The sequence below is a fragment of the Pinus tabuliformis genome, chromosome 7 (assembly GCF_031772625.1).
Source record: "Pinus tabuliformis cultivar Carrire ecotype Pingquan chromosome 7, CPIR1, whole genome shotgun sequence".
NCBI classification, from domain to species: Eukaryota; Viridiplantae; Streptophyta; class Pinopsida; order Pinales; family Pinaceae; genus Pinus; species Pinus tabuliformis.
In genome coordinates, this window is record NC_142293.1 from 1,149,198,330 (window position 1) to 1,149,270,418 (window position 72,089).

The following is a 72,089-nucleotide window of genomic DNA, read 5'->3' on the forward strand; positions in this document are numbered from 1 at the left end:
TTAACTTTGTGAGATCTGGCAAGTTTAACGTTGCCAGAAACGGAAGCCTAAGAGGACCTAGGGGATTCCACCCAGACTGGGCAGAACTCCCAAAGTTTTGAAAAGATTGTCCTGGGATTTGGGAGGCACTAGGCTACCCAAAGTGACCAGTAGAACCGGCTGAACCAAAAGGCAAGCCTTGTGGTCCAGCAAAATTCGGAGTTTGACCAACTCCTGCCGTATATCCTCCATAGCCCGCAAAGTTTCCTCCTAAAGAATGGTAAGGAGTTGATAACCCCTGATATGGGTTCCAAGCCGAAGCAAGGGGAGGAATACTTTGAAACGAACTAACCGTGGTGTACGACCTATTCCCTTGTTGGCCGATAAATGGATTCCCAGTTCCTACACTACTAACCCCAGGGTTATTCCAACCTTGGAAAGGATTGCTGCTTTGTCCTATAGAAGAAAAAGGCATGGATCCTACCGTCGGGTTGGAATGTGGTATATGACCACTTCCGAAAGGAAAACCTTGGAATGAGGCCGATCCGTCCATCATGGACATAGCCACACTAAACGGAACCGATGGAATACCCTGTGATTGGGTGCCAAAAGAGAAGAGTCCAGTACTAAAAGCATTGGTTTGGGCATTTCCACTCGTGGACGGAATGGAGGTAGACCCAAGTAGAGATGTGCTCGCAAAAGATCCAAACAAGGAAGTGGAGGGGATGGAAATGGTTCCTCCCCCTTGCATCGATGTAGGGGTTTGCATAGTCGCAGCACTCATAGAAGCCATGCTTCCAGTAGTGGTCATGAATGGTAAGCGCGTAGCGTAACCTGGACTTGCTGGTCTATGTGACGGAGTCCCAACGTATTGCAATACGTCTGGATGACTAAAAGGTAGAGGAGAATTTGGAACCACTAATGATTCTGAAAGTTCTTCTACCTCTACGTTATTCTCCGCTTGAAAGCGAACTCGAGAAAGGACTGGAGTGTCCCTCTCTTGCTCAGAAGTACCAGGCCTTGCTTGGCCGCTAATGTCCCCGAGAGGAGGATCAATCCCCGATGCGTCAACTGGCGTGGGACGAACCCCACCGGTAGTACTGCCTCTGCGCCTTCTAGGAGAAGGCTCTAAAATTGGTGGCGAGAGACCACGAAGTCTTCGAGACCGTCTTGGAGATCGGTCAGCCACTTTGAATTTTTTGTTATGATCTAACTAGAGACTCAAAAAATTAAAAGCTAAGCCGACTAGGAGCACAGAGCACACACTATAAAGTCCCTAAAGATACAGCCAGTCAAACAACTTCCAAGTATTTCCGCTCCGGGTGATTAGGACCGGACACCAAAATACGAGAAAGTGAATCAAGGGACCTTCCGAAGATAGTTTGGGATGATGAGGGCCCAGTCCTATCAGCAAAGGTATCAGAGGAAGTTACGCTGACCTCCTAACAACAGCCTGCGCCGGTGCAAGCCCCCAAGCTTCGCAAGGGTGCCCTCCAGTAGTACTGTCATGAGTGATACACCGTCAACCTCAGGTGCCATGGGATTCCCCTCCGCAGCCACCTATGCAGATCCCTAGGAGAGGCAACTATGGATACCAACTCATCGCAGAAGCCAGGCGGAACAGTCGTGAGGTAAGTTCGGACAAGTAGGAGAGGGGGTATCTCTCTTCCCTGTCTTCACAGACCCTCGTGCTTAACTCCCAGATCCGGAGCTTTCCTGGTCTTCCTAACGCTATTAGATTTACTCTCATTAATCAGACTCTTATGTTTGATGTTTTATGTGGCCTTGGAGAGTTAACTCTCCACTCGCCTAATCCAAGGCCCTAAAATCCTAAACTTGTTGGTGTAACTGACTAAAACAAAAAGGTTCTAGTGGATTTTAATTTAGCGCTTGATTTTATTAGGCTGTTCTTTAAGTCACAAGGTAATGGAGATGAAACTTGTGGTGTTTTTATGGACGCAAAAGAAATTAATAAAACTTAGCTACATGCACATGCACTTTTTGTTTTCGATGAAGAGCAATTTATATGAGGTTCAGAGGTACTTCTAATATAAACAAATTTTCTTTTTCTTTTCAGACTCCACACTCACAAAAACTAACAAAACTAAATATGCCTAAAAAGAGATGCAAATCTATCCTAATGCAAGAACTATATGTGGATGCAAGATTTAAAGACTACTTCTAAAAACAAAGAAGGAAAGTTGCTGCTTTACCAAATTTTGTCTTGCCACTAAAATTCTTAGATAGAAGATGATGTGTTACCAATCATTTCGTCCAAACAATAAAAACAAGTTTTAAGATAAAAACAAAGAACTTTCACTTCACAAAAAGGAAATCAAATGAAAAGCAAGTTTAAGAAAGCGAAACTCAAAACTTTCAAAAGATTTTCTTTCAATCAACAAAGAAGTCTTTTTTCAAGGAATGCTCTCAACAACACTGACACTAATGATTGAAGAAAAGGCAACCGAACACTTTTGCGAATTCACACCTTTGAAATGATGAAAACCCAACAAAAATAAATGTGTTCGAAATCACTCTTGACAATCAAAAGCAGCAACGACAGTCCAAAAGATCAAAAGACAAGTTTCAAGAAAATGGTAACAAATAACTTTCCCAAAACGAAGGAGCAAATGGTCACAAAAATGGTTTCGTTAAGCAAACAAAAGGGTCATCAAAACAAAAATGAACACAAAGCTTGAAATCCAATCTTCCTACTCTGCCAAAATAGAGCAGTCAAGATTCTTAACCAGAAATCTTGTGTGTCAAAAATCAATGATGCTTGCAATCAACGAAAACAAGACTAATACTCCTTATAACTAGAGAGAGTTCAGAACAAGATGCCCCCTGTTAAACAGAGGACTGTTACTGGAAAATGACTGCTTGAAACTGACCCAAACCACCAGACAAACATTCAGCAAAAAAGAAAATTTATAAATCTTGAAAATTATATGGTATACGCGCCTGCAGTGATTTGCAGAGTGCGTGTACACGCGACTGTAACTGAGGAAACCTGCGTATACGCGGGTTCACTTAGTACAACTTGCGTATATACGCTTTTGTAATCCATAAAAACAGCGTATATGAAGACTTTCAAGAAAAATAAAAAACACAGATTGAAAAAACTGGAAAAGCTTAGAGTTCAAGAACAGATCAAACAGTCAGAGCCAACAAACAGAGGGGCTGAGCCTTGATTGGCTTGAAGACTACCCAAACTAGGAACAACAAGAGTGTTGTCCCCAGTGGAGTCGCCAATTCTGGTTGAAGGGAAAGTACCCCTAGGGTCCTTTGGGCTAAGACTCTACCAGACTGAAAATTGCTTATCAAAGAAACACACACACAGCCATTGTCTTTACTTTAAGCAAACTCTAATGTTAAGGGTACGTACCTAAGGTCCTACGTTCGAGAAGGCCTTTAGGGTCCAAACCCTTCTTGGAGTTCCCTTCTTCTTCCTTTGACCTATAAAACAAACAAATCAAAGAACACAACAACCCATGGACCAATACTTATATATAAACCATCTTCATGCTATAAAGTTAGTTGTAAAAATCTTTAAGTAACTACTTACATAAGAATTTAAGGCAAGAATCTCATAAGCATAAAGAAAGATTGTTTCGGGAACAAAGACGTGTTTCTTTATATAAAGGCAAGTAAAGTACATATAACGGAAAGATATCACCTGAAACACCTTCAGCAGGCTCCAAGCAAAGCTTCCTCCCGGATTCGTTCCAGCCTCAAGCCTCCAACAAGAGCTCCTTCCAAGTCTTACTCAATGATGACATAAAGGATGAATGATCACCAATACACATGGAAAAAAGGGTTTCCTATGAAAAATGGGGGAAGTGCAGAAAGCACCAAGGACTTCAGACCTGGTCTAAGGGGAAAATCTCAGCATAATAATCTTGCTCTCTTTTTTCTCTCCCTTTGGCCTTCCCATTGATGTCTTTTTATACCATCTCCAAAGTAGTTTTTTAGTTAGGAGTTGGTTGGGAACAGTTGGGCCACGGGCACTAACAGGTGATCCAGCAGGTAAAACCAGCGATCTCCGCCCGAAAATAAGGAATTATTTATTTTTTTAAGTGTTTTAATACATACACGCGGGTTGGGTATACACAGACCCGCGTGTACACGCGTTTAACTCAGGGCAATGTCGTGTATAGGGAATAAAACACTGTTTTTTAAATTTTAGGACCAGGTCTGGAAGGAGGGGTTGCCCTAGGCCATGAGTGCAGCATCACAAACCATAAGAGTGAGATTTGGAGCTATAACATCTGCCGTAACATGTAGTATTTAAATACCCTTATCCCTAATATATCCCAGTATTTGATGCTACAACAAAGTATTTTTCTCTAGAGGTTGTATGTTTTTTTCCTTCTTTTGCTCCACTCTTCCAATAAGAACTCCCCTCAATAATATAATTTCTCCTCAAACCATTCTACATATATCATTGTCAAATAATATTTTTATAGTTGCATCACTCATATTGCTTAGATAAATCAAATTTCTAGCCAATCCTCAATGCAAAGCAGGGAGAATTTTTAGGATGGAATTTTTTCTTAAAGTTAGAAATGTTGTCGACTCTTACTTTTTCGTAATATGCAAACTATAAACTGTTTGTCCATGCTTTTGTAAAAGGGTGAAAGCATGAAGATGGGTTTCACTTTTGGGCCAAACTTGGCAATGAAATTTCATTTTTTTCCTCTTTGATCGAATTGAAGCCCTCAAAATTCATACAAGCATTGTGAATTTTGATTCGGACTAAAAATAAAATATGTGGAGGATTATGTTTTTGTCCTAATGATATCTTTTGCAAAAAAAATTGGTGTCGTATAATCTCTCAATTTTCCATTAGATCCAATACTTGTCCTTGCAAATTTTCGCACATCTTATGGGGTATGTGTGTGTTCATGTAGCATAACTTAGTCTAAAATGTGTAATTTAATCTCTCTCTCTCTCTCTCTCTCTCTCTCTCTCTCTCTCTCTCTCTCTCTCTCTCTCTCTCTCTCTCTCTCTCTCTCTCTCTCTCTCTATATATATATATATATAAGCATGATATAAACGAAGAGAACTACCTTTTTCATATAATTTTTTAAATTTATTTTTATTTTTTGAAGTTGGTGTAGTAATATTTCAATTGTATTTGGAGACACATGCGTTCGCATAAGATGTTTTTCAACTTTTTAAATAAATTTAAAACCCAAGAGTACCCTTTTGAAGAGGAATTATAAACGAAGATAATGGTATTTTTTGAAATTTTTTCGTTGTCTATATTTATGTTATTGATTTTTTATTCAGTGCCTTGGAAACTGTCCAAAAAAAAAATCAAGCATTATGTTTAAAATAAATTAGATGAAAAATATCATATGAAATTGAAAGTGTTAAACTCATATGCCATTGGATAGAGGATTCTTTCATGAACCCAACATGGTTAACTCTGCTAGTTAAGGAAAAAATCTACCCTAAATCCGCTAGGTACAAAATGGGGTTAGAGACAAATTTGTAGAAGGGGTGTTGAAGTTGTGATTTTTAGGACCTCAGGAGCTCGATCGAGCACTTAAAACACTTAATCGAGTGCTTCACTTTGAAATTCAAATAGCTCAATTAAGGGTTTAATAAACCCTTGATCAATCCCTTAATGTGGTTAAGTAAAGGCTCGATCTAGGATATATCTCAATCTAGTTTTAAGGGTTGATCTATATTTAAGGCTAGATCTAGCCTATAGATATATCTTGATTTAGGGTTACATATAGCCTATAGGTAGATCTAGCTTTAAGGATCGATCAAGCCACTTTTTTTAATTCCATGCCTAGGTTGTATTGGTGGGAAATTTCATAAACATGACTCAATCAAGCCCATTACTTGATAGAGTCATTGCCTCGATCGAGCTCGTAGATAACCTCGGGTTACATTGTCTAAGCCCCTAAGAAACTTGATCAAGGGCTTAAATATTGTTCGATTGAGTGCTTAAAATGTCTCTATTGAGCACTTAAAATGGTTCGATCGAGCACTTAAAACGGTTAGATAAAGCTATTTCTTTTCACCCAAAACACTCCCTTTCTTGCTAAAAAGTGTAACCCAACATCATGCATAGACCCAAAAATATTTAATTTCTAATGATTTTATATGGTCCATATAATTTTTTTCACAAATTTTAGGGTCAAATAATTTTATAATATAAAATATGGGCGAATCATTTTTAGAAAAAATGGAAATTGACAAATCATTTTTTGGAAAATGCATGGAAAATTAGTCCATTTGTGAATATTATCCCCTAAAATTTTCCCTAATGTGAAGAACACAAGGGAGTGTTTCAATCCTTCCACCCATGAGCTTCAAATTGAACTTCCTCATTATTGGGGAAATTATATGTGTATTAATTCCAACATTAAATTATCAATCGAGACTCGTAAGATTTGAGGCACAAGCACAAATAACACATGATCAAATCATCTAACCTAAATTAATATCAAATTCCTATTTTTGAATTAAGTACAGAATACAAAGGCTTCTAAACTAATGCTATCTCAAGCAATCAAATTATAAAACTCAAAGCGATCGAAACAAATGCCATGTAAGGAAATGGAATTCTACTGTCAAAAGTAACCAATCTTGCAATGGAATGAAACTTAATCAATACATAAAAGTAACTACACATGTAATGAAGCAACCATAATCTAATGCCAAAAAAATAAACACGCTTAATCTAATGCAAGAAAGTAATCTTAATCTAATGCGGGAAAGTGATCACACTTGTAGTTGAAATAAACCCTATTCTATTGCAGAAAATAACCACAATTCAAACAAAATTGTAACTAATCTAATTCCCAGTATCACACAAATCAACAAACATTGCAATTTATCTCTTCATCCTATCTAGTTCACACCCTCAATTCTACAAAGCTTCAAAATGACAATTTCAAATTAATATTTCCATGCTGCCTAAATTAACACACTCAGATTAAAAGATCAAATCTTTTTCTAATTTGAAATTGCTGCAAATAAACTTAGAAACTCTATTCATATTTTGGACTAAACGTTATAACAATAAACTTTGAAACCTATGCTTAATGTGCACTATATTTCAATTTTAATTCAATACTTCTTTGACCTTGTTGAGTTCAGAATCAACAAGTTCGACATTAAAGACCTTTGAGTATTAAACACAACGCTACAAGACTTGGAAATAGATAAAGCATAAACTCAATTTATTTCGAGATCTCAGATACCATAATCAATCCCTGCATACTATCGAATTAAGAATGCTTCACAAATTATTTTGCGTTATGTAATTATATAAAGGAAATGAGTGAAACTTTTGTTGATCTAAACAAATTGAGAAGCGAGATCTATTTCTTTCAATTCAAATTTATATAATGGAGGACATGTTTAAGTATAGAATAAAAATGACAATTCAAAAATATGAATAATAGTTCTCAAACAAATATGCACACTTCTAAATAATGATAAAACTTAATCCTAAGATCTATACTGGTTGTATAACTTGCTTCTAGATGTGGTGGGCCCTTACGACTCCTGGAGCAACATGAACTAACTCAGTGAAATGAAATCTAAAATGCAATCATAAATAACTCACAGTGGAACGAGTGCTAGAACTTGTATTAAATAAAACTGATTGCATACAAAGTCTGGAATAACATAAGTTCTTAATAAACACTTATGGAGCATTAAAAAAATTACAACAGTATCATTACTCAATTTCTCAGCTCTCCCTAATCTCAGCTCATCGAGTCTTTAAGAAGACAACTGATGTAATAGAGCTAAACTAACAAAGATCATAACATAGCAAATTTATTAACTGATGGCTATCACGGGCTTATGAAATCGATCCTGGATTAGCTGCATGTACCTTCATGAAGGATCCTAAACTAAATTAGCAAAATCATGGTCCTCCACATGGCTGACCCGTTCAAAACTATTCAGAACCGAAACCATTCACGTTCAGCAATTCTATACTTAAGATTTAGTACTTACGAATTATTTTGACTTAACTTCCTTTTGGCGATGAATTTTGCCAAACAGTTATTGGGTTAAATGAAAGAGGGTATTTTGAGCATGATGAAAGTCTTGGAATGTCAATATTATTCACCATTTTATCACAAAATCCATATTTTCACCTACAACAATTTCATTCCGTACTCAAACTTGTAGTAACTAGTTTAAGTGACTAGTGAAGAATTTCGGCGGTGGAACCCTGCAACAAAGGAAATTAGAGAAACCATCATTAGCAAATTATTGAAAAATATACTTTAATCATAGAAGAGTTAAGAAAACTAATGATAGCCAACCATAGGATGGAAAATGTGATTTGGCAGTAAGTTGAGGAATTATGGTACGGAATGAGTTAAAAACATAGGGATTTAAGGTATGAATGGTGATATTGTATGATGGAAAAATGGGCATATTCGAGGCCCAACATCCCCCCATGCCTGAGGGTTTTCATGTCCTCATGCAAACAAATCTCTTGCTCATTGAATTCTTGACATTGCTTTGCAAATGTTGGTTCTTGTGGGACAACATTGCTTGAATATTTGGAGGTGCTGGTTCTTGTGGAGCAGTACTACTTGAATACTTGGAGGTGTTGATTCTTGTGGAGCAATACTTTTCACATTTTAATATATCATGCTTATTTACTGAGAAATACAAATTGAGGACAAGTAATGAATGGATGAGGAAAAGACGATGGATGAAATGAGGTGGTGATGGAGATGGTGAATGGGTGCTTGCATACTCTATCTTTGTGAGGCCAATGTTTATAGGTGGTTTCCTTAATCATTTCATGGAAGTAATGACTTCATCCTGTGAATAGAATGCGTGGAGAAGACACTATAGAGACTTCCTTTATTAATGCACCATAAGACTTTTTCTTTTAACATGGTCTTGTAATCAAAGTATAAGTCTTTTTATTATGAGTGGCGAATGGAAGGAAAATAGAAGGATAATGATTTATGAAAGATGAAATGCATGGAATGAGAAGTGGTGAATGATTAAGCTTCCTTAACCTTCTAATGAATTAGATAATCAGAAGCCAAATTTACCTCAAGTTTTACCTTTTTTGTTGATGTGCTCGGTGCTACAATATGAAGTGAATGATGGAATGACTGGAGCTGATGTGATGGCTGATCTGACCTGCTGAAAAAGGTTGGAGGATGAACTAAAAAGATGAAGGATGAACTAATGGTCCCCCTCTCCCCCATTCCTGAGGAGTTTTATGTACCAAAACAACTGAGGGAATGTGACTTTTGCTACAACTGGCAATGGAAATGTTGATACAAAAATCCAAACTGCTGCAGATTTGTGTTGAGATCACAAAATCGTATAGTCTTCAACTGCTACACACCTGTATGCAATCTTTCATATGTGAATAAATTTTGTCGATGTCAAGCATAAGGAAGAGTCATTGGATTATCGACCATTGAGGAGATTGTTAACCAATGCGAGATATCCCACCTTTGATGTCAATGGGAATCAAGGTGCTAGGTGCATTCTACTAGCCATGAATAGATTTGTTGAGGTCGAATGGACTGTAGAATTCATCCACCAAGAAACATTGATGTATGTCCTTAGTAGATGACAAAGATACCCACCATTAAGGCATGCAGGCTCCCAGGTACCTTATCTAACCCTAACCCTAACTCCAGATAATGTGTTAACGTTGATGGGATAAGGCGTGTCGACAGGTGGTCCTTAAGGGATCCCACATCAACCAACTCGAGTATAAACATAATGAATTTAAAGATACATGATTTGAAGAACTCATACAAGTTTACAAACTTTATTGGGAACCTTGCCGGCTATTTAGCTGGTTTTCAAGCAAAGTCCCTGTCTAGTTGTGCCAGACAATCTGGTTTTCACAAAAGGACTTCTTTTTCTCTTTACTATTTTCATTTATTTATTTACTAACTTTCCTACTATATTGGAGAAAATATTTCCTCCTTCAAGTGAAAGAGAACTTCCAGTGAAGCCATGTGTGGATCAGCTACAAGTTTATATTCATGCTTAGATTTAACATATAAACTTTACTGTGTACATGAGCATGTAAAACTAGTAGGTGCAAATTATATGACGCTAAGAAAGTGTGAAGAAGAGAATGTTGCCTTGCTGGAGTACTGATTTGGAACCAATGTTTGATGTAATAATAGTGGTCTTGGTTCATTTCTTCATTTGGACAATGTTGCATATCCTCTTCTTTGTCCTCTTTGATCTCTGGTTTTAGGGTCTTCTCTCCAATAGATGTTGTCCATAAGTCCTCAATTTCCTCTAAAGATTGGAAAATGTGATTATTGGAGGATTATATCTCTTCATGTGGTTGTGGCTCATGGAAATCAGGTTGTTCGATCACTTTTGGAGAGGTAGAAAGGTTCCTGACTGGTGTCAAGATATGCACTTCCTGAGAGGCAGAGACCCAAGCTGCTGTTAGGATTTGAGATAACTCCTTCAAATTCTTAATAATCCTTGAATCATGCTTGCTAGTTTAGAAATCCAAGTCTCCCCACATGGATTAGTACCTAGGTGTTCTTACAACACCCCAAAAATGTTTTGTCGTTAAGAGCCTGAAATTTTAATATAAATGAATAAAAACTGCTAGTTGCAAGAAAACTCTCCAAACTTGCTTAATTGGAAAACCAAAATTTGGAGAAACCCCACTATAGTGGATGCATGGCTCTTCACTCACATCTTACCGTACTCTCTTTGCCCTTTTATTGTCCTACAAAATCCTCACCACACAGAAAACTTGTGAAAGAAACAACACTCTAATCCCTTTAGCACCTCCCCAGTAATGACGCCAAAAATGTTGGGGAAATTATATGTGTAATAATTGCAACATTAAATTATCAATCCGAGACTCATAAGCTTCGAGGCACAAGTGCAGGTAATGTAGGATCGGAGCATCTAACCTAAATTAATATCAAACTCCTATTTCTGAATTAAGTACATAATTCAAAGGCTTCTAAACTAATGCTATCTCAAGCAATCGAATTATAAAACTCAAAGCAATCGAAACAAATGACATGTAAGAAAATGGAACTCTACAGTCAAAAGTAACCAATCTTGCAATGGAATGAAACTTAATCTAGCACAACAAAGTAACCACACATGCAATGAAGTAACCATAATCTAATGCGAGAAAAATAAACATGCTTAATCTAATGCAAGAAAGTAATCTTAGTCTAATGCGGGAAAGTAGTCACACTTGTAGTTGAAATAAACCCTATTCTAATGGAGAAAATAACCACAATTCAAAAAAATTGTAACTAATCTAATTCCCAGGATCACACAAATCAATAAGCATTGAAATTTATCTCTTAACCCTATCTGGTTTACACTGTCAATTCTACAAAGATTCAAAATGATAATTTCAAATTAATATTTCCGTGCTGCCTAAATTAACACACTCAGATTAAAAGATCAAATCTTTTTCTAATTTGAAATTGCTACAAATAAACCTAGAAACTCTATTCCTATTCTGGACTAAACGTTATCACAAAAAACTCTGAAAACATATTCTTAATGCGCACTATATTTCAATTTTAATTTAATACTTATTTGACCTTGTTGGGTTCAAAATCAACAAGTTTGGCATTAAGCGCCTTTGAGTATTAAACATAATTCTACAAGACTTGGAAATAGACAAAGCATAAACTCAATTTATTTCGAGATCTCAGATACCATAATCAATCCCTGCATACTCTCGAATTAAGAATGCTTCACAAATAATTTTGCGTTATGTAATTATATAAAGGAAACCAATGAAATTTTTTCTGATCTAAACCAATTGAGAAGCAAGATCTATTTCTTTCAATTCGAATCTATAGAATAGAGGACAAATTTAAGTACAAAATAAAAATGACAATTCAAAAATATGAATAATAGCTCTCAAACAAATATGCACACTTCAAAATAATGATCAAAATTAATCCTAAGATCTATACTGGTTGTAGAACTTGCTTCTAGATGTTATGGGCCCTTACCACACCTAGAGCAAGGTGAACTAACTCAGTGAAATGAAATCTAAAATGCGATCATAAATAACACACAGTGGAATGAGTGCTAGAACTTGTATTAAATCAAAATGATGGCATACAAAGTCTGGAATAACATACGTTCTTAATCAAAACTTTTGGATAATTACAGCAATTACAACGGTATCATTACTCAATTACTCGGCTCTCCCTAATCTAAGCTCATCGGGTCTTTAAGAAGGTAGCCAATGGAACAAAGCTAAACTAACCAAGATCTTAACATAGAAAATTTATTAACTGATGGCTATCACAGGCTCATGAAATTGATCCTGGATCAGCTGCATGTACCTTTGTGAAGGATCCTAAACTAAATTAGGCAAATCGTGGTCCTCCACATGGCTGACCCATTCAAAACCGTTCAGAACCAAAACCGTTCACATTCAACAATTCTGTACTTAAGAATTGTTTTGACCTTAACTTCCTTTTGGTGATGAATTTTTCCAAATAGTTTTTGGGTTATATGAAAGAGGGTATTTTGAGCACGATGAAAGTCTCAGAATGTCAATATTCTTCACCATTTGATCAGAAACTTCATATTTTCACCTACAAAAATTTCATTCTGTACTCAACCTCGTAGTAACTAGTTTAAATGACTTGTGAAGAATTTCAGCGATGAAACCCTACAAAAAAGGAAATTATAAAAATCGTCATTAGAAAATCATGGGAAAATCATATTTAATCATAGAAGAGTTAAGAAAAATAATGATAATCAACCACATGATGCAAAATATTATTTGGCGGCAAGTTGAGGAATTATGGTATGTAATGAGTTTAAAACATAGGGATTTAAGGTATGAATGGTGATATTGTATGATGGAGAAATGGGCATATTCGAGGCCCAACACTCATACCATGATTCTCGCTATTGAGTCATCTCCTGAGAAAACATCACTAGCATCATAATATTTCATATGAGAAACCACTCCTTATGATGAGTCAAATGATGCACGTCACTTGACCAACAATACCTCATGATTTACATGTGTACTTGAAGATACCAAGTGTGCATCCCCTCCTTCATCTAAGGAGTTTTTTCCCTTTGTATAAAGAGAATCTTCAGTTCCCTTCCCTTAGAAATTTTGAATCTACAATATTTATTATAACGCACTTCTTTTCTAGATCTCCAACATACCTCTGTTAAATTTCTCAAAAATTTAAAGCTTCCTATATATTTAGATGTTTCAATTGAAGAATTTTTTTTAATTCATGGAGAATCATCTTAATGAATAGGCATACCATTTTGGATTTCCATGTTTTTCCATCTCATCTCCTCCAATAAAAAGGATGATAATATTTCATTGGAGCTTAAAGTAGTTGCACTAAAACCTATACAAAAAGTAGACCATCCCATGAGTCTAGTAACAAACATAAAAAATTGATACATATATCCTCATTTGAAATCTCAACATCAATAAGAAATAACTGACTTGCGGTAATATTGAAGGTGTTTACATTCTCTTCCATCGAGTCTCCATTCTTCATCCTCAGGTTATACAACGTTTTCTGCAGAAACGATTTGTTCACTAGGGACTTAGATCGATTCCAAGCCCATAAATTATTCCACAAATACTTTGTTATCTATTCTCTTGAAAAATTCAATGATACTAACTCTAAGAGACAAAAATATCATTGTTTTATTTTTCTTCTATCCAATTTGCTCCCTTATTTTGCTAACATCACTGTCAGTGAAGAACTTGGATCCATATAAATCCATTGATATATATCCATCAACAATTCCGTTTTTTTCTTGCACGACTGTAAAATATACCCATTGAATTTCCCAATATCTACCTTTGAATTGTTCACCCATTTCCTTTCACCTTAAGAATCAATTATGTAGTTCTCTCCCTATAACTAGTTCTAGCACAAGCTTGAAAAAAATCCCTTAGCTACAAAGGTGTCCCCTTGAAATCAAAACTAATTTGATACCAAATGTATGTTTTAATCATATATAATTAATTGGTGCAAACAAATTCTTAATAAACAAAAATATTCAATGTCAAATAAAAAGATGAACACAAGTATTTTATTCTAAAAACCGAAACGAGGAAAACCAACAAGATTTTTTCCATACATTCTTCTTTACAATATTAAAATACACTATATGTAACACCCTCCTCCCACATTAACCCAAGCTAACCGGTCCACTGGGGTAAACATGTGATGAAGAGTTACTAATATATGATTCAACTCCCCAAGTATAGTTAAGGAAGTGGAATCGATAAACCAAAACCAAACTAACCTTCCTCGGGAGCTACAGGACCCCTAGGGGCTAACCAACCACTCCAAGTGCCCAAACCCTAAAATAACTTGCATTTTTACTATCCTAAACCCCTAGTCACTCCAATGACAAGCCCTCCATGTGGTTGAAAGCCTCCCATCTCTCCCACAACAAGGCCTCCATGTGACTGTAGCTTTTTTTTTCAGGCAGTTCTGTGCTAGTGACCTCAAAATTGTTGGCATTATGATACAAGTGTTGTCCTTGATGGCAACTCACTCACAGGTCAGTTCAGTTTTGATGAAAGGCAACCTGCAGTGTAACAGATCCATTCAGATGTAACATAGCATTGGTACAGAAGAATAGGAATATGGAACTAATGTCTACTAATCAAAATTAAGAAGTTGAAGGTAAAGGATGGTGAAAATCAATTTAAGATGTATACGCAGGTCCACTTAGTCAAAACAACGTATACACGCAGGTCCACAGAAAAAAAAGCGCGTATACATATACATGCATTCTTGCAAGAGGAAAAGCGTGTACATGTTGGAAAATCAAGGAATTTCAAGAGTAGAGAATACAAGGGATCAATACCATGGTATTAGCCCACAATATTGAGTAGAGTAACAACTATTTGATGCCATCCAAGAATACCACGGGTTCTAAGTGGTTTTGGTCTGAGGTATTGAGAAAGGCCTAAAATTATATAAGGAGGAGAAGATCATAATGCCAAGAAGTGAAAGTGAAAAGGGTTTCTAAGGAATACTTCTATCTGAAGTACATTTTATGTTGCAGGGGATATCTTGGTGATTTGATCTGAAATATTTTGTGCACCTTGAATTCAATGTTGGATCAGGATGATGAGATCTAAAATGACTTATCATTGAATGATCTGATATTGGTTGGGCCAGATCTAATTGTGTACATCTGTTTTATTCTTTGAATGTCATGATATGGGTTTGTCTGAAGTCCGAAATAGCAGTGAGGTTATGAGTTAATATTTGCAGATCTGTACATTGGTTCGCTTTGGTGAAGTTGCGTATATACGCCGGTTTGACTCTTCCAAGTAGCGTATGCAAAAGAAAAAGCATGTTGTTCAGATACGACTGATCTATTTGATTAGTATTGTTGTTTTAGTGCCGTCTTTGAATGAAGTCTTCTTAGTAACACTAAATGCATAAGGAGTTTGATATATGATTGATTTATTGTATAAGTGAGAAGGGTGATCTCTGCTACTGCCTGTGTAAGGCTCTATAAATTGATAGTGGATGTTCAGTATATTGCGGGTTGGTACAGACTTGATTCAGAAGTTTTATGTTTTATTAGTTTTAAAGGTATACGTAGGTTTGATTAAAGGAAATAGCATATACACACATGTTGGGTTTAGTAAAGTAGCATATACATTCCGATGCAAGATTTTTGAGGTTGTAGTTGGTTCTGAATGATGATGCAGGTTTCTGGGTTCAGCATAATGTTCTAGTGACAATGATTTGCTTGTTCAAATTAACTGATTTTTGGTTGATGCAGTTTGAGTTTCAATGTTTCTGATGGGTCCAGTATGAAAATTTGATGAAACGAGGCCATCATGTGTATTGTTGTGTACTAGGAGCATCTAGTATAAAAATTTATGAAACATGGTCCTTGGAGGAAGAGAGAAGGTCGTATCCTTCTGTAGGCCGACACCTACATACTAGTAAACACATTGTCTAGCACAAGAGCTATGCGGTTGTAGCTCCCTTCCAGTAGAAGCTGGAAAATGAGAGAAGGTTGTAGCCTTCTGCAGGTGGGTGCCTGTGTATTGGTATGAATCTACACCAACACAAGATGTAAACATATTTTCTTATTATTAAAATAATATAGAGACGATAGCAGCAGGTGGTTTACACCCACATTGGGTTTCCACCTTAAATATTTGTGTTCATGTGTGTTTCTTATGTATGATGGTTTATTCTGTTTTTACTGCACTGTTTAATAAGTTACTGATGCACTAGTTATAGATCAACACATGATAAACTAACTAAATCACAATTTCTCTGGGTATACGTTGGTTTCACTGACCATAGTAGCGTGTACACACTAGTTCACTTCAGAGAAGTAGCGTATATAAATCTGTTTGGGAAATGAAAAATTATTGATATGATAATACTCATTCACCCCCCCTCTCAGTATTATTTCCAAAAATTGGTATCAAAGCCAGTCCTTCAGAAGACGCTTGATCACTTGAAGGAAGATATTTCAAGATGAATAATCACGAAGGCATGGGATCCATCAAACCACCAATCTTCAATGGGAGCAACTTAGTATATTGGAAAATAAGAACCAAAGCCTATATACACTCGCTTGGAGCCAATGTTTGGGAAATTGTGGAAGGAGGATATCAATTTCCAGTAGTAATTCCTACAGACTCTGCAGGTAAAAAGTTGTACAAAACCAATGCCAAAGTTATCAATACCTTATTGGGAAGTCAGTCAAAATTAGAGTTTGTCAAAGTCATGTAGCTCAAGACAACCAAAGCGTTATGGGACAAAATCATTTAGATCTATGAAGGAGACTCTCAGGTAAAATGTGTTAAGCTTCAAACTCTCAAAATTCAGTATGAATCTCTTAAGATGCGTAGTGATGAGAGTGGTGCTATTTACTTCTTACTTATATATGAGATTGTTGATTGTATGAAGAATCTGGGTGAAGAGATAAAGGAAGCTACTTTAGTTGAGAAAATTTTGAGATCTTTGTCTTCCAAATTTGAGTTAAAAGTGTTTACCATAGAAGAAAAACAGGATTTTAAAACTATTACTGTGACTCAACTCCATTGAATCCTCACTGCCTTTGAAATGAAAAAAGGAGGTCCATCAGATATGAGAGAAGCCGCTTTTAAAGCATCACCAAAGGGAAAAGAAAAGGAAGAGCACAATGAATTAGAACACATTTAAGAAGAAGAAGATGAGATAAATTTTGTCAAGAAGCTTCAATGGGGTTCTGGAAGATTTAGAGGTAAGCCACCTTTCAAACGCTTTGCTTGTGGTAGAGTTATCCATTATGCTGCCAAATGTCCTCATAAAGATAACCATGAAAGAGGAAAAGAATATGCAAAAGGAAATAGAAAACAAGTTGTGAATAGAAGGAGTTACTATACGCATGAAGACAGTGATGGCTTATCCAATAGTGATGAAGATGAAACTGACGGAGATTATAAACTACTCATGGCTTATGACAATGATGATTTCTTGGATGCCTTAGAAGAGGAATACTTTCTTGAAGAAATTACTAAACTCAAAATCTGTTTAGAAGAAAAGAATATGATCATCGATACGATGACACACCAACTCACTAAAAGAGAAAAACACAATGAAAATCTAGAATGTGAAATTGTGTGTCTAAGAAAAGAACTTGAGAAGACAAAATCTCTTAATCTCAGATTTGCTAAAGGATCTGAATCTTTTAATGAAATCATCAAGGTTCAACATTCTCCTCTGATAAAGGCAGGTCTTAGATATATTGAAGAATCATCCCAATCACAGAAGTCGTTAGCCTCCACCAGAAGCTATCTTGATGCACCAAAGAGCAGTGAACAATATGTCAATCATCGACAAAGGCCTAAAATTACTCATAAGATAAATCATACCCAATTTACTCTAAGGATGAATATCAACAGAAGCTTTAACCAACAGGTAAACAATGCCAAAAGATTCTATGATCGTAGAAACTTCCTTAATGTTCAATGTTTTTCATGTCACAACTTTGGGCACAAGGCTACTCAATGTGTTTTTTACAAAACCATCATGACTAGAGAAGCACAAAATCAAAGGGGTGTAACAGGAATCAAGAAAAGTTCCTATAATAACTTTTCTCCTCTTGAAAATGAAGTAGAATGTTTGATTTGTAACAAGTTTGGTAATGAAGAATCTGAATGCAGGAGAAAATTTTGGCCACCACTTGAAAAGGATAAAACATCATTAAATTGCAAGATATGGAGAAAGAAGGAATCTGAATCGGAAAGATGTGGCATATCTTTGTATGCAGAAGGACAATAAAATCAGTGGTACATCGACAAAAAATTCTCGAAACACATGATAGGTGATAAAGAGAAACTTCATTCATATAATGATTTAGAAAAAGAAAAGAATGTCTCATTTGGAAATGACACTCTAACTGTGATTAAAGGTAAAGGTTGTCTTCTTGAAGAAAAAGGTTAAAGCTGGAAATGTCATGTATGTAGATGGTTTAAAGCATAACCTGTTGAGTGTCAGTCAAATCTGTGATCAAGGAAATGAAGTTGTGTTTCGATCAAATAGATGTGTGGTTCATGAGCTTGATATAGGAAAGACCATGATCAAAGGAAGAAGAACTCCAACCAACTTATACATACTCAAAGGAGGACAACAACAATGATATCTAAGAAAAATAGATGAAAACTGGCTATGGCATAGAATATTGGGACATCTAAGCTTTTCTCAAATAAGAAAAGCATGCAGGCTCAAGGTAGTACATGATCTTCTTGATATCAGCATCCCAAAAAATACCATATGCAAACCATGTCAAGAGGGTAAGCAAACCAAATTTCACTTCAATGAAAAGGAAGGATCAACAAGTAAGCCTCTTGAACTCATCCATACTGATTTATGTGGTCCTCAAAATATGAGCCACCTTTTCAGGCTAGGACTCAGGCCTTTGCCCAAAACTTGATGAAATTATTAGAAATGATAAATAACAAGAAGACAAGGCCTTTAATGCAAAACTTGAACCAGGAACTGACCATACTCATCCTAACCATGAAAGGGATTTCGTCAAACACATCATAAACATGTAATGTATAGGACATATAAACACATCTGAACATAGGGAACTCATACTTATATGACATTCGTCAAGAAGTTTTGATGCCCTCTCACAATAGTTGCATTATCATCTATTAGGTCATACATTCATTGAAATTTCATTTACTAAACAAAACATGATGAGAGCCATAACCGAAGTTTGTCATAAAACCACACTTATAACCAAGATATAACTAGCATAAGAACAATGATAGAACAACCATGAAAGCCATGTAATAGAAAGTACATTTACTAATGAAATGCAAGGGAAAAAGAGCTCTTAGTAACATATTCAAAATCCAACCAAATTAGGGATTTTCATGTACCACTCAACCATAGATTAAGCTGAACCAAATCTTTCTTTTAGCCAATCACCCATGTGCCATATTCCAAGCATGAATGTGGGACTCACAACAAAACCAACCAGGGCTTCTTAGGCATTACAATGTATCTTGCCATTACCATTCAAGGGATTCCTAGGCATGAAACCATCATCTATACCACAAGGATTTAACGTGTATCCTGCCATTACCGGTCAAGGGATTCTTAGGCCCAAACAAAGAGACATACAGTATAGGCTTTACTACAATCACGCCATATACCGGCCAAGGGATCAATAGGCCCTAAAAAAGCATGGATGCCTCCAAATATCTCCACCTAAACCGTGAGTTATTAGCCCATATCCACCCTCAGGCTTTACAATGTATCCCACCATTATTAGTCAAAGGATTCCTAGGCCTTTGGGAATTTTCCTAAGACCACCCCACTCAATTTTGAAACCATATGTTAATCCAGCTCAACCAAGTAAAGGAACCTCATCACACCATGGCTATCTAGAAATGGAAGGGTTAGGCTGAAACCACTGTCACACTTGGAAAAACCCATGCCAATGACACCAAAAGAACCAAATACACACATGCACGTACAATGCATGAAAAAACTAGCAAGGAAATCATACATGCAACTCGATACTCGCAAGTAATCCTATTGTAGCCACTTGATCCAACTCTTCCTTGCTTGATCTTTGCTTCCCTTTTGCTCCTTATCCTTCCTTTTCCTTCCTTCCTCCAATGCTAGAGGCTCCATGAATACTTTAAGTCTGCAAGAGTATGAGAGAGTAGAGAGAATAGAGAGAGCTCCAAAACTGAACTGACAAAAGGTTAGCTGTCAAAAGCAGTGAATCGATCCTCAAAATCCTTTTTATTAATGAGGCCTCTATTTTCCTCAATTTCCATTATTTTTCATTCATTTTCCTCCTCACATGCAACCTGTGACCTTTTGCCTCCATTTTCTCCTAATTTCCATTATTTTCGTAAATAAAATGCAAATTAATGCCTCTTTCCTTTCCAAAGCCTTTACCAATGCCTTTTTCAATTTCCTGTAGCCATAATAAACCAAATGAGCACCCACTAGGATTTTTTACCCAACATTAAACTTGGAATACATGTCCCATGACCTTGGTATTATTTTTCTTTTATTAACCTTATTACATATATTTTTAGCCCAGGGCTGTTATAGACCCCTCCCCTTAGGTGAACACCATCCTCAGTGTTCAATTTAACCTACAACCAGTAAGACTGCTGAAAAGTGAAACATACTATCCATGGATCTTTATAACTTAGTTTGTTGCAATATTTACAATAAACAACCTACTTAAAAGCAAGCCAACATAACCCACATGACAAACATAGAAACATGACAACCATACTACTTATTGAAGCTTTATAAGACAACTCATGGCGGTATTTACATCCATATACAAATATACATATATAAATATACCAAAAATACTTTTCCTCAACCAATAAACAAGGAAGGATACATAGCTTGCATTTGATCAACCATCTCCCATGTAGTTTCATTGGAAACAACATGCTTCCAATGCATTTAACTTCCTTGATTGCTCCGTTCCGGAGCATGACGATATTTTTCTACAAAATACAATGAGGTTCTAGCTAGAATTCTCCTTCTGGGTCCACTCGCAATATAGACCAATCAATAACATGATCAATATCCTTTACATATATCTTAAGCAATGAAACATGGAAAACATCATGGAATTTCACTGTTGGAGGCAATGCAAGTTTGTAGGCCACTAGTCCAATCCTCTCCAGGATCTCGAAAGGCTCGCAATATTGAGGTACGATATTTGCACATGACCCAATCCTCAAGGAACTCTTCTTGGGATTGATGTGCATGTAAACATGCACCCCAATATGAAACTCCTTAAATTCCCTGTGTTAATTTTCATAACTCTTTTGTCTCGCTTGTGTTTCCTTTACATTATGCTTGATAACCTGCATTTCACATTCCATCTCTGCCAACATATCTGCTCCTATCAACATCTTGTTCACTATATCACTCCAATTGAAGCGAGTGTTACAACTTTGCCCATAGAAAGGCTCAAACATACTCATCCTTAGTGACTCCTCATACCCATTGTTGTAAGAAAACTAAGCCAGTGGAAGGTACTCTTCCCACTTTTGTTGTTGATGAATAACATACATTCTCAACATGTCCTCCAAAATCCTTTTTACCATCTCTGTTTGTCCATATGTCTATGGATGATAAGTTGTGATGAAGGCCAACTCTGTACCCAAACTTGAAAATAACTCCTTCTAAAACTTGGAAGTGAACTTAACATCTCTGTCTGACACAATCTTCTTCGATATACCATCTAATCTCACTATATCTATGATGAAGACCTGTGCTACATCATTAGATGTATAAGTAAACTTCACTGGGATGAAGTGTGCTGCATTTTTCAATCTATCAACCATAACCATAATAGAATCATGTTGTCTAGATGTCATTAGAAAACCTGTAATGAAATCCATAGAAATTACCTCGCATTTCCATTCTAGAATCAGAATTGACTATAATAGACCACCTAGATGCTTGCACTCTACTTTTACCTATTGAAAATATAAACATCTAGCCACAAACTCTGCCACTTCCTTCTCCAATTCAACCAATAATAGAACTTCTCCACCACTGTCAATGTCTTTTGATATCCTTGGTGACCTGAATATGGCTTAGCATGAAATTCTCTCAGGATAATCTTCTTGAGCTCAATGTTGTCCAACATATAAATCTTGTCCCTAAATCCCACCAAACCATCTGTTGTGAGGTGATAGTCCACATCCTAATGTCTTGTATCCTCCTATAACCTATGCCTAATCTCCCTATACCTACTCCCTATACCTATCATCCTACTGACCTGCCTATAAGATCTGATCCTATAAATTCGTACCATAAGAATTCATAATTTCTGTGTGATTCAATAAAACTCTTCTACTAAGAGAATCTGCAACCGTGTTCTCATTTCCTTTAATGTACTTGATCTCAAAGTCGAACTCACTGATCATGGCCAACCATCTAACTTTCCTAACATTCAGATTTAGTTGGTCAAACAAGTATCTCAATCCATTCTGATCAATCATCAATACAAACCTCCTGATAAGAAGATAGTTCCTCCACATATTCAATGCATGGATTATCGCTTCCAACTCAAGATCACATGGAGCATAATTCTTCTCGTGATCATTCAATTTCCTTAATTCATAACATACCACCAATCCCTCTTGCATCAAGATTCCACCAATTTCTCTCTTGCAAGCATCTGAACACACTACAATCTCTTTATCCAGGTCTGCAATCTTTAGAACTGGAGAATTTATCAACAACTGTTTCAACTACTCAAAACTTGCTATACATTCCTCTGTCCATTCAAATTTCTTTCCTTTCCTCTACGATGATGTAATATGATAGGAAATCTAGGAGAAGTTCCTAATGAACCTCCTGTAGTAACCTGCTAACTCCATGAATGACCTTACCCCATCCACATTCCTAGGAGCTTCCCATTCAATGATAGTCCTTACCTTTTCTAGATCCACTTCTATGCCTTCCTTGGAGACAACATGGCCATGTAATCCACCATTATTTGAAAGAAACTGTATTTTCTAATCTTGGCATACAATTGATGCTCTCTTAGAAATCTCAACACTGTTGCTAAATGTTCGACTTGTTCTTCCTCATTCTGAGGATAAATCAATATATCATCAATGAACATAATAACAAACTTGTCCAAATAACAACGCAACACACTATTCATCAACCACATAAAACTAGCTGGAGCATTAGTCAAACCAAAAGGAACTACAAAAAAATCATAATGCCCATACCTAGTCTAAAAATTATTCTTGTAGATTTCCTCTTCTTTAATGCGTAATTGATGGTATCCGATCTCAAATCAATCTTTGAGAACACTGCTACTCCCTTTCATTGGTCAAACAAGTCATCAATCCTTGACAATAGATACCTATTCTTAATTGTTACCTTGTTTAGCTGCATGTAATCAATACATAACCTAAGAGTACCAAACTTCTTCTTCACAAACAATACTGGTGCACCCCATGATGATACACTTGGCCTAATGTATCCTTTGTCAAGCATTTCGTTCAACTGCAACTTCATTTCCACTAACTCTGGAGTGCTCATCCTTTATGGTTCCTTTGATGTTGGTGGTTCCCCTAGTACCAACTCAATAGAAAAGTCCACTTCCTTGTGAGGCGGTAAGTATAAAATCTCTATTGCGAACACATCTTGAAACTGTTGTAAGATCGGGTACCTATTCAAAACTTTTGCATCCTCAACATCCTTACCTTTATCACTAGAAATATTTAATACAAAAAATACACATCCTTTCCCGTGACTATGCTTTGCTTGTATAGCTATAACCATTCTAACTGATGTTGTTTTCTTCTTTCCCTATAAGATCCTCTATTCTCCATTATCATCCAAGCACATAATAGCCTTGTCATAACAACCCACCTTGGTATTATGAGGATATAACCAATCCATACCCAACAACATACTGTATGATCCCAATGGAAGCACATTCAAGTGCATTGATGTAGGCATACCATTCAACTGAAATGCACAAGCTATTACCCAATAATGAACACTTTTATGTGTAGATGTAGTCAATTGTACTAACCAATACATGTACTTCTTTATTCAAAACACACTTATCCACGAGGCCAAGATTAACATAACTATAATTAGGTCCAGGATCAATCAAAGTAGAAACAACTTGATGACAAACCTTACCATCGATAATAGATGCTTGGTGATTTGCCTGCCTATTATCTAATGTTGCATAGATTTGAGGAATTCTCTTTCCAACATCCCCAAATATATACGTTTCTTGTGCATTGTATATCTGAGGCCTGCGATTATGATATGATGGAAAATCCTTCTTGAGATGCTCCTTGCCACATATCCAACACTGCAACTGTCCCTTACCATCACCTTTATTCTGCTTCCCTCTAGGTTTTCACCCATGTCCCTGTTTAACTACATTAAACTTCTTGTAAGGAACCACATTCTCTTTTTTACCTACATCCTGAGGTATTGTGCGGCTTCAATGGCCACTTTCCCTTACCTTTGTCTTTCCCTTTCCAACCTTGCTAAGAATTTGTCTTACCCTTTGACTGATCATAACAATGCTTCACCTTTATGATGGATTCCTTCAATGATTTAATCTCATCAAACTCGATCCTATCTTTGAATGCTACCAACAACACACTGATGAATATCTGAATCTTAGATTTCTCCTCCTTAAGATACAACACATAACTCAATAACTCCAAGAATCTACTAGTATACTCATCATCATTCATAGAACCTATCTTCAACTCATATAACTCCTTCACCTTGTCATCATAGTATCTCTCTGATAGATACTTCTTCCTGGGAATTCTTTCAAACTCCCTCCAAGTAAACTCCTCTTCCCGAATGCCTCTGAAATTCATCACATCTTCCCTTTAAATTTATTCTTTACCCTTAATGTTTAAAGTAATGATTATTGCCTTCATGCTCTTTGCATAATCATGCCATTTGAAGAAGTTATTCATTCTAATAAACAAAGCTTTTGCATCCCGTGACTTCTTCATTTCTCCATCAAATGTAGGTGGCTTGGCTTTCTTGAACTCATCCGACAAATATACCCTATCACTCCTCTTATACAATGATGGTGATGATGACCATGGTACCTGTATAAACCGAAACTAGAATAATTTCCATGTCCACTTCCTCTGTTATTAGGTGTATCCAAGAATCTACCATCCCTAACGGTATCATCCTTGTCTGTCCTATGCCCATCATGAGATCTGCTAACATAGGCTCCATTAGTCCTGCCTGTCCATCATTGATCCTAAGTGGTCCCTATATTTGCAAGTATGAAAAAATCTGAAGGATAACTACATTAACCTACACCCTGACAAGTCTTTCATGTGACTGAATCATCCTATCATCATCTTCTTTTCAAATCCTTATTTCTTCCTTCAAACATTTCAAAGTGCCTACTATGTGAGGGAGGTACTCATCACCTTGATGCTCATATGATCTATAGGGAGAGTCACGTGAAATATAGTCTACCATATTTCTAGTCATATTTGATCTTCTTCCTGCAAGTATACCATGTTAGGTAAACTGAAATATAAACATAATCAACATACCTCATTATCGTTGACGGGGGGATATCTTGACTGCAAGGTCAACCAGATTAGCACAATACATGTATAATTATAATCATAACAATATATAGACATCATATCAATCATTGTACAATTACCATGCATGATAATACCAACTGTATACCATAACCTCATGCACAACAACCATCTCCATAAAAATGCATGCACAAAAACATATAGACACCAGACATACATAACAAATGCATATACAACTGACATGCATTCTTAACAAACACATCTTAACAACAACTTTATCAACTTCAATATGAAAACACAATTGCAATAATGACCATCATCATGCATACACCTCAAGAACATATACAGTTTACATGCATGCATGAAAACCACATTTCGCCCATCCAGTCCAAGTGATGAAACATGCTCTGAAACCACTCTATGGTATTAGATATGACCAAAGAGAATGGAAATGAGAACCACCCAAAGAGAACAAAACCCGCTCTAATACCGGTCTGTAAAAATCTCCTCCCAATTTTACTAAAGCTAATTGGTACACAGGGGTAAACATGTGATGAAGAGTTACTATGATATGATTTAACTCCCCAAGTACAGTTAAGGATGTAGAATTGACAAAGAAAAACCAAACTAGCCTTCCTCAGGAGCTAAAGTTACCCAGGGGCTAACCAACCACTCCAAGTGCCCAACCCCTGAATTAACTTGCCTTTTTACTATCCTAAAACCCCATTCGCTCCCATGAAAAGCCCTCTATACAAATCAAAGCCTCCGGTCACTCCCATAACAAGGCCTCCATGTGACTACGATATTTTTTTAGGTAGTTCTGTGCTAGCGACCTCGAAATCTGAGCCACTTTTTCAGGATAGGACTGAGGCTTCTGCCCAAAACTTGATGAAATGATCAGAAATCATAAATAACAAGCAGAAAAGGCCTCTAATGGAAAATTTGAACCAGGAAATGTCCAGACTCATCCTAACCGTGACAAACATTTCGTCAAACACATCATAATATGTAATGTACAGGTCATATAAACACATCTGAACATAGGAACATCATACTTATCTGAGATTCGTGAAGAAGGTCTAATGCCATCTCACAATAGTTTCATTATCATCTCTTAGGTCATACATTCATTAAAATTTCATTTACTAAACAAAACTTGATGAGAGCCATAACCAAAGTCTATCATAAAACCATGCTTGTAACCAACATAATCACAATGATAGAAAAACCATAAAATCCAGATAATAGCAAGTACATTTATTCATGAAATATAAGGGAAAAACAACTCTTATTAACATATGAAAAAGTCAACCAAGTCAGTGAATTCCACGTACCACCTGACCACAGATTACGCTAAACCAAATCTATCTTTCATCCAGTCATCTCCATGCCATACTCCAAGCACGAATGTGGGACTCACAGAAAAACCAACTAGGGATTCTCAAGCTTTACCATATATCCCTCCATTATCGGTCAATCGATTCCTAGGCCCGAAACCCTCATCTATACTACTAGGATGTACTGTGTATCTCGGCATTACCAGTTAAGGGATTCCTAGGCCCAAATAAAGAGACATGCACTACAATCTTTATCGCAATCCCACAATATGCTGGTCAATGGATCAATAGTCCCTAAATAAGCATGGATGCCTCTAGATCTCTCCACATAAACCATGAGGAATTTTTCTGTATCCACGCTTAAGCTTCACTGTGTGTTCCTCCATTACCAACCAAGGGATTCCTAGGCCTTTGGGAATTTTCGTAAGACCACCCCACTCAATTTTGAAACCATCCAACAATCTAGCTCAACCAAGTAAAAGAATATCATCACACCATGGCTTTTGGGAAAGAGAAAGGAAAGGCTGAAACCAATGTCATACCTGGAAAAACCCAAGTTAATGACAACAAGAGAACCAAATACAACAAGGAAATCATACATGTAACTCAATACCTGCAAGTAATTTCGCTTTAGCTTCTTGATCCAACTCTTCCTTTCTTGATCTTTGTGATACATGTGGATATTGGTGGCCACCCACCTATTCCACCTAGACCTATAGGTGGTTTCATCTGTTTCCTTGTTTATTACAACATTTACTATTTTTAGCAATTTTTCAAGTCCTGAACTATTGGAGTAGTTTTGACCCCCTAAACGACATTTTTTTGAGGTCTGTAGTAGGCCTTTACCTATTAGTAGGGGCCTACCACAAATCCTATAGCAATCAAAGAGATATTTCCAACAAGGTATCGTACACGCCAAATGGAGATAATATGACCAAGTTACGACCCAGGGAAGTTGGCTACCCAACTAACCCCAATGGGGCCCACAAGATCTTGGTGTTCCATCTCCTAGGGATAGGGTTTTGGTTGTTTAGGATTTTTCCTTGTTGTTCAACAATAAATAGGTCCTTGAGCCTCATTGTAACACAGTTCAAAGGCATGTAGCCACCACATTTCTTCTCAGAGATAAGCTACCATCACCTGAGCTAGTTTATTTTTATTTTTGTATGTAAGCATATTTCAGTTCTTTGTTATTAATGAAATTGATTTTTATTTATATTTCATCTATGTGTATATGGGTATTTCTGTATTTGGTTGCATTCCTACATAAGTTTGGATTAGTGGTATCAAAGCAGTCTACTCTTTGTTTGTTTTTATTTGCATGTCCCCAATGATGCTAGGGTATAAGGAGTTAGGGCTCGAACTTGTTGAACCTTTGCAAGACCAGCCTTGAAAAACTCAACAAACTCCCATGGCAGAAGAAAAGAAAGACGAGGGGGCAGGAGATCCTTTCAAAATATTTCTTGAGGAGGCCCTCGAGCGATAGAGGAATGTGATGATGGATAACTTTGACCAGATCCTTCGACGGCTACCCATAAGCGACACATCTTCATCTAACAATCACTGTGGAGGCGCCAATCCTTTTAAGGTACAAGTTCACTTTTATATTCCCATATTTGAGGTCCAAATAGATTCATACACCATAGATAAATGGTTAAATACGTTGAAAGGATATTTTTCAGTTCATGACTTTTCCAATCGGGAAAAGATTACTTTTGCACTTCTCAAAGCCACCCCACACGTCAAGGAATAGTGGGAAACCTACTATAAACTAAAGGATGAGAGCGAATCCTCACTGTTGTGAGCCACACCCACTTGGAATTGCTTCTAAGATGCCATCAAGGAAAAATATTACCCTATGAGGAGCTATGAAGATAAATACATAAAGTGGACCATGCTACGGTAGGGAAGGGACCAAGATGTGCCAGAGTTTACAAATGTTTTACATACCCTTCACACGAAGCTAAGTATCAATTATTCTGAGTGGAATTTGGTACTCAAGTACCACAACTATGTACACAAGTAAATATAGGAGAAGATGGAGTTCCTGGACATCTCCTCGCTCAGCACAATGTATCGATATGTTGTCAAGATTGAGAAAAAGTTTAAACAGAAGAAGCGAGACTTTAGATATGTGAATCCGAAGTAAGGAAAAGGTGCCCCCAAACCATAGAGCAAAGAAAAAATTCAAGGGGGGGGGGACCCAAGACAACTTGCTGAAGCTGCAAGAAAATAAAAACACCACGAAGACAAAGAAGGACATGGGAAAATGGTGTGAGTTCCATAAGGTCTCCACTCACAACAAAAGTGAGTGCTGGGCCAAGTAGTCACTAATGGTTGAGCTGAAGGCTTCGAATGAAACACATGTTTAGATTTTGAGTCAGAACCCAACAAGGGGACTGACAAAGGCAAGCTGATCATTGAAGTGAAGTCTAGTGCCACCGTGAGCACCACTAAGATCCAAATGAATGAGCCTGAAGATCCATAGGAGGGTGAATGCCTCTTCCACTCATAGATGTGGGTGAAGGGATATCCATTGTAGTTCATTGTCGACAACAAGAGCCAAAATAACCTGATCTCAGTATAGGTCATTAAGCAGTTGGTCCTACTGACTACAACATATCCACAACCATACACCATCGGGTGGGTTCACTAAGGGCAAGATCTCCGTGTCAGCCAGCAATGTCGCCTTCCCTATAGCATCAAGCCCTTCATGGATGATGTATTGTGAGATGTTTCTCCTCTTGAAGTTTTTGATGTACTATTAGGAAAAACATACTTGTGGAAGAGACATGTTGTATATGAGTCTAGACCTCGCTTTATGATTATTACTTTGGGCAGTAAGTTGTAAAGGATACCAGAGGTAGCCCCTCTTACCGCCATATATTTGATCACTACAAAGCAACATAGTAAGTGTTATCACCCCAAGAAACTCTCCTAGGTTGTATATCAGAGATGCTCGGGAACATTACAAACTCAACAAAATGTTGGATATATGGTGGATGAGTGAGAGGAATGCTGCATATTCAAGCTAGATAACCACTCCTACTATGCTTAACCCCAGACATGGGTGAACACACCCAGACTACAAGGCTTTTAACCACCAATTACTCATAGTTTTGAATAAAATGTGATGATGGAGAACACTGACCACACCAGCAGATGCACAGGACTCTGTGATGGCCAGCTGCAACCAGTTAAAAGGTCTGTAAATCTGTTTTCTAAAACACAGACAGGATGACAACTCTGTGGCATTAAAACAACAGAAACCTGCAAACAAGTTCAATGATACATGATAAATCCTAACACAGAGGTGGGATGACAGCCCCTCTAATGCTAAACATTAATAGCACATGAATAAATGCAAAACAGGCACAACTTGGAACAACAAGAAGAAGTGGACAGTGAGCAATTAACAACAAAAGAAGCTCGCATTAGCTGAAATGAAGACTAGATGGTGGGCTCCAGTATTGCAGCAATAATGATGCAACTCCTGGGACTCCCTTATTTACTTTTATCAACCTGGTAGTTTGTAACAAACTTGGAAGCGACGGTGCTATATGCAAAAGTACTAGATTTTGCCGCAACTGTCACTAGATCAGCTGGCACAAGTCCACTAGGAGCTTAAGCCAACTTCTATGAGCTCTTAGAAGAAGCTTTTAACAGTGATGGATGAAAGCTAACTCAAAGGAAGCTAGTCTACTTGCAGAAAGAAGTTGAAAGTGGAAAAGGAATGCAAACCCTAGTTTTACAGACTAACCCTACCAGTGCAAAAAAGGAGATGAAAGCAGTGGAAATGGATGCCATTGACTTCTAGAAATGTAGAATGCATGTGACTAAGCTACTCTTGCAGTGAAATCTGAAAAGGAATGTCTTTTTGTATTTTTGAGTAATCTTGTAGAATTATTATGCATGTGCTTAACTGTTTTGACTGTGCAGAGATTGATTGATGGAAGGAAATGGTGAGGGAACTTGCAGGAGGTTGGGAAGATGAGAAGAGGGCCTAAGGGGTCCCTAACACCCTTCCAGAGAGTTTTATCATGATCGGATCTCGAAAAACCGCTCTCGTGATCTTCTAGAGGAAGTCTGCAGGGGTTCTATAGGATGTTCCGAAAGGAGATTTTGGAGGGTTGAAGGTGGAAGAAAGGTGGAGAAGTAGAGATGGAGGTTGGATGATGGTGTGAAGAGGTTTAGAACCTGGCAAATGAAGTTGAGAAGTGATGAGGATGGTTGGATTTGTTCAAGGATGGATGGAGCAATGTTGCACAAAAATATGGAAATTAGGTCAAAGTGAGAAAGTGTGTCAAACAAAAGGCAAGAATCTGAGTTAGGGGATGGAACAAGTTGCACTGATGGTGGAAGGGTAGGAAGGGAGGTATCACAAGTGTTCTGCACACTACTTCTTGGAACTGAACAAACGAAGACCATGCAAATGAAACATCTAGCTATTCTAACCTAATTTGACCTAGGAACCAGCACCCATGATGAAAAGAAATTCATTTGTAAAAAATTATGTAAAATAACTTATGAAAACCAAGCAAGAATGAATCTAAGCATGTAATCACATCTGGTATCAACTTTTGCAATTGAGAAACTAACACTAGCAATTCCATGAAGAAGCAAAAACAATGTTTTTGTGGCAGCAAGGACACTTGGGTCTCAGCTCATGGTCCCAAGGAGGGAGAGGTGAGATCCAAGGTTGCTTGATGGCCTTTTTCGAAGATATTTTCTGTTTTCAACCTATAAAATCACTATGAACCACGAAAAGTGTTTTCAATCATCAAAAATGACCTAGATAACCAAGCAAGATTCTAATCTACCAGCAGAAACTATTTTAGGAAGACAATAAAGAAAAATATATAACAATACACAGAGGAGGTCCTGGCGCTTGGGTTGGGCCCAACCCCAAAATCTACAGGCTCTTGAAAAGAAGCTCAGAACTGATGCAACATAAACTAGTTTCCATTACTCAAAAAACAACCATGTCCAAAATGTGTTACAGCAGAAGCTCCAAAATGGGCTGAGAAACAAAGTAGCACTATAGTGAAAAATACAAATGTTCAACAAGTAACCTATGAAGGCTGGAAGCCTTCCTGCTTATGCACTATGAGGACCTCCAACAGTCCTCCTTAATTCAAGGGGCTTGACTGCTTAAAACTTCAAGTACTCAGCCACTTCATAAAATCTGCTCGGCTTCCTTTGGAAATCAACTTTGGTGGGATGCTGAACTCCGAGCTAATGGTGGAGAACTCGAGGACGGGGTCATTTAGTGCAGGAGACACCCTTCCTACGAATCCTTAGCCTTGTCCCCTCATATTTGGCCCATAAATGCTTGACTTTGGTCCAAAAGTTGTCCAAAAATATGCAACAAACACGTATTAGCCTTCATGGTCAAGTGACTATTCTCATTCATTCAATTAACATAAGCATACTTCAAAAGCATACATAAACTATGAAGAATGGTGGATAAATGGAGAACAATAGGTAAAATGAGCCCAATAAGTTACCCAGTTTTGGGGCTCATCACCAGACGCTACAGGTATCATAGCAGTTACAATCTCCAGAAGTTGAACCTTACAACAAAATAACACTCATCAACCTCATTACATCTTTTTTTTTTGAGTATATATAGAATTTTTTTACAAAAACACTCTACTGAGTTCAACGTGGAGGGTTCATAATTGACCACCAACCACATTTATAGTTAGGTATGGGTCTCTGATAACAGTTTTCTTGTTTTTAATGAACAAAATGGCTCTTTCTATACTTCGATGTCCTTCTTGAACAGGTGAAATATTAACTGAATAAATTTCCATAACTGCTATGGTCATTGAGCTGCTCGAGGATCGTCCTACTTATCCTTCGGGTGTACTATCTCTTGAATGCAGCGGGCGAAGTATTAAGTACAGAGTGCTGGTGAACAATTACCTTCATCCCTTAGAAGTGCGGGACAGGCCAAGAACACGGAAATTGCATGAAAAATGAACGAAGGGCTGAGAAATAATATTGGCCATTGGATGAAATGGATGGACGGCCGAGATTTCATGGAGGGAGGCGATGGGAAGACGCGGGGAGGAGCAATTATAAACCATCGGATCACAAAAATCAACGACCTAGATTAGTTTATGGAGTCTATCGGGAGATGGGCGATTGGGGTTAACGAGGGCCATTGGATCACCGTCGGGCAGATCCGACGGTGATCGGGGGCAGAAGATGCATGCTGGTTAACTGCCAGGGGAAGGGTACGGTGACGGAATGCGGTTTCCCCACATCGCTTATGGGCTATGGGCAGTTTACATATATGGTAGCGCGATCCTGTTATACTGCGCCATGTGGCAGATGGGTTTGGCGGGATACCACCTTCCCCATTGCCTAACGGACACGCAAGTTATGGGAGCGGGAGAGATGTATGGCGTTGGATGATACGGCGGGTGTAATCGAACAACATAAAATGGTAAAGGTTTAACGGGGTGCGATGTGACAAGTGAAAAGATAGGTAAGGGGCGAGCTATAATTTTTATATATGCGTAGTTATAAGTGTTAAGACTTAAGCGCCCGGGGAATAAACAGATAATGGGTTTTTACAGGTTTAAATGAATTAAAACAAAAAATGCTCAAAGGCCATGCAAAAGGTTTATGCGGGGTTATGGGAGGAAAACAAGGACAAAGGGGTTTATAGGGAAAATGAAGGAGAAAATGGGAAAAACTACAGCCAACCTTCTTTGCAACAAAAATCAACACTACCCAACCTATCATTGACCCTCAACTGTTAAAAAAAAAATGTAGCAGAGCTAACAGTAAGATCATTTCACATACAAAGAAATTTGTTTTCCTTATCATTTTACCTTAGGGAAAGAACAAGGTTATATCCATGGCTTCTAGGAAGGACTCCTCTGCACAGTAGCAGTAGATGGACAAGATCATGGAGGAGTACAAAGACATTTTCATCTGACTTACAGGGGTACCTCTACACTCTCAGGTCAACCACTCCATCGATTTGACCTCGAGTGCACTTCTATCTAATGGTCTGATCTATTAATGCTCTATTATGGAGAATGATGAGATCAAGAGGTAGATTCCAGAGTTGTTACAGAAAGGGCACGTCATGCTAATCTCGTCACCCTATGGGTGCCTGATTGTATTGGTACAAAAGAAGGATAGAACGTAGAGACTCTGTATTGTTTACAAGGTGATGAACAAGATCATTGTCGCGAATAGGTACCCAATCCCATGGATTGATGACCTTTTGGACCAGCTCAAGGGGGCCAAATATTTCATCAATATTTACTTAAAGTCTAATTATCAACAAGTTCCTATTGAATCCTCTGATGTGTGGAACAGTGCTTTCAAATCAAAGGGGGGCCTTTTCAAATGGTTGGTCATGCATTTCAGGTTAACTAATGCCCCTGAAACCTTCATGAGATTAATGGATGACATCTTGGAACCCTTCACCAATGCATTCGTGGAGGTGTATTTAGATGACATCTTGATCTTCATCCAAAGTTGGGAAGAGCACCTCCACCATATTTGATAGGTCATTCAAATCCTGTGATAACACAAGTTGTGTGCCAATTTGGAGAAATGTACTTTTGGCATGAACGAGGTTATATATCTGGGGTACATCATTGATGAGAAGGGTGTGCATGTGGACCCAACCAAAATACAAGTCATTTGGGATTGGCCAAACCCAGCCACTCTAAGAGAGCTTCGTAGCTTTTTGGGTCTTGCTAATTTCTATCACAGGTTTGTGTTGGGGTTCTCTCATCTCACTTAGCCTTTAAGTCAAGACACCAAGGGCAGAGCAAAAGAAAAGTTTTTTTGGTCCGAAATCCAACAGAAAGCGTTTATAGAGTTGAAGCATCGCCTCTGCTCTGCACTAGTTCTCACGTTACCAGACTTGCAACAACCATTTGATATTGAAAGAAACGCCTTCGACTATGCTATTGGTACAATTCTTACTCAGCAGGGGCATCCAGTGGCTTACCAGAATGAGACACTTTCAGACACAGTTCAAAAGTATCCCACTTATGACAAAGAAATGTATTCCATTGTGCAAGCTTGCTGTGAGTGGAAGCATTACATTATGGGGAAGGAAGCAATCATCCACACACACCACAGAACCCTGTAGTTCATACGGACACAAAGGAAGTTGCAGAATGATCACCATAAAAAATGGTCTAAATACCTGCAACAATTCCATTTGAACATTAAGTACAAGAAGGGAAACACCAATAATGTTGTAGAATTCCTTAGCCAACCATTAGTCATGGTGATGATCAATATTCTTGACTCCCGTGGTTATGAGACTTTGGGGTGGCTACATATTTACAAGAGCGATCCATAATTCAACAACACATACCAGATACTCCTGGAAGGTAAGCAAGTTCCAAATTTTCACCTCGAGGATGCACCGTTATGCCACCTGGGACACATCTATGTTCCTTCAAGTGAGCATGCCAAGATGATTTGGAGGGGAACTAAAGTCGAGTCTCTAAACATTTTGAAGTAGAAAAAATAGTGGTAGTACTCCATAAGTATTTTTATTGGCCGAACCTTCGTCAAGATGTTGGGAGGTACATTAGATATTGTGCCACTTGTGCCATTTCCAAACCAACCATCAAGAAGCAAGGCATTTATCCTCCTCTTCCTACTCCTAGTCGACCTTGGGAATCCATCTCCATGGATTACATGTCGGGTCTTCCTTCGACTAAGCATGCAAAGAATATGTTTTCGTGGTCGCCGACAGATTCTCTAAGATGACCATTATGGTGGCCTGCAAGAAGAGTATCACAGCAGAGGCCACTACTAATCTCTTCTTTGAGTGAGTGTGGGTACACTTTGGGATCCCACAGTCTGTTATCTCAAATCGTGATAGAAGATTCCTAAGTGCATTTTGGTGAAGTCTCTGGTTGATGCTGGATGCCAAACTTATTAAGTCCATGGCTTTCCACCCCCAAACGGATGGCCAAACATAGGTCATCAACAGGATGATTGTACACATTCTGTGCATGTACAACTCGAGGCATCCACGCACATGGGATGAAACCCTCCCCTATGTCTATCACAACTACAACAGAGCCTTCAAGAGCTCAAAGAGCCACAACCCCTTTCAGGTAGGGATGGGATATTAGCCACTATGTACCATTGATGTGGCTATAGCATTTGAAGCTACTAAGGCAGATTTAGCTCACGTCCAGTCCAAAGTCGACAGGGTTAATAGCTACATTGAGCGCATTCAACACATCCGTCAGTAGGCCCATGATATATTGGACAGAGGCAATGTTAATTACAAATAAAACCATGATAAACATCGAGTGCCACACGAGTTCTAGGTGGGAAAAAAGTTTGGCTACATTTGTACAAGAAGTGCCTCGCTGGACCCCACTGCAAACGTCACCCACTCTGATATGGGCCACACACCATCACCAAGGCTGTAAGGTACAATGCCTTCGAGATCAACATTAGGGGAATTTTGAGGTCTAAAATGGGCTTCCTAAGAAAAATTCACAACCAAAATAAACTTTTTAAGAACCAATAGGATTCAAGATGATGATGTCAACCATGGGGGATGGTTCACAATTTTTGGAGTAAAAAGGTAAAAAAGATTAAAAAATAATAAAACTACTTTTTCAACTCATATTTTCAACTTATATCCGAAGTTTTACTCAAATTCTGAGTAAGAGTAATTTTTGGAAGCAAAATTTAATTCCTCATCCAAGGAGTACCCATGTTGCATACTTTCGATGGATCTTGCTACACGAAAAATGAGAAATACATGAAAAAACGTGATTGTAATCACATTTTTTCATGTATTTCTCATTTTTCGTGTAGCAGGGTCCATCAAATATATGCAACATGGGTACTCCTTGGATGAGGAATCAAATTCTGCATCCAACGAGTGTTTCCGCTCGAAATTTGAGTAAACCCATAGGGGATAAGTTGAAAATACGAGTTGAAAAAATAGTTTTTCTTTTTTCCCTCTAAAATTTAATAATGTAATCTAATATTATTTTATTATTTCCACTATTATTTTATAATTTCCTTAGGAGGCCCATTTTAGACCTAAAAACTCCCCTAATGATTCCACGTTCCTTTGCCTACACCCATTGTTCAATGTAGATTGCCTTCAGTGATACTTTCCACCATTGCTGGACATGTCAGACATTGCAAAACAACTCACACCAAGAGAGCTAAACCCAGACTCCATGGAACATACGAAAACTGAACAGATCATGGAAACATATATCAAGAACACTCATTAATAGAGGATCCAATTATATTGAGTTGTCAAAGCAGACCAACTCCTTCACTAGGGTAAGTGGTTCAGCAGGGAGCAAGTTCAACAAAAATCTCCTCACCTCCTAGAGGCTTTGCATACAATGGGGACCATTGCTTCCTAAGGAGGGAGGATTGATCCAGGTGGTTATTGGTGGCCACCCCCCTATTCTACCTAGACCTCTAGTTGGTTTCATATGTTTCCTTGTTTATTGCAACATTTACAATTTTTAACAGTTTTTCAGGTCCTGAACTTCTCGAGCAGTTTTGACCCCCTAAACGACATTTATTTGAGGTCCTCAGCAGGCCTATTTTTTTTGGTTTTTTAATTTATTATGTGAATTTTTTTTTTTTTTTTTTTTTTGTAATTTTGTAATTTTTTTTAATTATTTGGTTTTTATTTTGTTTTACTTATATAACTTATATGTATATGTATATGTATATGTATATGTATATGTATATGTATATGTATATATATATATATATATATATATATATATATATATATATATATATATATATATATATATATATATATATATATATATATATATATATATGATGTATTTTAAATTATGTGTATTTTTGCAATGTTCGTGTTGATGCTCGTCTATCAACCCGATCCTATTATGTGCAATTTGGTAGTTGATTTTAAAATTTTCGTTGTAATGAATCGAATCTGCCCCCCACAATGTGTCAATTTCATGGTTGGTCTTTAAGTTTTCATTACAATGGGTTGAGTTCACCTACACTGCGTGTCAATTTGATGGTTGATTTTTAAATTTTTGTTGCAATGTATATATTGTCTTTCGCTAAGGTTTTAAAATAGCTATACGTTTAGGATTTAAAAAATAAATTACTCTTGGTATAATAACTCTTTCATTCAGGTGTTCATTTTAAAAGTTTTTTTAGTCATAAAATTTTTCCATAATGTCATGCCTGAACTATTTTGATTTTTTTTGTAGTCATAATCTTTGGTTTTAATTCAATGGTTTAAAAAATTTCAAGATTTTAATGTTTTTCTAAGTCATGATATTTTATCTTTAATGCTATAGTTGAAAACAGTTACAAGTATTTTTTTTTTAGCACCATCCCTGAAAATTGTTGGAATTTTAAGGTTTTCCAAAGACATGATATTTTAAATTTAATGTCATGCCTAAAAATCGTTGGAATTTTAAGATTTTTCAAAGACGTGATATTTATCTTTAATATTGTTAGGTTCCTATACGAATAGGTGTCATATTTCATGATTGACTGATGAAATGCCAAATATGTTCATCCCTTCCATGCTGCAAAGGCTCCATATTTTCAATAAAAATTAAAAAATTAAAAAGTGAAAAGGGGGTATGCCCTAAAAGTAGAATCAAAGGGCAAAAAGAATGAATCTGTCAAAAAGAAAGAAAATGAACCCCAAAGAAAAGACCAAGAAAGTGTGCTAGTCAAAATGCCACTACTATCCTATTTTTTTTGCAAAGAAGTTCAAATTGTACAAACAGTGACTTCTGTCACACTTGATGGATGGCCCAACAGCTCAATCATGGCCTCTCCATGTTTAAATTTCTTGTTTTAGAACTAGAGAATAAGGTCTGTTCAAGCAGTTTAAGCTTGGCAGATCAGTAGTTAGGTAGAGAAGCAAGGGTGCTCAACAGCTAAATCTGAGCCTCTGGAAGAGAAAAGGGCAGACTTAGATATCGGGGCAGTTAAAAGAAAACAAGAGAGAAAGGGTTTGCTAGTTCAAATGCACCCAAGCAAAAAGGAAGAAAAAATGTTCGGTTAAACTAGGTTGGGTAGGCAGTTTTGATGTTGCAGAAGCAGGTTTATGAGAAATATTGTCCTTTAAAGATGATCTATCTCATGGATATCACAAGTGCCATGGCAAAGTGGTTGCAAAACAGGTGAAGCATGACTAATTTCCTTCCTCATTCCTCCAAGAACACTTACTAACATCCCCTCAAGGACATTGAGATCTGCTCAGTGCTCCTAGCTTACTTCATGTTATGAGAAATACTAAGTAAAAATTTGTGTTTACTTAGGCAAAGGAAGCCACATTTCTTGTGTAAAAATACTTTTCATCCATTTTACTAAGTTTTCAAAATCCATAACTTGGAGACCTTTCACTCCCCTAAGCCTAAGTTTCACCTTTTACTTAGTGCTTTTGGTCTGTAAATACTTCTCATTTTAACCTATTAACACTATTATATAGCTCCCACATAATGTTTCCCCGCCCCTATTATATATAAAATACACAAAACCCCAAAGTTTTAATACTCCGCCCCGGGCTTGATTAAAGCCATATATTAATGTTTATAGGGGGTCCAAGGTTTATCCGAAACCTTGTGGACAACCCTTCCCCGCGCACGCATATATCATTGGGATTTATTTAACATTTGGTTAAATAAATAACCGACCCGCCAAAACCCAAAGTTTGAATACATTACAAAACCTCGAAAAAATCTTATAAAATGTTGAAATATCGCGCGGGTCCCATATACCATACGCCTCTGCCAACTCCACCCATCCATCAACCATCCGATCTAGGCTTTCCCATCGGACGATCCATGTCGATATCGGAACCCCTCCGATGACCGAACGATAGCCTCCGGGAAAACGACAGTTTTGCCGCCGTACACAATCCACATGTCGCCGCCTCGCTTTATCGCGTCTGCTCTGCCCAAAACCGCCGCTGTCCAATAAGCAGTGCGATAATACCATATACCGCCCCCTCTTCCTGCCACTGACGTCGTCGCCCACGTCAGCACCCACGTCGGCTACCACCTTGCCATTGTATCATCCACCGTGTCCACCACGTCACCGCCATGTTAGCTTCCGTACCCCCGCTACACGACAAAGATTACGTCATGCTGATGTCACCTGACCAAAGCGCGCAAAAAACCCGCCAAAATCAAATTTTTGTTAAAAAAGGCGAAAAGTGTCGTTTTTTGTTCATTTTCCTTTGTTTCTGCTGCCCAATCTCTGCATGGTTTTTTACGTCTGAAGCATAATTTCAACTGCACAGTCCACCACCCAAAGAAATTCAGTCCATAGTGCGGCCCTTTAGCTCGGTCTGCCACCCACATTTTGCACAGAGCGCCCATTGAAGCAGGTATTTGCTCAATTGCTTCCAAACCCTGTGTATTTCCGGTTTTTCTCTGAGTTAAATCCATGAAACCAAAAATTGCACAAATCCAATCTACAGCTCTTGAGAAATATACCACAACCATCCCTATTTTTTACATTATTTCCAAAAAGAAACCTATTTTATCCACTTTGTGTAGAAAACCAGACTTCCACAATGAAAAAAAAAGTGCCGCCTTCAAACCTGCGCACTTTAACCTCTGTTTTTAATCCATTTTACCGAAAAAATTCATCAAAATCTATCTCCCTCTACAATTTCGCCCATTTAGCTGAAATTCAAGCTTATTTCGGCCCACAAATTCTCTAAGAAACCTCCACAAACTGTCATTTTACCTACTGTTGCTGCAAAAGCCCTAACTCCAAGTTGAAAAGTCATAAGCTAATTTGAAAAATGGAGGCTCCAGTGGCCCTCAAGGTTGGCCGCCTTAATGCACCACATAAAGAATTGGAATGGTTGCCCCTTCCTGACAGAGATTTCCAAATTAATGATATGATTAGTGACAAGCCTCACCTTCAAGCTTTTTGTGAAATTAGGAATAGCTACCGCAGAAATGCTGATGTCTATGGAATTTGGGAGTCCAACATGCCTATGTATTACCTCCCCTTAGTAAATGTGCTTCCTGATCTCATCCATTTGTGTTGTGCCTCCATCTGGGACTGTCCTCTTCTATATTACTCCTCAATCCATAAATGAGATGCTGCACTTTAAGCCAACTCAACCTCTGGCTCCTCTCACCATGGAATTCTTGCTTGACCAAGGTGCCAAACTGCCCAGTACAGAGATAACCATAATAGCTCAATTATTCATGAAACCAGATCGCCAGCCCAGGCGGCCACCTCCTTTTAATTAGTTATGGTTCAATGAAGCTGGGACATTCGTTATTGACATGATTTCTTACATCTTTGGATTTAAAACTAGTGAGCATATTGATGAGACTATCTTAGTTTTGATGTCCATATTTACTCCAGGACAGCCCCCTACTATCCAATATGATTATGCCACCTTCATAGCTAATAAGATCCATGAGAAATTCATGAGCCTGGACAGAGAAAAAGTGTTCAAATACACATCCTACATATATCATTTGCTACTGTACAATCAACCTGATAGTTTTCAAATTCCTCTGAGAAAGTTGGACCTCAAAGGAGAAAGGAGGTCTGTGATATTCTGGACCTTAGTATTCCATGAAGTTCATAATTATCCTTATACATATCATGAGTTCATTGACTTGTTCATACATCCAGCCACTTCTTTATTGGTTACAACTCCTCCTGCCAGGCTCTCTGCTGAAATGCAGAAAATTTTGCATCTCTCAAAAGACTATAGTATAGGTGACTGGTAATTTTAACAGAATCACACAGAGATCCGGATATATGGGTGTGAATTATGCCCCTACAAGCTGCCGAAGTATGTACCTATGAGACTGTTTGCCCTGGAATACTTTAGGCAACTTATTAGCTCCGATTTGACTCATTTCTATGGTGTTAGGAAAAAGGCACAACTCAAAATAAGAAATCAATTGGGCCCCTTTATCTTCAATAAAAGGGAAGCCTAGGAAGAGGCTGATAAGATTTTAGGGGAGCAACTTATGCTGAAACGAAGTTTTTATTGGACACCCTATGACCCTGAACATTTCATAAGCTATAGAAAAGTGAAAAACAAGCTCACAGCATATGTTCACCACCAAATCCCTGAAATTCAACAATATGCTAAGCAACAAGAATGGGTAGAAGGCACATTAGTTGAAGAAATTACTGAAGAAGAAAAATTGGAAAAAGCCATGAAAGGGCTTGAAAAAACGCTTGACCTGGACTCTTTTGGACAGGTATCCTTCAAACTGCTCGAGCACACAGGAGGTGATACATCTTTTGCAAGGACTTCTCAGCAGCCTATACAAAAAGCCAGCACTGGGTCAGCAAAGGGCAAAGAGGTAATAGGTGCAGAATAGGACATAATGATAGACCAACCAGCTACATCAAAGGAACAAGGCCAAGGGCAGGATCCTCCAGCACAAACAAAAGAACCAGAAATCCCTATATTACAAACTCCTCTAAATGAGGAGAGAGGCAATGAAAGGGATAGGCAAGAAGACACATCGATCAGCGGTCCTGAAGACCAACCAGGGGAGAAAAGGCAAAGATTGAACCCCCATTCAGAGGAGGAATTCATTCAAGAGATCACAGATAGTCCAAGGGAAGAAAGAGTGGTCAGCCAGGATACATCTCCGGTCATAGAAACATCGGCCAGTTCACACAGGCAGGAGATTGGAAGACAACATAGGGTAGAATTCTCTTCTGCCAGGCAGCAAGGCAAATAAGGCTTAGACATTAAGAGGACATTTACTGAAATAAAGGCAAAGAATGAGCCAATAAGAATTCAACTTTATAATCACTTGCTGAAGATGGCACCCACAAATCAATAAAGGTTAATGTCAGCATATGACATTCAAGAAGGAAAAATGATCCTAAGTCACTTCAAGCCCAAAATACTGCAGCCACAGTCAGCTGCTGAATACATCAGGACCAATCTAGAAGTATTAGCCAAGGACATCCAACCAATGGACCAAATTGAATTACATAAGAAAACAGGAGAAATGTTATACTCCACAGTGGAAAATAAGGCATTGCTGGCCCACAAATTGCAGAATTCTTTAAATAATACCTCTGCCCAATTAGAGTTGGGAAAGGCTTCCTCTTTAGCTAAGGATAACATAATTAAATCCTTAGAAGAGATTATCATAGAGCTGGGACATGATCCCAAGGATCCCAAAGGCATCCAAGCATTAATAAAAAAGAAGGAAGAAGACATTGCAGCTCTCAGGAAATAGCTAAACCTGCCCATCACCATGCATCCCAAAACTACAGAGATTGTTGAACAAAAATCATAGGAAGGTGTGATGACCTGCTGATGAAAATGAATGAGAGGTTGGCAGAAATAGAAAAGGCATTGGAGGAAGCACTACAAGGAAAGCAGGGAGAGTTGGCCTCTCAGCCATCACAAATAGCTCCAATAGTTACAACTTCTCCTTCTACAGTGACAACAACAGTCCCTCCTACTAACCCGGCAACAACAACACCAAGCACTTCAACAACAACAGCAGCAGGCAGCAGCACTACCATGACTACTGAGCAACTGATAAAGGCTATGGAGGATCTAAGACTCCAAGTGTTAGAATTAAAGGGTGCCAAAGAGAAATTGGCCAAGGTGGTAATTAGCTATGATAAATCTAAAATGACAGTGGCAGAAAAAACAAGAGAGGTAAAAGCATTGGAAATTAAAGTAAAGGCGTTGGAAAAGGACCTCTTATTAGACAAGCCTCTGAGAGAAATCAGGAGCATTTTGTGGGCCAACATTGGCCAATCCATCAATGATATGTGGAAATCAATATAGATAATTCATGAGTATATTGATTTGGTAGCAGCAGCTCAAGAAGAAATCCAAAGGGCCAGGGATTCATTAGGAAACATCCCCGAACATGACAATAGGCTAATACATTTCTTGAATACCCACACCAAAGAAGATTTGGCAAAACTGGATATCAGGGACAGGACATACACTATTTTGATAATTAAAAGGGTTCTGAACATGAGGAATTTCATACAAAATCTGGAAAGGAAGTGGCAGGAAATCCAAATGGAGATAAATTCTTTCACATAGAAGTTTACAACATTGGAGGAAAAGGGTCTGCCCAGTTTGTTGACTGATGACCATAGACTAATGACACATGCAGCCTATGAACACAGGTTAAATACACATGTGGATAGCCAAGCCACAACATCATCAAGTTCTGTAGGAGAGAAGGCACTCCCATCTGGACAGAGCCTGTATGACAATTTAGAAAATTTGTTTTTTATTGAACATGAAGTGAGGCATCTTTTCACATTCCAGCCTACTTTCTTCAAGTACACAGATGCAGATGAAACTCTGATAAAAATGAGCAGACACCAATTACAATATGACCAATGGTGGTAGAGTATGCTTGAAATTTTGTAGGCAGATATGAAAGTTTTGTTTATATTCCCATAACGCTACAGATGTTATAAAGCGAAGGAAAGAGCAGATAAGAAAATCGCGCTGGGTAGTCAGTCAAAGCGCAATCAAAGCACCCAGGAAAGCAATTCCAGCAGCGCAGAAGTTCACTAAAGTATCCCTCGGCCGACTTTTTGAGCAAGTAATCAATGCATCTCACCAACAAAATGGCCAGCGCAGCATTTTCTTACTTCTGTATTCATTTCTCTCTGTTCCCAAGAGAATTTATTCCTTCTGTAGAGTAGGTGAAAGAAGTTATTGCAAGATATTATCTCCTTTGAGATATTTTGGAAACATTTTTGTACAAATACCTCCCCAAGCTAAGTTTTAGGGGTTGGTGTTATCATTCTGAAACTGACCTGTAAATTTGAGAACTCTTCTGAATAAAAGATTACTGGAATGCTTTGCTGATGAACTTGCTGGTTGTGGAATTAAAGGCAGAAGAATATGTTGCAGAATTCTTGAATTATTTCGTGGAACAATAAGTCTTTATAACTCTTGTTTTACCATTTTTGTGTTTTATATATCATTTACATATCATACTCTAAATCGTAGAAAGAAAGAATAGCTCAGAACCTGCTTAACTGTACTTTGTGTTCAATTTCTGTTATTTTTTATGTTTTCTTCAAGACTAGCATAGACAGGAATTCTTAACTACTTCGTAATATTCACCCACTTTCCCTCTGTTAGCATGGTGAAAGATTCTTAATTTGCTTTCATCCCTTGAATCCATTTCACCTGATTCCAGCTTGAAAATTGTTCTATGATTAATTATCCTGCTCTACAGCTCCTCCTTTTGTCAAAGAAACCATAACTAGCAGTTCACCTTCATTGACTCCATTAACCCGATGGCCTGAACTCCTCATACTTTGCAGCCCTGTTCTATCGAATGTCACCATCCAAAACTCAAACAAATACCTGCACTTCATAACTAGCCTAACATATAGAAAAACAAATCTAAATCACAAAGAGAGAGCCCTCTCTAGTTGCAGATTGGCTAGAATCTGCATCTAAAAGATTGGTTAGTGGTTACCTCGACCGTATTCCTTTTCTCACAGCTTTTGGGGAACAACCTGAGTGATAACATCATCCTCCTTGAAAATCGTTGGAAATTTAAAGTTTTTCAGAGTCATGGTATTTTATTTTTAACATCATTATTAAAAATGTTGAAAATTTACCTTAAAAAAAAGACATTATTCCAGCATCAACACTTTTCGTTTTCAGGGTGTCTTTTGCACAATTTTTTTTGGTTTTGACTGCAATTTAAAAAAAATGTTGAATATGTACCTTGAAAAAAAGAAATGTTATTCCAACATCAACACTTTTCGTTTTCAGCCTGTTTTTTCATGTTTTTTGGGGGTTTTTTTAGCTAGAGTTCTTGTTTTGAGGTAATAGTTCCCGTTTGATTGGTAACTATGTTATTTTAGTTATTTGATATTAATGAAATGAAATTTTATTTCTGCTACATCCTTGTGTAAATTTGCATTTCTGTATTTTTTTGTGTTCCTACATAACTCTGAATCACCTTGCTTCCCTTTGCCGCCTTGTCCTTCCTTTGCCTTCCTTCCTCCAATGCTAGAGTGCTCCTGGAATACTCTGAGCATGTAAGGGTATGAAAGAGTAGAGAGAAAAGAGAGAGCTACAAAACTGAACTAACGAAAAGTTAATTGTTAAAAGCTGTGAATTGATTCTCAGAAGCCTTTTTATTAACTAGGGCTCTATTTTCTTAAATTGCCATTATTTTTCCTTCATTTTCCTCCTCACATGAAACTTGTGACCTTTCACCCCCTTTTTCTCCTAATTCCATTATTTTCATAAATAAAATTCTAATTAACGCCTCTTGCCTTTCCAAATCCTTTTCCAATTTCCTTTAGCCATAATAAACCAAATGAACACCGACTAGGATATTTTTCTCGACATTCAGCTTGGAATACATGTCCCATGATCGTGGTCTTGTTTTTCCTTTATTAAAGTTATTACATGGATTTTTAACCTGGGGCTGTTACACTATATATATATATATAATCCATTAATCATGGATTATAATAAATCCATTGTTCTTTAATCTAAACAACGAAATCATGGGGAAAACCATCATGTGCCACAAAATTGCTAAACTTGAAAACGTTATGCTAAAAATCACAAAAAATGATGCAAAAACCACACATTATTATTATTATTATTATTATCTACTTTTACCCTAAACCCCACATAAGTGGGTTTAAAAACCCTTGTAACTCCCCCACCCCTGTAGCGCCCTACGCAATGCAAAATGCACGGGAATAGTTGTGTAAGGAATATAACACATACCCAACATTGACAAGGTCCATATTTTAATCCTTTGAGCTCATATTGAATTTATTCCAATTCAAATCTCATGAATAATTCATCATAGTTTCTCGAAATTGTACTTGATGTTCTCAACCATTGAATCCCTAAAATAAGATGTACACCTCCAAATGGAATGGCATGCACTGAGATTTCCAACTTATATTCTTCCATTAAGAATTTATTGTTGTGCCATTTTGATGCACAATCAATACTTCATTGGAAACCACAACTTAAAATTTTGTCACTAGATTTACGAACCAATTGAGACACTCTACCAGTCTTTTATCAATGAAGTTATGGGTACTAATTCAATTAATAAACACTATGTACTTTTTCTTATTAATGCAACCATCAATCTTTATGGTTTGAGGAGCTAACAAACCTAGAAATGCATGAATATATATATATATATATATATATATATATATATATATATATATATATATATATATATATATATATATATATATATCACTTGTATGAATAAATGTTGTGCATAATTTCAAACTGTAGTTCTTATTCTTTTATAAATTCACATGTCATCCTCAATTCCTTTTTTATATGCATCCATTTCATCTTCATCATTATTTTCCATGGTGAACAATTTTTCTTCTTGGCATTTATGCCATTTTTGACCATATGTTTTTACAAGCAAATGATATTCCTTTTTTGATTCTTTCCTCCATTTCCTTCTACGATATTTGAGTAGGTTGAGGTGGGTTGTTATTATTATTCCTAAAATTATGTTTACTTCATGTGTATGCTCCTATGGTTGACTTTCATATAACATTATTCTTGGCTTGAATATCATGAGAAAAATGCATAGATTCCATAACATTTTCCAGATGCTTTAAGAAAAGCTCATGATTAATGTCTTATTTTAATCCAACCATGTACTATTCTAACAAATGTTCAACACTTATGGTTATCCACCCTTGTGGCCAAAACCTGAAATTCCAAATTATAATCTTCAATATCACCATAGTGTTCAATTCTTGTTAGTTGAGTGAAGTAGTCTTTCTCCCAAGCTTTACAATATTATGCTTCTAAGTTTCTTCTAAATAAATCTCAATTATAATTAGACGAATTAAGCTTTCTTTTACCTACCCATTGATACATTTTATAGGGTTTTATATTAAAATTCAAACTTTCCACGTGAATCCTTTATTTGTCATCTATAATATGATATAATTCAAAATATTTCTCTATTTGGTGCGCCCAAGTAAATAACTCTATTCCATCAACTTCTTTAATTCAACCTTTGGAAGGTTCACTCCTTCAGGAGACCATATATGAGTAGATCCACAAGTGGAGTTAATTCCACTTGGAAATTTCTTATTATTGGAAAGTTATTCAACCCAAATACTACCTTCATTTTCATGAGTTCCTTTAAACACATTATTGATTTTAAGGAGCCTCCATTTATGGATTATATAATATTTTATTCCATTCCATCCATGTTTTGTTCCAATTGTTTCTTCTTAACCATTCCTTCCTTATTTCATCCATGTCACTTTTAGTTGATTCTTGTATCTATGATTGATTTGAAAACTATTGTGGAATTTCCACTGTATAGTTCATCACAACATATTTTATAAAACTATATTTAAAAATCTGAAATGTACACTATTATAGTTTTATTTATCTTTAGATTTATCTATATGTATATTATTATTAATTGTGTGTGCATGCAAATTAAATTTATGCAAAAAATAGAAAATAGTGAAAAAAAACTCATAAACCATGATTTGACACAATATATGACCTGGGAAACCCTTTCGGGAGAAAACACAGTTGGAAGGTGAGGCCACTCTTCTCTCTTTCTATGAATAGAAAATGGTAGTGAGTAAAAATAAGTATGGATTGTGGCTCATGAGATACTACAATGGAAAAATACTCTTTGTTTTTTATATCTCCTATGTCTTTTGGTTATTTTTTCTCATCTATGGAACAAATGAAATCAAAAGAATGGAAACTGTTTTCCTCCTAGTGGCCTAGTTATAACACAACTCAGTATCCTACTAGTGGTTAAGTTTGACTACCTAAAATCTTAACTAGAGTTACAATATAGAATATTCTAGAGTCCTCTTCATCATAATGATGTGGATAAACCTTTGAGTGGCATAAATTTTACATACGGACTTTGATTGAATAATGAATTATGGTGGTGAAAATAGGAAGGTCAACCTTTGAGTGGCATAAATTTTACATACGGACTTTGATTGATGCGATTATTGCATTATGGGAAAGGTATATATGTGTAGAATATGGAAACAAGGTGAAATGTTAACGTGAAAAGGTTTTATCCCTAAAAAAGCATCATTTGATGCCTCAAAATTCTCTTGGGAGGTTTTAGACCCTAATATTTGAAACTGTGCCTCTTCGATACAACTGGTCCTATGAGTTGATTCCTCCAATTTTTCCACTCTAAAAACATCAATATGCATGGAAAAAAATATAATTATCCAATCTGGAACAAACCTCCCCATTTTGGGAGGCTTTTGGTCCCCAAAAGCATGTATTGAATGAGGTGAGGAAATTTTTTCTCCACCTTTCTTGGGTGTTGATGAGCCCCAGAAATGGGTAATTATATGGGCTCATTCAGCCTCGTAATTCGACTTAATCCACCATTCTCATTATTTTATTGCATTTTTTTTATTATATTTATGCTAATAGAGTGAATTGGGTTAGTCATTATGCCAACAAGTCTAATGTGTGCTTTATGCAGTCTTTTTGGTCAATTTGGAGACAAAATCAAAGGTTTAAATGAGCACTTGGCAGCCAAATTCGTGGAGAGGATTTGTAGGAAGGTGTCCCCTTCATTTATGAGCCCTTACCTCTAATTCTCCACCAACAGCTCAGAGTCCAAGGGCCACCACATCGATTATCACAAGGGCAGTCGAGCAAGGGCTAGTAAAGTTGCTGTTAATTGCAAGTTTTGGCAGCCGAGTCCCTAAAGTTTAGGAGGACTGTTGGGGTCCTCAATTTGTATAAATAAGAGGGCTTAGGGCCTCATTTGCGTTGGTTAGAAGTTAGCCACTTTGTAGTTCGATTTTAGGAGGAGTTAGTTAGATGTTAGTTAGATTTTAGTTAGTAGGTTAGCTCTGCATTTCAGCACATTTTCAAGCTTTTTCTTGTGGACAGTTTTTGGGATGTAACTATTATTTCTTGCTCAATAAAGATGAGTCTAGATTTGCACCAGCTCTAATCTCTCTTAGGAGGCTGTAGCTCTTGGGGTTGGGCCCAACCCAAGTGACCAGTACCTCCTTTGTGTACTTTTATGTGTCTTTGCTGCATTCTTAAAATAAAATCTGTTATTTATAATAAGATATTGCTTTGTTACTTAGGTTGCTTTTAATGATTGAAATAGCTTTTCATGCTCCAGGTTGATTTGATAGATTGGTAAAGGAAAATATTTACAAAAAAGCCATCAAGCAATACTTGATCTCATCTCTCCCTCCTTGGGACCATGAGCTGAGACCAAGGTGTCCTTGCTGCCACAAAAACACTGTTCTTGCTTCTTCATGCAATTGCTAGTGTTAGATTCTTAGTTGCAAAAGTTGATACCAGTTATGATTACATGCTTAGATCTATTCTTGCTTGGTTTTCATTGTTGTTTTACATGATTTTCTGCCAATAAACTTCTGTCCATCATGGTTTCTAGTTTCTAGGTCAAAGTAGGTTAAAATAGCTAGATCTTTGGTTTTTCTAGTCTTTCTTCGATCAGTCTTGAGAAATAGTGTGCAGAGCATCTGTAATACCTCTTTGCCTACCCTTACCCCATCAATGCAACCTGCTCCATCCCCGAACTCAGATTCTTGCCCTTCATTTGCCTCATTTTCCCACTTTGCCCTAATTTCTACATTCTTGTGCATCATTGCTCCCTCCATCCTCGAACAAATCCAATCACTCCTTAGCCTCATTCACCAGGTCCTAAACCCCTTAACATCCTTGTCAGATGGAAAGAGTCGATTGTGCGGACACAACCAACCTCCCTAGGAGCCTAAGACTCTCTAGTGACAAACAAGACAAACAAGAGCAATCCTTCTCTAAACATGCATTTACTATATGGGAAATCAAGTGTTTAGATCCTACCTGTAGTCCAACGCTGTTGTAGCAGTCCAGCTCCGCTGATCCGGATGAGCTCCTCCTTCACTTTGAAACCTGCATACACTAACAATCAAACAATTAAATAGCACTTGATAATCTCATAGAATAAAACATATTTAACACATAGACCAAGGAGTACATGAAACAACTCATAAATAACAAGTTATTGAGAAGAATGGACTCATTTGCATTAATAGGTAACAAAAGGAACAAATACAACCTGAGCCTTGGTGTTGTGCAAGTCCCTCCCAGGGTCCATCAAGAGTTCTCCTTTACTTTGACAAAGCTCACCCACTTCCAAATAGAACAAGCAAAGATGGCAATCTCTCCTCACAAGCTTCTAAATGGGAGTCCTAATTCCTGCAGCATTTACCCTTAGAAATGTATAGCTTCCAACCTCTCCTCCTTCTGGCCCAATGCCTGTATTTATAGTGCTCAAGAGGAAGTTAATCAGGTCCACCATCAATGGGATAATCCCCTCTTTGGATGGGATAGCTCCCTTATTGATGGGATAAGTTCCTCTTTGGTAGGAGTGCATGAACCATCTGGAGGCGCTCAACACACGTCGAACAACCTTCTAGAATGCTCTAGAAATGACCACAAGTAACTTTTTAAAGATGAAACTTGCGCATTTTAACCTTTACAGGGGGACGCACCTGCCCCTTTACATACAGAGTGTCCAAAGACGCAGCTTTTGTGAACATTGGGTGCGTCCCCGCAGGTAAGGTTGAGAGAACCTGCGTACCCAGAGATAAATACATTTATAAAGACTTTCTCTCTTTTTGGAGTTTGACATGGAGAGCAGAGGCATAAGACTTGCCTAAGAGGATAGCATGACTGTTGATAGAGCCATACTAACTGTAAATAGTCATGGTGACATTTTTTAGTGTAACAGATTGCCCCCTAAAGTGCGAAGCCTGTAATAGATTAGGGTTTTGTATTATCTAGGAAGGGTGAAGTGCTTTATCACTTCAAGGATTATCTCGTGGAGAGCCTGGTCAGAACCTGCAATTTTCAACACAAAATACATGTATAAGATTATATCATCACTGAGGTAGGCATTCCCATACTCAGATCAAAACTTTAACTAACAGACTAACTACTCTGATACAGGAATGATCTTGCAGTACATCATAATCATAGACTTTTGTAGACACAGTATGGGCGCAACCATCTGTTTATGATTAGTCTACTTAGATAATGAATACAAAACTCCTCGCAGCCTGGATGGTGGAAACTAGATCCAGGGTCTTCATTTCTACTTCCCGAAATGGTACGATTCTAGCCATGCAAATAAATGAGTTGATGTCGAACTTGGTAGAAACCACTTGATTACCAGTCAATGATGCAAACTGTTAACAAGCGTGAGAGAGACCACCAGTAATGTCAATGGTTCTCAAAGTACCCAGTACAATCCATGAGATGTGAATGAATGAGTTGATGTCGAACATTTCACGGAATCCTTCGATCAAAAGTCAATGATGTAAACTGACGTCAAAGGCGAGAAACCTGCCATTGATGCATGCAGACTTCAAGGCACTGAAGATTTCTAAGTCATCTCTCTAGATAATGTGCTGATGTCGATAGAAAGCGACCCGTTGCAGGCAAGCCCACAACACGAAATCATTGTTAAGGTTGAAGAAATGTTGCTGTAAGGACTGACTCAGGGATGGTCAAATGGATGACAAGTATTTTGCAGATGAAAGTTTTGCTTGCAGACCTCTTGAATACATAACGACACAACAGATGGCTTCGTGATAAACGACTCAAAGTTAATCCCCGGAACCCGGCTGAAGACTTTCAAAGTGGTTTGATCAACTGTGAGGTAAAGGATTTCCCAACCCAGGTGAATGAAAAGTGTCGTGTTCAAGAGTGGTAATAAAGTTTCTTCTGAGACAAAAGGTAACAAATAGGCTCATTCTTCTCTCTTTTCCCCCACCATTTCTGGCAAGTACCTCTTTATTTTTAACAAGCTTGAGGAGGATAACATATGCTTGATTATAAGCTCATCCTTCGGATGAGTCCAACCTAGTTTTGATTCGAACCCTAGGAAGGAGTGGTATGTTCCTGTTTGTAATTGAACAGGTCCTTTACTGTGAAATGTTTAACGAGCCCAGTATAGGAGAAACTCGGCGTTTTTCAATTTTAGAGAGTCTGAAAAACTTAAGAAGACTCCAAGTTGAACTTTTTCGTAGATTTGTGTCCCTCAAGCCCAAAAAAGTATAAAATAATACCTGGGGGAACCGCTTGATCTTGCGACCAAGGAGTACTTTCATAATTAGTGCCACTGACCTGAAAAGTAAAAAGCGATCAAGGACACGTCGTTTTATTTCCATATCGAGTTTGAAACGACAAAAACCCGGCAATCTTTTCTTGATTTTACGGTCAGAAAAGAGCTATAAGGGGACCGTCTTTTAATTCTATTTTAACGAGTGTAAAAGAAACGCTCGGCAATATTTTCATTTTTTAGGAGTCAGAAAAGGGCTTAAAAGATGACTCTGATATTTTGGTTCATGAAAAATGACAATTTTCCCTCTAAATCCCTTTGTCCTGCACAAAAACGACACATTACTCATACCTGTTTAAGATAGGCAAAAATACATCGAAAAACATCCTTCCATGGTGAAAAATGAACAAATTCATCCAAAAAACCTATAAAAAGACTTTTTACCATGTCATTTTTACCATTTTACTGTTGAGGTTGAAAAAAGGGCTTTTGGCAAGAAACTTCCCGTGGTCGCTGCGGAAAATCCGACCGTCAAAATCGAACGCCGTCTCTTCCAGGTATTTTACAACATCCTCTTCTTCAATTTCATCCGATTAAAATTGTGTTTTAGGTTTTAGTTTTGATTTTTGGGGGGTTTTGGGTTTCAAAGTGCGCTCTGCGGGGGACACAGGTGCCCTTCGGGTGACCTGCGTCCGCCGACTTTTTTCTGTACAGGAAAAAGGACGGGGGACGCGGCCCACCTTCAGGCCAGCTGCGTCCCGACGCTCTGTGTTCTAAACGCGGGGTGCGTCCCCCGTGAAAGGCGGAATTTGAAACCCCAAACTCCACAAATAACCATTAAAAATTTCCCAAATTAATTCTAATCTCTGTTTCTTGGTGTGTAGGGCACTCACCATGTTGGATTGGAGAGAAAGAGAGCACGAAGACGTTGATTTAGCCGCAATTGAACATCAACCTTCCATTGATGCCCTAAAAGCATGCGGGCTATATAAATACTGGGCCATACCTGACATGAGGGCTCAGGTGAGATTCTTGGAATGGCTGGTTGAGAGATGGAACGTTCAAGAGCAATGCTTTTACATAGGAGGGCACTAGCTCGAGATAGAGCCCTCTGACGTATAATTTCTCACTGGCTTGCCAAATAGAGGCGAGAAACTCAATCTAGCCGGGACTAGGCCGGGTGGCCAATCCCTTGCTAGTCTCCAGGAAGATTGGTGCACACCCAATGCACACCATGCGAAAGGCGTGGAAATCAAACACATCTCTTTGCGTGAACTCAAAGTTATAGCTTTCACGGTTACCAGAATTTGCGGCGCAGCCGCTTTACATATTGCCTCCGGGTCCCAAATGCGGATGGCGATTGACTGTTACCAAGGCACCATTTCAACTGGTGTGATGCTGTGTCGGCTAATATGAAGAGCCAACTGACTAGGGCAAAGAACGAACAACTAAAGACCTTTGGATATGGGCCTCTAGTTGTGAGCTTTGCCTTAGAGAGAGTTCCGATGCTGATCCCTCAGCAACTCACTGTTGATATCTTGGGTCCTCGGGAGCCAAAGCTGATACGATGGGTTACGGTGATGGCCCGGCATCCTGACGAGGGCACATCGATTTTTCGATTCTCTGATAGTTATTTTCACTGGTTAGAGGACCAGGTTTTTTCGATCCAGGACTTTCCGTATGCCGGAGTAGATTTTCGAGGTGATCCGGACATGGTTCTTCCACAGGGAGAACAATGGGACGACAGAGGTACTTTATTTTTCACAAGTTTTCAAATTATGTATTTTTTTGTTTTTTATATATATCGTCTCAAAACTGACAGTAAAAATTTTCAAAATGCAGATGTTGGTCCACAGCGCCCAGCCAACCTCCGGCCTTTTGAGAGGAGACATCCAGTTGCACCGGTACCGGCCCCACAGGACATGGCTGCAGAGTCACTAGCTGAGTTGGAGCAGGATCTAGAGCGTCTGACGGTGGATATACCTGAGACTACCATAGATGATATTCCTATCAGACTTCAGCGCTATGTAGTCGCAGTCCCTGGACCGTTTAAGAGATTTTTGTGTAAGGTAGCCCGTGCAGTGGTGTCGTATAGGGAGCACCACCAGTGATTGGCTAGTCACTTTGTAGACACATGTGAGATTTTTGACTTTTTGTACTTTATCATTTTTGCCGATCATAAGGTGTTTTTCAACCTATGATCGGAGACAATGTATATTTTTTGACACACTCCTATCTATATATATATCACTATTACCGGCTTATCTTGTTTAACATATGTGATGAAATGTTTTTTAAATTTACTTGCATGATTATTGTAAATGTCTGTCCAACATTCGAGAAGCAATTGCATCTGCTAATGTATTTAAAGACCTTGGAATATGCTGATATTCAATGTAATCAAATTCACGTTCCAAGAGACGCACTCTCAAAAACAACCTTAATAACACAGGATTTCTAATGGCATATACTCTATTAAGCTGTAATACAACAAGTTCAGAATCTAACCTCAATATCAAACGTCGAATTCCAAATGAAATAGATTCGGATAATAATTCAACCACTGCACTGTATTCTGCAATGTTGTTCGTTGTTTGACCGAGGCTTACCCCATGCATAGAAACTAACTCGTCAGAGGGCGAATAGATAACCCAAGCTGCGGAAGAGATATTCCGTGTACTACGACAAGCACCATCAGCAAATCCAATTTATGTTTGGAGAGGCGTCGACATCTGCAATATCAAGAGTAAAACCAAGATAAGCCAGAATAACGACGAAAAACACACTCTCTAAGCTAAGCACACTAACTAAACTAACAAACACGTTAGCTAGAAAGAAAAACTAACCTAACTAAAAAAGTCTCCATACCCACCATTTAAGCATAATACCTCTTTAGGTAAAGTCCATTTCTGGGTTTACCCAAAGAGTCCCCATCAAAATCTACCAGCTCATAAGCCCCTTTTGCTAGCTTTCGCTTTACAATGTAGGGTCCATGCCACATAGGAACGAATTTTCCAGCACCTAGCTTATCGTTAGCTTGATCATATAATAGCACTAGGTCTCCCTCCGAAAAACTTCGAGGGGTCACATTTCTATCACACTGAGCTTTCATTTGCTTCGCGTGAGTCTCGATTGCCAATGCAGCGTCACGTCGAGTCTCATCTAATTTAGCTAAGTACAATAAACGTTTCTCCTCTTCGGAAGTAGCTGGAAGTAATTCGACAGCCATTTGAAGTGATGGGATTTCGCATTCAATGGGTAACACAGCTTCCAAGCCATAAACTAGCTGGAAAGGAGTGAACCCTGTTGAAGTTTTCACTGAGGTTCGGTATGCCCATAGCGCTGAAAATAACATGTTGTGCCAATTCGATCGATGAATACCAATGGTTCGTCGGATCATGATAACTAGAACTTTGTTGATAGACTCAACCAAACCGTTGGCTTGCGGATAATAAGGAGTAGAGCTATCGTGGCGCAAACCAAGCTGGCTTGTAAGCTCAGTCATCATGATGTTTCGAAAATGGCTCCCATGGTCAGTAATGATTGCTTGTGGGACACCAAACCTAGTTATAATATGATTGAATACGAAAACTGCAGCTGTTTTGCCGCTTGCGTCGAATGTAGGCATCGCCTCGGCCCATTTAGTAAAATAATCAACCGTGAGGATGATATACGCATGCCCCCCGGCCGAGTGAGGGTTACAAGTAATAAAGTCGATACCCCATTTGGCGAATGGACCAACGGAAATTATAGGGTGGAGAGGAGCAGGTGGTGCGCGCATCTTGCGATCAAACACTTGACAGTTGTGGCACTTCCGGACTGCAATGATACAATCTTTAAACATAGACGGCCAGAAATAGCCAGCGCGCAACACCTTCTGAGCTGTGGCATACCCAGACATATGACCGCCACATGCTCAAGAGTGACAATCATTCAAAACCCTCTCAGCCTCTTCGTGAGTTAAACAACGTCGAAAAACTAAGTCTGCCCCCCGGCGATAAAGTGTATCTCCAATAATTTTGTATTGCTGGGATTGAAACCGAATTTTTCGACGTTCTGACTTGGAAGCTTCAGGCCGAAAGGTTTGGGTTTGGAGATAGATGATTATATCTCCGTACCACGGATCTACAGTACTGATAAGAAACAAAGATTCGTCCGCAATGGACTCCTCTGCCACAGTTTCTGTGTCAGCACACGGAAAATCACACATCAATTCCACAAAAACCAAGGATTTCTTAGACTTGGACTTCTCGAACTCCAAGTTGAACTCTTGCAGGATAACGATCCATTTAGAGTACTTGCCCCCTAGCAGTTGTTTTTTCAAAATGTAAATCATAGGGTTGCAATCCGAAATAACTGTAGTTTTACGGAGAAGAATGTAGTGACGAAAACGCTGGACAGCTTGAACGGCTGCCAGGGCCAATTTCTCCACATGCGAATATTTTAGCTCAGTGGGATTTAAGGTCCTACTAAGATAATATATCACATGTTCCGCTCCGGATTCATCTTCTTGAACTAAGACCATTCCAATGGTGGAATGTGAAGCTGCGAGGTATAAGTAGTCCTGGTTGTAGTTGGGAGGATGCAACAACGGTGCATGGGTCAACGCGTGTTTAAGTGCATCAAAAGATTGTTGGGCAATCTCGTCCCAAAAGAAGTGAGCGTTCTGTTTCAACAGCCGTGTAAAACCTTTAGTGACCTCGGCGTAGTTTGGGATGAATCGGCGTAAAAAGTTCGCTTTCCCTTGCAAACTTTGGAGTTGGCGCAAACTTGAAGGAGGAGGCAATTTGATGATAGATTCGACCTTCGAGGGATCGACGCGAATGCCGGCTTTTGAAACAACAAAGCCTAGCAATCGACCTGTTTCTATACAGAAAACACACTTGTGGGGATTCAACCGAATTCGATAATGCCTACACCTCATAAAGATTGCTCGTAAGTGGACAAGGTGATCAGCTCGATGTAAAGAATGAGCAGGCAAATCATCGAGATACGGTTGCACAATGTGCTTGATGTCATGAAATGCGTAAGACATCGCCCGTTGAAAAGTGGCCCCAGCATTCTTAAGCCCAAAAGGTAATTTGCAATAAGCAAATGTCCCCCATGGACAAATGAATTCCATTTTTGGTTGGTCGGCATGTAGAATATTGATTTGATTATAACCCGAAAAACCATCCATAAAGGAAAACATTTCACTTCCGGCACAATCATCAATAATTTGATCGATATAAGGCGTAGGATAGTTGTCTTTGGGACAAGCTCGATTTATATCCCTATAGTCGATACAGATTCTTATTGTTCCTTGTTTCTTGTTGACTGGAACAATATTCGATACCCAATCCGTTAACGGGATCGGATAAATGAAACCTGCTTTCAACAGCTTTTAGACTTCTGCTTTAATCGCAACCGCTTTTCGAGGGTGAATCTGACGCAACCATTGCCGGACGGGTTTAGCATCCGGGTAGGTCTTTATTTCATGAACAACAATGGCAGGATCGATTCCCGACATTTCCTCGTAAGACCAGGCAAACACGTCGCGGAATTCTTGGAATAGGGCCTTGTAAGTTTGGATTTCATCTTCTGTACATGCGGCACCTATATGAATGTTCTCCTCAATTCCGGGCTTCACTGAAATATCAATGGGAATAGTGCGAGAAATATTCCCTAAATTCAACTCTGAATCAGAATGTTTCGTTGGATCCTGAGCGTCTTTGACATATTCAGCGGTAAAAATAGATGAAAAATCATTTTCAAATGCATCATCCTTAGGTAAAAACGAAGATCTGTGATGGATATCTTCCCATGGTAGATCGTCTACACTTAGGATTTCGCAAAGTTGCTCGTCAGATGACACGACTTCGGGAAACGCTATCCGTTCTAAGGTTGAGGTGAAAAGTGATTCTTCACTGACCACATTCATTTGGTCGATTTAGGTTGAATGCGAGTCGGTAAAAGACATGACAGCTTCATAAGCAATTTCATATGGACTCAAAGGCATAGCATCACCGAATGAGTCTATCTCAGATTCAGATGGGACGATCCAAGGATCATCATAAATAATGTTTTCTGATGTAATCATATGAATTGATGCAAATGAAGGGTCTGCGTTGATTGGAGGGAAAGGAAAAGTTCCCAGTAAACCAGAATCTTTAACTAAACCTACGCCAACGTCCCTATAAGGGATTGTCGTCTTACCGACATGCTGGATACTCTCTGAAGAGGCTGGGTCGGATGAAAAGTATGTCAGCTGATCAATAGTTACGATCTTACCGTTATATGGAAACTTAATTACTCTGAAGACCGATGAAACGACCGCTGTCATAGCATATGACCAACTTCGACCCAAAAGAAGGTTGTAGTCTAGAGGGGCATCAACCACTTCCACATCCAGACTAACGGTTTTACCTTCTACCCCTATAGGCAATTCCTGTAGAATACCAAACGGATGGAACCCACGGCCATCAAAGGCCTTAAGGATGGTGGGGGATTGGTTCAACGAAGGAGAACCAAGAGATCTCCAACATTGAATCGACATAATACACCTCGAAGCTCCCTCATCAATCACAGTCCGATGAATAGGCCTGTTTTTGACTATCACTGGAATTTGGAAAGCCATTTGATGGGGTAAACGTGGTGTACTATTTTCTAGATCGAAGATTATCAGGTTCGGGTCCTGAACATCAACAGCTCCGATAGCCGACAAAAGTAATTTTCGTTGTGCTGGGCATGATTGCAGCACTTCTAACGCCGACATTGCTGAGGGTGAAACAGCTAAGTCCTCAACAATGTTGTAATTCTGGGCAGATCTCGCATGTGGATTGAAAGCAGACCTTCGAAGTACACCCTTGGCGGGCGGTTTGATTACTAAGTCCGGGTTAGGTTTTTCGATCTGTAGTGGATCAGAACCAGGAGCTGAGGTTGATGGGTTAGAGTGAGAAGATTCTGCTTCCTTACCATCAACAGGATTCTTACTACCATAATCTTGCGATCGAGTCGCAATCCTCACATGAGACATCATCAAAATGGGTTCTTCACTGGCATTCGAGGAAGAACCTATCATCTTATTCTCCTGCTCCGGAAATGGATTTTTTAACACAGCAGGAGTGGGAGAACCTTTGACTATTTTCACAACCTCGGCCCGATGAGGGCAATCTCTCGTAAAATGATCCTCTTCACAAATAAGACAAGGATATCGAGGTTTGCGCTTTTCGTCATTGGTTTCCGACTTTTCTGTTTTCTCCTTCGGAGCCTTGTCTGCTTTAGCCTTCTTCTTTCCTTTCTTCTTTCCACCGTTTTTTGATTTGGCCGTAGATGTCTCTACAACGTGAATATCGGCGGTAAGTTCAGGAGAAGACTCTCCTGTCGAGGAATCAGGCAAAGTGATAATAGGAGTAGTTGAAGCCTTGGAAAACTTCTTCTTGCTCTTTGTATTCACGATACCAATCATACCATCAACGGAATGAGATCCCGAAGGAGCAGCAGCGATTTGATTCGACTTTGGAAGATCCGAAATCTTCTCATGTAACGTACCCGACTGAGTGTAAACTAAGTCAAGGTATTGTGCCTGAGCAATGACTTGCTCCTCAGTAACTACTCCGGCCTTAGCTACATCTTCAGTAATCTTCGGTAATAACGATTTAACAAACCATTCAGCTAAGATTTGGTCCGGGATAAAAACTTTCACTAGTCTTCTTCGACGTCTCCACTCATGAATGTGATCAGAAATATACGTGGACGTCGATTGTTTTAGTGAAGTTAATAACTCCGTGCCATTATCGTATCTGACCGGCAACTGAAAGTGAGTTAAGAACGAGGTAGCTAACTGGCTAAAATTGTAAAAAGAGGCCCGTGGTAACTCAATGTACCACTTGGCCGCGAGACCAATGAGTGTACGCTGGAAAAGACGTAAGCGGATCGAATCATCCGAGATAGAATTTGAAGCACACCAGAGGTGGTAAGTCATCACATGATTAGACGGATCCTCTCCAGACTTACCTTCGAACTTGGGTATATCACTGGGCAACTTATTTGGCATTGGCGGCCAGAACTGAAGATATTGAATTGGATCGTTCGTTAGGCGCGTCAAGTCTGGTAAATCCAAAGTTGCGATAAACGGTAACTGCCGGTTAGGATCTCTAAAACTCTGGGTCACAAGACCAGTCCCAGGAGGAGGATATCCAGGATAACTAGGAACAGGAGTCGCATTTGGGATATTATATCCTCCTGGAAAACCAGGATTAACCGGACCGTACTGGGGTTGTTGAGGTTGTTGATAAGTGTACCCAGGATACGGTTGATACTGGTAAACCGGTTGTTGGACAGCTTGCCCAGGTTGGTACTGTCCCTGGTACGGTTGGTGAACAAATTGAGGTTGAGTAGTGACAACCGTACTTATACCAGGCTGACCTACAGGCATCTGGACCGTGGTTTGAATCGTAGATCCAGACAACGGTAAAGATGTCTGAGGAGTGGTTACAGAGACAGTAGAAACCGGAGCCGTCGATACTCCAGAAGTAAGTATGGTAGATGTGGCGATAGTTGCAGCAGCCGTTTGAGATGGAGTACTAGGTGCGATTGGCGGCTGAGTAACTACTGAAGTTACAGAAGTTTGAACATTTGACTGGACAGGTTGCGGTTGCTGGGGTGGACCAGAAACTACGGGTTGTCCAGCTTGAGGAACCAACTGTAGACTTGGCTGCAACACCTGTTGACCCTGTGATGGATCCCATGCTAACATTCTGGGGTATTGACCCGTAACAGGTTGAGGATACTGAGATCCATAACCGGATTGAGGATAGGATTGATAATTGTAAGGTGCAGTTCCCATACTTGGAATATATGACTGACCTTGAGGTGGTTGATAACCTTGACTTGAGTATTGACCTTGAGGTTGATAACCTTGAGGTAAATACGGATACTGGGGTTGACCTTGACCTTGAGGTTGATACCCTTGAGGCTGATACCCTTGGGGTTGATACCCTTGGGGTTGCCATCCTTGAGGTTGCCATCTTTGAGGTTGATATTGATACTGAGGTTGACCCTGGGGTACATATTGAGGCTGAGGTTGACCTTGAGGCATGTATTGCACCATAGGTGCATACTGACCTTGAGGTTGCCCCCCAGACACGATTTGTGTACCTTGAGGTTGCCCCCCAGGCGTTAACTGAGGCTGCCCCCCAGGCGGTAATTGGCCACCTTGAGGTTGGGAAACGGGAACTGAACCTGACATCATGTAAATGTCTCCTACACCCAATGGTATATTACCACTGTTTCCAGCTAATAACCCATGATCAACGGGTTGAGGAGATGCCCCCGCAAAGGTACCAGAAAGTGCTTGATACCCAGTGGGAACAGAAGGACCGCCGTGTAAGAAAGATTCAGGACTTTGAGTAAACACGGACGACTGACCAGACATATTTACAGGAGTATGAATACCTCCAGGTGGAAATGGAGTACGAGGTGTAGAAAAACCTACCCCTGAGTTGTCTAAATAATTGGTTAACGAAAGGTACCAAGTAGTACTTCTAGGAGGACTGTAAAAGATGGATTCACGCTCCCTTAGATCAATAGTAAGTTGACCTTCAAGGTTAGAGACGCCTATTTCTTCCTCTGGAGCAAGTTCTTCAATAGCAATCAAACCAGTAGGAAGATTTTCGGTGATAACTCTTTCTACTCTAGGTGAATCTGGAACACTAGAAGTCGGAGTAACAGGTTCAGATATTTCAGGTTCTTCGCCTGTATCACTAGTAGACGAAAAACTACCAACAAGCTCAGAAACTGTAACAGCTTCGGGATTATAACCTGTCTCTAAACTTTGGTAATCTGGATGGACTACCAAGGAAGATTCTCCTTCTTCAGGTGAACCTACTCTACTGCCACTAGGAGGAGTTACAAGGACCTTCAACCCTTCGTACTGACCCGGAACGTCTTCAGGAGATCCACCCCGCGATATACAGAGTTTTCTTAACAAATCTGTTCCGGTAACAATCTCAGGTGACTTGCCCCGAAGTCTACGGGACTGTCTCGGTAATTCCGCCACAGCTAAAAACTTTTAACTACTACACACGAAAACAAAGTAAAATTTCAAATCAAACCACCTAAAGTCTCTAAAGAACCAAACAAATTTGAATCACACACCTAAAGAATCTAGGGCGTCAAACCAAGCACAAACAGTAGCCTTCCAGACCGAAAGCGCTAGTTGGTGATGAAATCCAACCTCGCCGGATTCAATACAGAAGTGGCGGGTGGAACAGTTACCCCGACAACCTTCTTAATGAATAGACTGGACCAAGTTCCTCCACTTTAACCGTCTCGAGTGAAGTGAACCCCCCAGAAAATCCAAGTGAGTCTAACCGACGTCTGCTCCAGGTACAGTGGGATCTTCCCTCCACCGTCACCTCGGTAGAATCCTAAAGATAATGGTCACTAAGGTTACCAACCGCAACAAATGCACCTCGGGGAACAGTCTAAACTCCGACAGCACGCAAGGGCAGAGTATCAAGCTCAATCCCCTTGCCGGCTCCTTAACAATAATCCAAGGTTTACCGACAAGTGACCCCTGGCTCCTCGACAATGGTTAATCCGAGGTTTACTGTTTGTAATACGTGCGTGTCTGGCGTCGTTCCCAACGAGGGGGGATTGATCCCTTCACTGGTTCGGACACGAGCTCGTGCTTCTCCTTTAAGAGGAGCTTTCCCAGAGTACAAATGAGACAATTGGATTTATTCTATCACAAGATAAGCTACTTGTTTGGTTTTGTTGTCTTGGAGAGTTAATTACTCACCTACTCCAAGACACTAGCGTGATCTAAATTGGTGTTTCAGAGCCCTAGTAAATAAAAGTTACTACGTCGATTTTACTTTAAGCGTTAATTTTATGGTTTTTCTTAAAGACAAAAGGTAGCGGAAGTGAAACCGATGGTGTGTAGACTCGACTCCAACCACTACAAAGATGCACCTAAGATGATTTACGCTACTTTCCTTTTTCAATGAAATTCTTAACTAAGAGAATTGAGAGATGCAAATTTTATAGAAAACAACTTTCTTAGTAAAGACAATCAAAGAAACAATTCTCTTTATCTTTTCAAGCATACAAACATGACCACTCCTTACGTGCACGAAAAACTCTTTCTCTTTCAAAACTTTTCAAAGGAGATGTTTTTGTATTTTCTCTTTTTAATAAAGCATATAAATCTATCTTAACGAAAATCAATCTCAAAAGCTATAAAATCTATGAAAACTTGACTCACAAGCAAATCAAAAGGGAAATTACTCTAAGCAAACCTAACAAGGCAGAAGCTCACAAAGATGATTCTAAGTTGTTTTACTTGACCAAAATCAAATCAAGGACCAGCTAATGCAGAATCAAAAGACTAGTCAAAACAAAACTCAGATCTTTTTGTTCTTTTTGTAAAATGGAATTCAAGACTCAATCAACAAGCACTTCGAAATTTGCCCAAAGAGACAACTCAATGGTGAGTTGCTCTCACAGGTAGACTTTATGACAGGTCTGACTTCTAAGAATGCTGACAAAACAAGAGATATCTAAGGCTTGACAACTTCTACCGCCAAAGTCACTACAAGACCTACTCAAAAATCAAACCCTAGGGCTTAAACTTCTATGAAATCCACTAAAACACTCAATGCTATCAAAACAAGTTCAGGTGAAGATTTTTGACAAGAGACTAATGAATCTGGGCAGTAAAAACTGAGAAAAAGCAAAATCTAAGAGAAAAAATGCAAAAAATGGAATTTTCTCAAATTTTAGCAGGGGACGCGGGCAACCCGTTAGAACAGGTGCGGGCCCGCTCTGTGCACACAGCGACAGTGCGTCCAGGGATGCACTTTGCAATACTCAGAGGGTGCGTCCTACTGGAAAATTCAAGAAAAACTCAAATGAATCTAACCCTAAGCTAACCCACCCAAAGACAAAGTCACAGAGCCAAAAATCAGAAAAATAAACCAATTTTCTCAGAGCAAAGTCCATACAAAGGAAAATACTTTCACATCAATGGAGTCCCCAGTGGAGTCGCCAATTTGTCAGACGGAAAGAGTCGATTGTGCGGACACAACCAACCTCCCTAGGAGCCTAAGACTCTCTAGTGACAAACAAGACAAACAAGAGCAATCCTTCTCTAAACATGCATTTACTATATGGGAAATCAAGTGTTTAGATCCTACCTGTAGTCCAACGCTGTTGTAGCAGTCCAGCTCCGCTGATCTGGATGAGCTCCTCCTTCACTTTGAAACCTGCATACACTAACAATCAAACGATTAAATAGCACTTGATAATCTCATAGAATAAAACATATTTAACACATAGACCAAGGAGTACATGAAACAACTCATAAATAACAAGTTATTGAGAAGAATGGACTCATTTGCATTAATAGGTAACAAAAGGAACAAATACAACCTGATCCTTGGTGTTGTGCAAGTCCCTCCCAGGGTCCATCAAGAGTTCTCCTTTACCTTGACAAAGCTCACCCACTTCCAAATAGAACAAGCAAAGATGGCAATCTCTCCTCACAAGATTCTAAATGGGAGTCCTAATTCCTACAGCATTTACCCTTAGAAATGTATAGCTTCCAACCTCTCCTCCTTCTGGCCCAATGCCTGTATTTATAGTGCTCAAGAGGAAGTTAATCAGGTCCACCATCAATGGGATAATCCCCTCTTTGGATGGGATAGATCCCTTATTGATGGGATAAGTTCCTCTTTGGTAGGAGTGCATGAACCATCTGGAGGCGCTCAATACACGTCGAACAACCTTCTAGAATGCTCTAGAAATGACCACAAGTAACTTTTTAAAGATGAAACTTGCGCATTTTAACCTTTACAGGGGGACGCACCTACCCCTTTACATACAGAGCGTCCAAAGACGCAGCTTTTGTGAACATTGGGTGCGTCCCCGCAGGTAAGGTTGAGAGAACCTGCGTACCCAGAGATAAATACATTTATAAAGACTTTCTCTCTTTTTGGAGTTTGACATGGAGAGCAGAGGCATAAGACTTGCCTAAGAGGATAGCATGACTGTTGATAGAGCCATACTAACTGTAAATAGTCATGGTGACATTTTTTAGTGTAACAATCCTTATCCAACCTCCATTTTCACTTTCCCACCGTTTTTCCTCCATCAACCCTCCAAAATCATCTTTTCGGAACATCCTCTAAAAGCTACAGAACATCCTGTAGAAGCTAAAGTACATCCTGTAGAACCCCTGTAGACTTCCTGTAGAAGATCACGAAAGCGGTTTCTTGAGATCCGATCACTGTGAAACTCTCTGGAAGGGTGATAGGGACTGCTTAGGCCCTCTTCTCACCTTCCCAACCTCCTGCAAGCATTTCCTTTTGCCAATCAACCTCTGCACAGAAAAAATAGTTAAAGCACATGCGTAATAATTCTGATAACTTACTAAAAAATACAAAAAGATGTTTTTTCCAGATTTTACTCTAGAATTAGCTTAGTCACATGCATTTTACCTTTCTAGAATCAATGGCATCCCTTTCTGTAGCTTTCATCATTTTTCTTGCATCAGTAGGGTTAGTTGGTAAAACTAGGGTTTGCTAGGGTTTGCATTTCCTTTCAGCTTTTAGTTTCTTTCTGCAAGTAGATTAGCCTCCTTTGAGTTAGCTTTCATCCATCATTTAAAATCTTCTTATAAGAGCTCATAGAAGTTGGCTTAAGCTCCTAGTGAATTTGTGCCAGCTGAGCAAGTGACAGTTGCGGCAAGAGCTAGGACTTGTGCATATAACACCGTCGCTTCCAAGTTTGTTACAAACTACCGGGTTGATAAAAGTAAATAAGGGAGTCCCAGGAGTTGCAGCATTATTGTTGCAATACTGGGGCCCACCATCTTTTTGGTGCCGTTGCCGAGGAAGCGTCAGAGTATTAGCAATTGCTACTTTTCTTCTATTTTCTACTACAGCCTTCTGCTACATAGTTTATTTCAGCAAGCGTAGAGTAGATTGTTTCATTTCCATTCTGCAGTTTCATTTCCGCAAAAGTAGATTAGACATTTCCTGCTTTCATATATTAGCATTTCATGTCCGCAATTTCATTTCTACAAGCGTAGATTAGCATTTCAATTTTGCAATTTCAATTCTGCAGGCGTAGATTAGCATTTTATTCTTGCAATTTCATTTCAGAAAAATAGATTAGTCCTTTCCTGCGTTCATTTCAATTCTGCATGTTCATTTTGTCAAGATAGATTTTAGTTAGTTGCAATTCAATCTATTTCAGTTTTGCAGGTACAATCTGAAAAAAAAAAGGAAGAAAAAATCAACCAAAAAGATTTCCTTTCATGCCTTGTAGGAGTAGAGATAATTCAGAAAAATGTTTTCACAACACCCCCACTGCTTCATACAGCCAACCTTCTCTCTTCTTTGATGGCTGTGATTAAGAAGAACCCTTAGGTGGACAGGAAGACATATTTGAAGAACCTCTAGGGGAGAAGAAGAAGAAAACATTCCTTTGGAGCAAATGGCTGAAAACAAAAATGTTGGGAGTAGTACCTTATCCAAAAATGAATTTGCAAATCAGATGGAAGATTTCAAGAGCGAGGTGAGGTAGTTTCTTTCCATTCAACTGGATACCTTGTGGATCCAAAGGAAGCAAGAGGAAGCCAAGAGGGCTTTTGCCACCTTTCGTCCTAGTTGCACTAGAAAGCATCCTAGGAACGAATGTCCATTGCACTCCATAGAAGGGTGTTTTGTTTGTGAAAGAGACCATCCTACGAATCAGTGCCCCTCCTTGCCCAGAATTAAAGCTGCATATCAGAGGGCCAAAGGAGCCACTGAACCACTCTACTATATGAACCAAAGGAGGCCACATGGACCCATACCTTACCAGCATGGAATGCAAGGGACATCCCAGACCTATTACAACCCCTATCAAGTCACTTCCATGCCTTCTTGGGGTCCCCCTGCTCATTCTTCCTGGTCCACACCCCCTCCTTGGTCATATCCTCTTCAATATTATGCCCAACCATCTACTCATCCATTTCACCCCTATGCTTAGCCATAGCCTCAGTGGAATGCACCTCATCAGGGGTGGAGGCCCCAGTACAACTCTCCTCTTGCTCCTTTGCCTCCACCACCTGCCCAACCACAACCCCATCCACATCCATCTCAAATATACACCCCCACTCAACTACCCGTACCACCATTTCCAAACCTGCCCATTGGAGTAGCTCAACCCAATTGCAAAGCTGAGGTACAACACTTCCAAACAACTCCTCTTGAGCTCAATGATATTCACCATAGCTCAGGAAGAGTATTGGAGAAAAGAGATTATATTGACAGCACTGAAGGATCACATCCAGCAAAAGAAGATTCAAAAGAGGAGATCAAAGAACCATGGGCTGCACTTGATGAAGAGAAGACATCAGAATTAGAGATCGAGAGAGCTCCCTCATGGTTACCATCAAATCCTCCATGTAGTCAAGAGAAAAATCAGCAAAAAGAGGAAGATGTGAAGGTCATGGTAGAAGGTGACATGAAACATGATCTAGATCAACAAAAGGACCAAGGATATCAGAGCTATATTGAGATATGGTTCCAGACGGTCACTAAGTTGCAGTGGTACTCTCTTCCTCAGCTATGTTTGATCCCCTCAAAGTCAGATCATTTGGTCTCTGAAATCCCAATCCCTGTAAAAGCATGCATTTCAAGCCTCCACATCATTTGTCTCTAATCTCGATGTGCACATGGCTCCATTGGAAGTATTCTTATACTTGAAAATGATTTTTCTTTTTAAGTAGGGTAGGGTAGAAAAAAAGAAAAAAATGAAAATAAGAGGAAAATAAAAATCTAAGGTGAAAACCTCCTCAGAGGCACCTCAGATTGGCTCAATGATTGAAAACCTCCATGAGGTGGTCAATGGGTTGGAAAGAAGAGAAAATAAAAAGAGAATAAGATCCTTGGGTGAAAACCTCCCTTGGAGGCGCCCAGGGTAGGCAATTAGGGTGAAAACCTCCATGAGGTGCCCTAGTTGTTTTCAAAAAGAAAGAGAAAAAGAAAGAAGAAAAGAGAAAAAGAAAAATAAACCTAATTTCCATTGAATAATTGCAGGTTGCAGCAAGGACATTGCAAGTTAGGAGGATCGCTCAAAACAAAGACAGAGGAAGTTCCGTGCCTTCTACAGGAAGTTATGTGTTTTCTACAGGAAGTTCTGTGTCTTCTATAGGAAGCCTACAAACAAGCCAAAATTGATCTCCGAAGAGGAACCGAAGGTTGGGAATATGTCCATGAGGCTTGAAAACATCCATGTTTCCATCCCTCACCCTTCTCCATTATTTTTTTCCATCTCATTGTGCTTCTTTCCTAAAAACTGTGTGTTCTACAGGAAGTTCCTGTAGAAATTACAGGAAGCTAGAAATGGATTTCAAAAAGGGAGTTTGGTGAACATGATAGCTTCCTAAAGGGTTCATAAGTCCTCCTACAATCCTCAAACCTCTCTCCCATCAATTCCAAGTCTGCATTATAGCCCAAGCTCATTTTTCTCACTATGAAAAAAACTGCAGAATGATTTGAAGAAAAAATACATAGAACAGAAATTTGTTTTTCCCCTCACGTGAAAACTGTGCATCCATTTACAAAAATATTTCACGGGGAGTTGTATACGGATGATGGCAACATGCCCGAACAATTTCAACAAATTCTAGTGCACGGTTTCCGAGAAATCAGCCTCCATCACCTTCAACCATTTTTGCATTTTCTCCATATCCGTGCATCCATTTCAAAACCTGTTTCATGGGGAGATGCATATAGGTGATAGTAACCTACCCAAGCAGTTTCAACTGATTACGATGCCGGTTTCTGAGAAATTGACCTCTGTAATCTTCACTCATTTTCAGTTTTTCTCGAAATCTATACATCCATTGACCACAATTTTGCTATGGGAGGTGCAAAACAATGATAGAAGCATTCTTAGAAAGTTTCAGGTCAATCTGATCTATCGTTTGGGAGCTATGGAGAAAACAAGTTGTTGTCTTGTAAAAATTCAGTGTGAATAGCATGAGGGTGCAAATGTGAACATTGAAGCAGACTCCTGCAACATAGGTCCAGCCAGAGGATACCTTCACCAAGAAATAAGCCATGTATAAAAAAACAGACCAGCATGCATCCACGGAATATGAGCATGCAGCAACAAAAAGGACCAGGACATTTGACTTCTAGGTATGTGACTAAACCCATTCCTCTGTTGCATGAAAGTAATTTAAGAACTATGTGAACAATGAGATGGTTGGGATTAAACAAGATCAATGGACAGCTAACTGGCCACCCTCGTCTAGTTTAGACAATGCCTTGTCCAGTTCTCTAGCGCTCATCCAAAAATCATGCAGCATACGTGTATAGTCAACTCACGTGAAATTTGAAAAAACAGGTAGTGTTGGCTTTTTGAACTCCAGTGCAACTGATGACAAGTGATTAACAAGAATAGAACATACAGTTCATAACAGCACTACAGTTTGCATGGGGCCAATGCACATCCTGCCACCTCATCTTCTCAAACGAATCATGCTGCAGTTAAACGATGCTCGGCTAAAACTCTCACCACTCTTTGTTCACTACGCCTTCACGACATTCACAACTGAAGCACGCATCCACCACTTCCAGATCAGCTAACCAGTGGTCCTCTGTAAGATACCTGCCTGATTTTTCGAGATTTCTGCCGTTTTTTTTTTAAATCTCCCGCCTATCGGGCTCTACAGGAAGCGCAGTTTCGTTCTACATGAAACGTAGAAAACAGTCGTGCAGAAAGAAAACTTGGGATTTTCAGCGAACTTCAAGCTCAAAACGAGGTAGGATCGGGGAAGCTTCTTTGTGCATGATTTGTTTGTGAAAAGTGGTGAATTGAACATGGCATGAGATTGGAAAATCAGTGAAAAATCTGCCTGTGAATTGGAAATAAAACGTTTGCCTGTGTGTTGCAATGAGTTTCTCAGTTGTGTCTACATCAAGATTCTCCTCCGCGTTTCTTGTCTTTAAAATTCTCCTGTAGAGAAGATATGCAACTGTGGGGGCCAACCTGTGTATGGAAAATTTTGAACTTGCATGTCTGTATGTGTGCTGAGAAGAAAAATTGAGCTCTATACTCTGTCCGTAGAAACACAATTCTTCCTTTCATAAATGGATAGCCGAATTCTGGGCAGAGAGGGCTAAAAAAGTCCACCTGAAGGATGTCATAGCCAAAGCAGACACACAGAAATAAAAGGAAAAGACACATCCAGCAAAACAGACAGAAATAGTTGACACAGGGATTTCTACAGGAAGCATGGAAACAGAACAGCATTAGGAGAAATCACCTGAGATATTGGCCAGGGAGGCAGCAGCTACACTTGTTGCCTTAAGCACACCTCCAAAACAAAAAGGGAAGCAAAAGAGGTAAACCTCCATGTACTTTAAAGCAAGGAGGAGCACACGGATCAAAGTGGGTAGACCCCAGCCACAGTCAAAGGAGCCAATTATCATTGAGGACACCACAACTAAACAAAAGGAGGGGTCTCCTTCAAAGATAACCGTCACCTATGAACAAGGAAGCCAAAAACCTTCACTAGAGAGAGAATTAAGATGATGGACTCAAAGACAGTTCTACAAGAAGCTGAGAATTCTCTACAGGAAACTCAAAAGAGCAGACATAACATAGATTTCTGAAGAGCAGCAACTACAGGAAGGTTCCCTCGTATTTTAGGAAATAGTAGAGGAACAACAGCCAAGGGAAGATACACAACCTGATGTTGAAATGAGGATAAAGCAGCAGCAAGAGAGGGAGTCTCAGGTAGTAGCTGAAATACTAATGCTAAAACAACAGTTGCAGGAGAGAGAAGCCTAGATGGCCTGCATGGCCAGCTAGGCAATAGAAGCCCTTCAATGAAGACAACCAGCTCGATCCTATGCATTGTATCTTAAAGACCAAGAAGCCCTCCATCCATTCGCACTCCCTAGTTGGGAAGTCGTCGGGGACATGACAATAGAAAGTGACATAAAAGCCCTCACCTATGATATCATTCCTTCTGACAGTGAGGAAGAAGAGCAGAAAGGGGGAGAAGATGAAGCAACTAATGACTCAACAAGACAA